We start from the raw sequence: 71,295 nt of genomic DNA on the forward strand, positions 1-71,295 counted from the left end.
GGGCTCTTTTCTGGGCATATGTCTGTAGTTTTCGCCATATTCTCAAAGGGATATAAGTCCGGAATAGGCGTGTGGTTAGGAATACAAGCTGTGAAATCAGATGGGCCTCGGTTCACAATCCAGCTGCAACTTCACAGCTGTGTGGCCCTGGACAAGTTGCTTAATAATTCTGAGCCTCATTCCTCGCCTCTGTAAAGTAGATACAGATCTCCCTCATTGAATTGTTATGAGGATGAAATCAGAGTATGTAAGCATTTAGAGCAGTATCTGGCACATAATAAGTGCTTGGTAAACATTAGCTATTAATATTAATTGCTGCTCTATATCACATATACATCTACTATGGGATTTATCATTGTCTATGTAGTATAGTGATTTAGTATAGTGATTGTTTAAATTGCTGGCCCCCTCAGTAGATTCTGAATTCTCTGAAAGCAGCAACTCTGAATTATTTATTTCTGCATTCCAAGCACACATACAGTAGGCAAGCAACACATGTTGTTAAATGAATGGAAGAATGGGTGGATGAATGGATGGGTGGAGAGTTGGATGGATGAGTGGGCTGCTACAGTTCAGATGAATGGATAGATGGATGGATGGGTGGATGGATTAATGAAGAGATTAATGATGAATGGATGGAGGGGTAGGTGAATTGATGGATAGATTAAAGAATGGATGATGGATGGGTGAATAGATTGTGACTTGACAGATGGGTAGGTGGACTGCTGGATAGATTAAAGGATGATGGATGGATGGATGGATGAACACATAGTTTGACCCCGCGAGAGCATGGATTTGGGGCTGTTTTGTTCATTTAATTATTCCAAGTGCCTGCAACAGTAGCTGGTGCATGTAGGTGCTCAGTACTTAGTTCCTGAATTAATAGGATGGCATATGGAGGGACACTGGACTCTACCTTGAACCACAGTTAAACTCCCATGCTGCTATCTGGATTGGTAGGGGCTGTTACCATTCAAATCACCCACTGGCTGACAGCTGAATTCTTTGCACTGGCCAAGATTGTCATGAGGCCCCCTGCTGGTGGTAAAATGAAACAACATAGGCCAAGTGGAGTCTTCTATTTTCTAATTTAGATTCTATTTTCCTCCTGGCTGATGATTCTGAATGTTGACTCATAAAGCCGTGGTTCTCAAACCTTTGTGCTCATTACCGTCACCTGAGGGCACCTTGTTACACCTGTAGGTGTCCTCTTCAACCAGAGATTCTGGTTGGAGAGGTCAGGAAACTTCATGTTTAACCAGGCTGCCAAGTGTTTCTGAATCAGATGCTCCTCAGACCACACTCTGAGGGACCCTCAAAGGATGAGCCACTGCTGGTCATTGGGAGGCAGTGGAGATGGGCTGCTGCTTCAGGGGCTGTCTCTGGATTCCCAAGTGATGCCCAGACCATCACTTGGAGAAAGAGTGTCAAAAAGGCAGGGGTTCAGAGCTGCGGTTTTGTGTTTGGACCATCCTGGGTTCAAATCCCACCTCCACCACTCACCAGCTGTGTGTCCTCAGTTTCCTCATCTGTAAAATGGGAAATAGTTACTTCCCACAGGAACATGGGGAAGAATCATTAATACACATAGAAGGCTTGGCACAAAGCAGGGCATACCAGAGACACTCAATAAATGCTGAGTGAATGCGTATGTTGCTAAATGATTCTGCTTTCCTTCCTTCTTTTCTTCCTTGGATAGAAGAGAGGGGCTATGGATTTGATCTCTCCCATTACAATGTGAGCCCTGTGAGGGATGGGACTGTGTCTCTCTGGTTTACAGCTTTACTTCCAGCACCTAGGACAGTGCCTGCTACACAGTAGGTGCTCACTAAACATTTGTTGGGAAAAAAAATGAATGAATTTGATCTGGTTCAGTAACAGCCAGGTCCAGCAGACAGTTCAGCAAGGACCTAGGAAGTACTTTTTGGCCTTGAAGTAACCCACGAATCAGTGTATATTTGACAAATATGCAGACGTGTGGGGCATAAGAACCTGTGCTTGTCCAAGATAAAGCTTGCCCTCAAACCAGGACCCAGTAGGATTCGCTTCTACCCAGCACTGCTGGGTGCTTTGAGCCGCTGGTTTCCTCCCCTCTCTGACTCTGCATCCCCCCTTGAGAATGTTCAAGAACGCTTCGAGTTCTGGCCTCTATGAGGAGATTTCTTATGCCTGTACCTGTGCTGTTTTGCAGGTGACGGCGCTGAGCCCGAATGCTTAACCGGATGAAAGCCCGCTAGCTTCTTTTTCTGCCAGGTGGGCACACAGAGCGTGGTCCCCAGCTGGGGAAGAGGCCAGACACGGCCCTCAGTGAAATAATCCAGCCCCTACAGGCCTGAGCAACTGAGAAAGGGCGAGAAGCGAACTCCAGCTGCTGGTGAAGCCTCACAAAATCCTCCTCCGATTGCTATTTTCAAAGTTCTTTGGGAACGCTGAGGCAAAGAACAAGATGTAGGAAAATGGGACCAACTCCTGCGTGTCCCGAGCCTCAGAACCCCTTTCATGGCCCAAAGAAGCTCACCTTGGCTCCGGGAGGGCTGGTGAACTCTGTCCTCTATTCTCTTGGCTTCAGCCAGGCATTGGACTTGCCCTCCCGCTCTGATCTTGGCAGTCACCTTCGCAGACGGATTAAGACTGAAGACCCCCAGGGACTGCATCCCTAAGGGAAGCTTGAGAAGCAGAGCCCTGCCTCCATTCCCTCCCTGGATCACACCCCCCAGCCCCCAGCGGAGCCAAAACGATCCAGTCCGGAATGATCCCGCTATGGCCAAGCTCTGGTTCAAATTCCAGCGGTACTTCCGCAGGAAACCTGTACGTTTCTTTACCTTCCTGGTGCTCTACCTGACAGCTGGGAGCCTCGTCCTCCTTCACTCTGGTTTTGTGGGTCAGCCTGCTGTTTCCCAGAACCAGGCCAACCCCGTTGCGGGGGCCCCAGCGGAGGGCGCTGAGCTGCCCTTTTTGGGTGACTTAAATCTGGGCAGAGCCTTCCGGGATACAGGTGAAACCTCGAGCATCGCCCGCAGGTATGGACCCTGGTTCAAGGGCAAGGACGGGAATGAGAGAGCCAAGCTGGTGGACTACGGGGGAGCCTGGAGCCGGGCCCTCAAGGGGAGGGTCATTCGGGAGAAGGAGGAGGAGCGAGGTAAGAGGGGTGAGCATCTGGGCTTGGAAGGTGGCTGAGGAGAAGGGAAGGGGGATGATGATGATAATAACATAATAACAGCTGCCAGTGTTCAGTGTTTAAGAGGAACCAGTCATCATACATGCAAGAGGTTTCACAGAGGAGAAAATTGAAGCTCAGAGACATTGAGTAGCTTGCCCAAGGTCACACAGCTTGTAAACAGCCAAGCTTAGATTTGAACCCTGAATCTGTCAGAGTCCAAAGTCTGACCCTCCCCTGCAGGCTTTTTTAGCCCTTGTTACATACACTTGAAAATCAAAACACCTAGCATCTACTGAGCACTTACTAAGGGCCAAGTACTTTTCTAAGCACTTGTCATGCATTGAATTATCACCACAACTCTGTGTGACAGGTGCTGTTATTCCCATTTTAAAGGTGAGGAAACTGAGGAACCGGAGCCCAAGTTTACATAGTGACAGAGCTTCTGCTCCACTGCATTGCTTCTCAGTTCACTTTGCTGGATCTCTCAGTGATGGCACTTGGGGAACCTCATCACCCTGGGCATATTTCGTTGCATTTTCTTAGCCTGTCACAGTCCAAAAGGGCTTTTCTTGGGCTTCCCTGGTGGCGCAGTGGTTGAGAGTCCGCCTGCCCGATGCAGGGGGCACGGGTTCGTGCCCCGGTCCGGGAAGATCCCACATGCCGCGGAGCGGCTGGGCCCGTGAGCCATGGCCGCTGAGCCTGCGCGTCTGGAGCCTATGCTCCGCAACAGGAGAGGCCACAACAGTGAGAGGCCCGCGTACCGCAAAAAAAAGGGCTTTTCTTCGTAAGTGCATTACCTCATTTGATTTTTACTACACTCCACGGACTTAAACAAGGAATATGGACTTATGCCCAGTTAACAGACGTGGAAACAGGCTTGAAGAAGTGAAGACTCTTCTCCAGGGCCACATAACTGGTAAGTGGTAAGTTCAAATCAGACCCATCTGACCTGGATGCTCGCTCTATGACTACCTCCCAGAGCAGCCGACGTCTCCCCATCTAACTTGCATTCTGGGGAGGACCCCACAACCCCTGCAGTTCATGAGATTAATATGAATGGATGTTTCCAGAATCTGGGACAGATGGTTTAGGAGGATCTACGACCAATCAGGACAGAAGGAAAACCTCCCTAGCCCTTGTGTTCCCTGCCACGTGTCACACTTCTGCTGTGATTCAACCTATGAAAAACCCCTTCTCCCACCGCGGAAGGAAGCAGGACTAATGGAGGGGACTCATCCCGGGGAGCACATTTCCCTGCTTCAGTCCCACCCTGCACCTGGCTCAGGAGCATCCAGAAGACCCTACCGTCTCACCCTCAGGAATTTCCTAGAATTCTGCCTCTTCGAAAACTTCACAGGGAGGTGAAGGGGATTGTGGGAGGTGGCAGAATGGATTGGAGGACTTGGATTCATAGTCCAGGTCCACTCCAACCAGCCGTGTGGTCCAGGCAAGTGGCTTTACCTTCTCATGCCTCAGTCTTTTCATCTGTAAAATGGGAATAATGACCCCCTCCCCGCCAGGTTTCTCCAGAGAGTTCAATGAGACATGGTTATGGAAACACTTGGCACACTGCCTGCACACAGTAAATTCTTAGGGATGATCAGGAAATTCTTGTGAATCTACCTGGGTAAGGGACCCCATCTTGTAGGCACAGTTGAGGTGTGAGGTGCTACACTGATGGAGAAATCATGATGTGGGTTCCCTCTCTACCTTCTCCAATCAGTAAGCTTCGTCTCACCCCAGCCACACCAAACTCCTTCTGCTACTTTGCAAACCCCAAAGTTTGCCACAAGCCTGCGCCTTAGGATATGCTCCCATCATACTTGGGATAAATTCCAGAGTCCCCACCATGGCCCACCTACCCAGCCTCATGTTATAACGTTTCCTACCCCTCCTCACCACACACTCCTCCCCGTTGTCCTTCTTGCTGGTCATTGAACACACCAAGTCTTATCCTACCTCGGAATCTTTGTATAGATAGTCCTGTCCATCTGGGGTGTTCTTCCCCGTATCTTTGCATGGCTCCCTTCCTCCCTTCCTCCTGGAACTCAGTCAAACCTGGCCACCCTGTAGAGGTCTTCCTGGACTGTCCTAAAGTAGCACCACTTTGTGCCTGGTCGGGACCAGGTTCCCCAGCTCTATTTTTGTCACAGTACTTACCGCTATCTGAAAGTATCTCGTTTTTACTTGCTTTCTTGTTTATAGTCTGTCTCTACTACTAGACCGTCAGCTCCAAGAAGGCAGGGATAGTGCCTGTCCTGTCACCTCATTCTATCAGCACCTGGGACAGCACCAGGAACAAAGATGGCGCTCAGTACCTACTGGTTGAATGAATGAGTGATTGGATGGACAAATGAATGAATGACCAGCCCTCTGCCTGGAGTGTCTCCACAGGCTTAGCTCTACTCTTCCTCCAGATCTCAGCTTAGCTCACCTCCAGGAGATTGTCCCTGACCCCACCTCCAGGCTTGATCGAAGGTTCCTCTTCTCTACTCCCTGTCATGGCTCTTATGTGAATGGTAATTGCCTGTGTTTATCGAGGTCCTTTGGTAGAATATGATTCCCTAGTGGTGGCACGGTTGATTTATCCAACGACAATAACAACATCCCCCCATTTGTTATGAGAATGAAATCCCGCTGCCACGAGTAATTATTACCATTTCTTGAGCACCTGCTTCATGCCGGTCACTGTCCCACTTGCTTTTCATATGTTATTTGCATGGAATGATATATGTAAAATGCTTATTACATCTCCTGGTTTATAATAATAGGTCACTTAATAGTTTCTGCTGTTGGTAGTCGAAGTAATCGCTAAACATCTATCGAATGGTCATTATTGGCTAGACCATGTTATAAGTGCTTCATTGCCTTATGTAATTATCACAACAACTCAAAAAGTTAGAGACTATTATCCTATTTTACAAATGGGAACATTTTAAACTCAGGGAGAGGTCACTTACCCCAGGTTACACAGGTAGTGAGTGGAAGAACTGAGGTTTGAAACAAGGTCCATTTAACTCCAAAGCTTGTGAGCCTTCTTCTCTACCATGCTATCCCCGCTGCCTCTGGAAATCTTATGTATTTTATAAAATATAAAGAGAGAAGGAAGAGAAAATAAGAAAGAAGCCTGGACCCCAGAGCTCTCATCAGGCAGCTTTAGAATCAAGTGGTCTTAGTAAGAAAACACAAATTCAGACTGTCCTCGATTAACTTATTCCGAGTTCAGCAAGGAAATACAACATATTAGATTAACGCTAATAAAAACGAGACGCTTCTTTGACCTGATGCTACACCCACTTGGCTTTTCTCTGAAGCTGGCAAGGACTCTGCTTGATGCAGTAATGCAAGACTTAAGCTGTAAAGGATTCGGAGCCCATCACGGCGCAGTTGGTGAGGGTGGAGCTGCTCCCAGGCTGGGCTGGGGCTGGGCAGGAAGTCTGACTTCCTGGGTGGAGCTGGCACCTACAATGTGCCAGTCACCTTGCTAGGCTTGCGAAATCCTGTGCTCTGAGCAGCCAAATGAGGGTTCAAATCCCAGTTCTGCAGCTTGCTGGCTGTGCACCTTTGGGCAGGTCACTTCAGCTCTCTGAGCCTCAGTTTCCTTTGGGAGATAAAAAGTAATTAACATCAGATGACTGATGTGATGATTATATAAAATAAATCAATAGCGTGCTCTCTGAATGCCAGGCACTGTTCTAAACCCTTTGCCTCTATTACTTCATGTAATCTTCGTAGCAACTCAATTAAGTAGACACTGTTATTAACTCCCCCATACAGGGAAGAAACTAAGGCACAGAGAGGCTAGGTAACCTGCCCAAGGTTATCCAGCTGGAGGAGGGGGTAAACCAGGATTTGAACCCAGGTGGTTTGAATCTTACACCTGAACCTTAAGCACTACATCGTCTCGCTTCTCAACACACAGCACAGAGTGTGGCACACAGTAAGCAGTTAGTATGTGCCGGCTGTTATTATTAATATTGTAATTCTGTAGGAGAAAACAGAGATGATTTGACTTACCTTAGGTGACCCAGTTGTTGGGACCAGAGCCAGGAGCCAAATCCAGTTTGATTTCAAAGTCTGTGCTGTTTCTGTTCCCCCCAGATTACAGAGCGGGTGGGCTGGGTGTAAAGAAGGACACGGGGATATTTAGCCAGCATTTTCGGAAGGGACAGCAGGGCACCCACTCCCCATCTCCTCCAGCCGAAGATGTGATCTCTGCAGATTATGGAGGGTCTGCTGTGTGTCGGAGACTGTGTGCTCATACTCAGCCTCACATCAGGTAGGAAGTATTAAACTCTTTTCATACATTAAGAAACAGAGGCTCAGAGAGAGTAAATGACTTGCCCCGCCATGTCACACAGCTGCCAAGAGGCAGAGCAGACTCCAACCCGATTCTGTCTGAATCCAAAGCTCTTATTCTTAACCGCTGAGCTATAGAATCCCCAACTGCATTCATTCAGTCATTCATTCATTCATTCATTCATTCCATATTTACTGCACGTCTGTATGCCCCGCCCTGTGCTGGGAGGTGGAGACACAAGAATGATTCAAGCAGTTTTTTTTTTTCCCTCTGAGGAATATTCACACCCTCCTGGGGGAAGACAGGCAAGTAAAAGGTAAATTATGTTTTCAAAAATAACTTTTTTCTTGATTATCAAAGTAGAAAAATTAGAATACATAGCAAAAAAGAGATGAAAATAAAAATAGCCCAGAGTCCCACCATCCAGCAACAGTCCCAGTCAACACCGTTGGTGTATCACCTTTACCTTCCTGTCTTTTTCCTCTATGTGTGTATTTCTAAAGAATAGAATGGTGTATATATAGCATCATATTCTGCTTTCCCCTACGATAGCACTTTTTCATTTTGTTAAAAATTCTTCCCCAATGGGCCTAAATTATTTCTAATGTGAAAAAATAATGGACAATACTTGGAAAATTGTTTCAGAAAAGTGTTAAGGTGGGGTAAGCCAGGGGACTCTGGGATCCCAAAGGAGGGATCCCATTCGGTCATGGGGCTGTATCATGGCTGCCTTCCTGGGGGAGGTGATAGTTGAGCTGAGCCTTCAAGATCCATGGGCCTTGACCAAAGTGAAAGATGCATCCCTTCTACCCCAGGGAAGCCTAGATATGGGCAGGAAATTCCATTCTCTCTGCGAGGAAACCCAGACAGCACTGGAGTGATCCTCTTGAAGGACAACTTTCCAAGATGGCGGAGAATCCTCAGCAGGAATATACAGTTTCTCTTCTCCATGAAGAGATCAATCTTACAATCAATCTTAAAATTACCCCTGTATTAGAGTCTGAGGGCTGCTATAGCAAAATACCATGAACTGGGTGTCTTGAACAATGGAAATGTATTACCTTGAAGTTCTGGAGGCCAGAAGTCCAAAATGAAGATGGGCTCTCAAAGGCTCTAAGAGGAAATCTGTTCCAAGCCTTTCTCCAAGCTTCTAGCATCAGCAGGCGCCCTTGGCTTTCCTTGCAGCTGTATAACGCCAGTCATTACCTCTGTTTTCCCATGGCCTTCTCCTTGTGTCTCTGGGTCTTCAGAGAGCCACTTTCTTACAGGGACACCATTCACATTAGATTGGGACCCACCTGCTCCAGTATCATCTCATAGGTAATTACATCACCAATGACCTTATTTCCAAATAAGGTCACATTCTGAGGTACTGGGCTTAGGACTTCAACCTATCTTTTTTTTTTTTTTTTTTTGATGAGGGGCACAATTCAACCCATAACTATTCCCACTTTTCAGGCAGGAGCTTGAGTAATACTACAAGGCTACTGCAGTGTCAGGATTAGAACCCCGATCTGGTGGACTCCAAAACTGTTCTTGTAGGACACTGTAGTGCCTCCTGTCTGTGAATCTACTCACAGACAGTAAATAAGAGGAATACAAATTAGCATAGGTGTAGCTATCTTTTTAACAAATTACTTTCATTGAAGAGAGCAAAATTTCTTGAAAAGGAAGATTAATTGAAGCAAAAGAAAAAAAAAGTAAAGGAAAGGGGAAGAAACACAGTCAGGAGAGCTCCTTTCCAGATGCCTGTGCTCTCCTGGGCTCACCCCTCACTGGTTTCTGTGCTTGAGATAAATAGGCAGACTGGGACAGGACTTGGCCATTTCAGCAATATTTAGATGGCTGCAGAGATAAACTGATAGATTATGTGAACTCGGCCATTAATTCACCCTCGAGTGACCTGTGATTTTTGTCCCTGTGTTACATACTCGATCTCCACCTCATCTCCGGGAGATTCTGCCACCACAGCAGAACTTGAGGCGGGCCTTTGGAAAATGGTGGAAGTGGGTTGGACAGTACCCTTGCTGATGAGCTCATTGCTAGCAGGGTGATAGAACTCCAGGGACAGGGTCACCGGTTACGTTGGCCACAGCCTGCACTGAAGGGTCAGTGGGGAAAGAGTCACCAGCACTTGCCCAGGACAAGGAGGAAACATTCAATATCCATTTTCTGACCCAAAGAGCTCAGCCCGTCCATCAGGTCACAGTATGTAACACGCCCATTCTTCTCCAGAGCATCAGTGAAGGTACCATGTATCTCTTTTTTCCTCCTGTTGACAGATGAGGAAATGGAAGGTCATCTGTTCACCCAACAAGTCTTTGAGCACCTATTAGGTAGGACATCTCAGTCTGTTGCCTGGCCTGTGGGAGGGTTAGGGAAGGGGTGGTATAACATTTAAAAGCTCAGGCTTAGGGGCAGTTGGACCTATGGTCAAATCTCAACTCTTCTCCCAAAAGACCCTCCCTCTCCCATCATCCCTCCAGGAAGGCCTCTCTTGGAGGATGGAGAAGCCCTTCTCCCAAGCTGAGACTGAATGTGGTACATGGGAAAAAGCAGCCTAGACATGGTGTAGTCTAGACTCTCCAAGCTGGGTGGACTTAAGCAACTTAGCTTGACAATCAGCATATTAGTCAGTGCACCTTTGGTGGCAAGGGACAAAAACCCATCTTGAATCAGCTTAAGCTAAAGAAGAAAATGTATTGTGTCTTGTCTCCAAACTACCAAAGGGGCTAGATTTTCAAATGAGTGATTTGTGCCCTTCTCTTCCTAACTCTCATCTCTGCTCACCTCTGACTTAGTTTGGTTCTTCTCCTGTACAGACTGACTTTGATGCCAGGGATTGTGGCTGTCGGTAGCTCTGGGCTTAGACGATGCCAGTGTCATAACCCAAGGGAAACAGATTTCTTTCTCCCAGCTTTAATCTATAAAAATCCAAAGAATGGGTCATGTGCCCTTCCCTGTAGCCATCAATCACTGGCTGGTGGCAGGTGCAACATGATTGGCTCTTTCAAGGTCAGTGCCTCCTCATGGTCAGGGCAGCTAAGATCTGTTAACAGAAAAATAGGAAGAGGAGGTGCTTTGAAGGTACAAACAGTACCATTACAGTCTATCCCTTAACCCCGCAGAGGACGTGTGTGTACATACACTCGCACTCCTATTAATTTGATTATAAAAATCTCATCTAACACAATCCACTATCCCATATATGGCCAAATGCACCTACCCTTACCCTAAGGTGAGACCACCCGTGGTCATAGTACACCCAACTCCAAGCCTGGCATTTCTGGGTCACGAGTGTTACTCTCCATCAGAACTCAGTGTGGTGCCTTGTGATCCTGAAGTCTGTGGGCCAAATGGAAGTGAAGCCCCCTCCCCAAATGTAAAATGGATGGAGGACAGATCAGGGCTTAAATTTTAAGTGAGACACTTCCAAGCTGTAGTAACATAGGCAGACTACATAGTTGCGAATTCTACATAAAAACGAGTAACATGTAGTAACATGAGTGGTTACCAGTCAGAACATATACCATATGCCAAAAGAAAGGTTTGCATCTAAGACAGAGAGATGTAATAGTCATTAGGATCAGCCTCTCCATCTATAAAATGGGTTAATAAGAAGGGTGTGAGGACTGAATTTTTTTAAATAAGGCATGGCACTTAGTAAAGTAGATAGCACATAGTAGATACTCAATACATATTCTCTCCTCTCTCTCTCTCTCTCTCTCTCTCTCTCTCTCTCTCTCTCTCTCTCTCTCACATACACACACACACACACACACACACACACACACACACACACACACAGTTTTTGATCTGATGACAGTGACCTCCTGCTGACAAAGTAAAACAACCATTTCCCCCCTTCCCCTCTCCCTCCCTCTCCTTCCTCCTTTTTTTTCTCCTCCTGCCCATCCTTGGACACTCTGTCCTCTAGTGACCTATTGAGCTAAAGTTGGTGTGAAGCTGTCACCACTGTGGCCCATGGAAGTCCTCACTCCCAGCGCATATGTAAACAAGCATCCATGCCCCAGGGCCGTGGTTCCTTCTGTGACACAGGAGGGACATACATTGTTGAACAAGCACAGTGACAAGATGTAGGCTTTTCCAGAGCTGTCACCATCTGATGTGCCCGCTCCAGGGAGGCAATGTTTCTTTTAAAGATGGACGGACTGTTCTTAGTTGACCAAATCACCTCTGTCTTATGAAAGAAATTCAAGGTGATCAGGGATGAGACACATCTCCAGCGAGGCTAACAAATTCTGCACTTACCAGGGTGGTGTTGAGGGAAACAACTGCTCCATAATGAGCCTGTATCCTCTGCTAGACCCTGCTCTCCACCATGAGTGAGGGGGACAAGAAGCCCACAGTTTAAATAGACAGCAGCCCACCCATGAACGAGATCAAGTGGCATGTAATATTTCCCTCAGTCGCTCCCTATGAGGGCCGTTTAATTCCAAGGGCTGGCTGGGTCCTCGGTCTAACCTTCAGTTATTTCCAAGTGCAAGGGTGGAAAGAGCACTGGTTTGGGGTCCCATAGATCTAGATTTAAGTCTTTGTTCTACCATCAATTAGTTTCAGGTCTCAGACAGCTCACTTCACCTTTCTGGGCCTCTGTTCAATCATCTAAGAAAACAGTTTAAGCATGCCGAGGGTCATTGCACCTGGGTCATTGCAAAGATCCTCGGATTCAAAGAGAAACAAACAGTAGTTCAGCACATGGGCTCTGCAGCCAGATTGCTTGGGTCCAAACCTAACTCCACAGGTATAAAGCTGTGTTTCCTTGGGCAGGTGACTTAGCCTCTCTGGGCCTCAGTTTCCTCTTCTACATTGAGTGGGAATATTAATACTTACCTCATAGGGTCATTCTAAGGATTCACTGAGACAATATGTGTAAAGCAGTTAGCAAAGTGCATGTCCAAATTAATGATTATAAGAACCTATGGGGAAAGTCTTTATAAACTGTAAAGTACCATCTTTGTGTACTATTTACCAGGAAGTACGGGAACACGTGTACTACTTTAAGAAAGCTAAGTGAACGGTTTGTACTTGGATAGCTGTTTCACATTATTTAAAATTTTCCTTTTGGATGAAAGCATTCACCTTGGCCCACAAGGTGGGCAAACTCTAAAGTACTTATACAGCACTGTGAATGGCTGGTTTTTTATTCCACTCACCTTAACTTTGTGCCTGTTATATTCAAGACACTGTGGTAGAGACGTTTACACAAATAAGTCCATGTTAACCTCATTGGGCTGATATTTTCATCCCCACGATGAAGAAAACTAGGCCTCAGGGAGGTAACTGGCCTAAATGCACTAGGTCAGCACGAGAATGTAACCAAAGTGATACGACAACCTAGATCTTGAGATATCCCAGGCCAGTGTTCCTTCCAAGGGGAAATAACACCTTAAGCCATCTTGCAGAAATGATAACAGGCTGTCAACTTATCAAGCTCTTCAGAGCTGTCCTAATACAGGTCTCATCTGCTTGGTGCTTAGGGAATGATGTTGGCTTGGGTTACTGGGTGCCCAGTTGTCACCAGTAGAGCCCAGGGGCATGACCTTAACCCTGGCCTTGGAAAGGTCCCTCCCTCCTCTCTGTTGACCTCCAGGGCCCACAGCCTCACCCATGGGACACCACTGCCCTTATAGATCATGTTCTGCCAATGCACATGAGTTTCAGTCTCTCTTGTTTCTACTTTACTGCTCGGAGGAAGGAATTGGTACCAAAAGGTCAACAAGGCCACATAGCCAGAGGCACACTGGGTACTCCTGAAACCCTTTCAGCTTTGTCCCCCCTGCCAAATCTGACTTTTCTAATCTCCCCAAAGCTAAGTACATCGGCTGCTACCTGGATGACACCCAGAGCCGGGCCCTTCGAGGCGTGTCCTTTTTCGACTACAAAAAGATGACCGTCTTCCGTTGCCAGGACAACTGTGCAGAACGGTAGGGCCCCACCAGTGTCCCAGGCATTCAGACCCCTTCCTTCTCAGATTCCTACCTGTGGTGGTCTTTCTTTTTCCGTGGGAGGGCATGAGGGAGGATGAACATGTGACTACAAGGAAAGGGTGATGTGTGTGTGTGCGCGTGCGCGTGCGTGTGTGCACCTGAGCAGGGAGTTGGTCTGTGGGGATTTGTGAGGCTCTGCCTAGGAGTGAGTCTGCAGTGTACGGTATGCAGGGTCATATGTTTGTTAGCTTAATGCCAATACCTAACTGTCTCTAAATAACAGTAGCTGTGAGTGCAGGAGTCTCTGTGGATATGTTTGCAAGGGTCCCGAATTGAGGGGAAAGCACAAGTGGGTGTTTACACGCAGGCAAGTGTGAGTCTGTGAGCATGAGGCTTGTGTGATGCCCGTGGGGAGGGTGAGGTGGGAGCCCGGGATCAGGGCTATTTAATGGTTTACCAGCCAAGCAACTATTTGTTTCTCTACCAGGGAGAAACACTCACCTGTCCAGACAGTGTTTTCCAATCTAAGAATAAAATGATGTTCTTGATTAGAACATGCACTGGGGGGAGGGAGCTGACTTTCCAAGAGTGGATGAGGCCCCAGAGGACTGGCGAGTTGGCACCCTCAGTCCAGGCCTGGGAACCAGCACTGCTGCCCTAGAGGCACTGTGGAGTGAGCTGACCTTCTTCTCCCCTGTGCCCTGGGTCCCCTGACATGTGATGGCTTGTGAGAGGCCTCTAACATGCTCATCTTCAGGCTCTAGCCTGATCACAAGCTCTGAAGGAGCTCCACTGCATGGCTGGAGTGGAAATGGGCAAGTGGGTGGCCAACGGACTCTCCCCTCAGTTCCTGACTAGGACACACTGTCCCTTTATAATCAGCTTTCATAACAGTTCACCGTTGAAATCCTGAGCCCAGGACCGTCTCTAGCTTGGGAAAGACTCCAAGCTCTTGAGGATATTGATTCTTAAATTTATTTATTGAACGGTGGGGAGACAGAAGTGAATTTCAGAGTCCATGCCCTTAGAGAGGTCTTGTGGGAGTTGAAGAGTTAATATTTGCAAAGCAAATATTTGAGTGCCTGGAAGAGAGCAAGTGTAAGCTATTGGCATTCTGTGGCCCAAACCTGTTCTTGCTTCTGCCTCCCCAAGTAGCTGGGGAGCCCCTTGGGGGCAGGGCTGCAGCTGACTCATCTCTGCATCCATCTGGAAACCCATGTGGGCAGCCACAAGTATGCGCTGAACCAGAGTGAATTACGCGAGTTGATCTGACTCATCTTCTGAAGCTCCACCTTGGCTGTCACCTCCTCTGAGAAGTCTCTCCTGACACTCCAGGCAGGTTGGGGGCCTCTTCCGCATTTCCACAATCTGGGACTTACTCCATCTCAACCCTCATCTCACTATGCCGGCGTTTTCTGGTTAAGCGCTTGTCACTCCATCTAGGCTGTGAGCTCCAGGACGCACACGTCAGCATCACCTGGAATCTCTCAAGATTGCTGGGCCCCACCCGCAGCTTTTGATTTGGTGGGTTTGAGGTAGGGCCCAAGAATCTGCATTTTTAACAAGTTCCCAGGTGACACTGGATGCTGTGGGTCCTGGAACTATGGTTGGAGCACCACTGCTCTGATTTTCACACCCAGCTGGGAAATTTTAGAAACTCCTGCTGTCCACTGTTCCTTCTATCAGTGGGTCCATTTATATGAGACGGGCCCCAAGGGCACCTGAGAACCAAGGCTTGAGAGAGACAGTGACAGACAGGTGGAAGAAGGAGGCTGGCCCAGCTCCAAGATGCCCAGATAGTTTAAGCTGCTCTTACTGCGTCTGCCCAGGTGACCGTGTGACCACACGCTACCCGAGTAGTAGAGGTGTTTGGAGACATGAGTCTGGGTGGGTCTGTCCCTCCAGCCAGCCCCCAAAAGTCCCGAGTGATGGCGTGAGCTGACACCTCCCAGAGGTCCAGCCTTGCATGACCAGTATTTTGCAGGCTGCTCCCCCAAGGAGCTTTCACGATTCTGGGAAGTGCCTCAGAGGCCACAGTGGGCAAGAGGACTGAGCAGGGGTCGTCCTACTCCCCTCTCCCCCACCACTTCATACCTACCCTGTGAGGCAGAGCAAGCACTTCCCTTTTCATCTGTTTACAGAACAGGTCCTCACCAAAAGTCCTTTTTAGGAAATGATTCCAGAGCTATGAAAAAAATTGACAATCTTGCAGTGCCTGGATATTTTTTTTGTTTGTTTTAAGGAAAGGAATTTTTTACTTGGCTGGATACGTGACCTTGGTTTTGCCACCTTCCAAAGACATACGAGAGTCCCTGCCCCCTCCCCTGGGTCCAGCTCCTCTCGGGACACAGAGGCATCATTCCTGGGGGATGTTTCCTGGAATAAAGAGGCTGGACTTTGCAGATATGATTGGCTTGTGGCTCTAGACAGGGAAGAGCAAGAGAGTGGGTGGGGCAGAGGGACAACAGGACCAGAGGGGTGTGTGTGTCAAGTGTCCTGTGTGTTGACGGTATATGTAGATGGGTGTGAATATGATGTTGTGTGTCTATGTGGGTAAGTGTATGGGGGTGTGAGACATGAGGCAGGGATGGAAGCAGGTGGTCCCTGGGGTGTTGTCCCCTTCCAGAGTCTCCCTGTCCCCCAGGGACCTCTTTGTATTCCTTCTTGGCTTCCTGCCCATCCCACCTCCAAGACTTTCTAACCCCTTAGCCTCCCTGACTCTCTCAGGGTCTCCTTATTCTCAGTCCAGATCCCCCTGTCCCTTGGAGTATCCCTGTACCTCAGATCTCCTTGGGTCTCCCTGATGCCCAAAGTCTTCCTTGTTTCCCCTCTTCCAGGGAGATAGGGAGACCCCCACCCCAGTCTCCTTATTCCTCTGGGATCTCCCTGTCTCCTGGAAGCCTCTGTCTCCTGTCCCGTGAGGTCTCCCCTGTCCCCCTTCCATCGTCTGTCTCTCCATTTCCCCTGGGACCTCCTGGTCCCCGGAGCCCTCCCGTCCCCCAGGCCTCCTCACTAGGTGAGTCGCCCTGTCCCTGGGGTCTCCACGGTGGCAGCTACCCTGGCCTGACAGCAGCCTCCCCCAGGGGTTACCTGTATGCTGGGCTGGAGTTCGGCGCCGAGTGCTACTGTGGCCACAAGATCCAGGCGACAAACGTGAGCGAGGCGGAGTGTGACATGGACTGCAAGGGCGAGCGGGGCAGCGTGTGCGGTGGCGCCAACCGCCTCTCCGTCTACCGGCTGCAGCTGGCCCAGGAGTCAGCCCGCAGGTGTACGTGAGTCAGCCCCTCCCCTCTCTGCCCTCACCCACCTGAGCGCTCACCTGTACCTTCCACGGCTCCCACCGCTCCTAAGCCCTCGGCTGCCCTCCAAGGCTGCCACCATCCTGCCCCAGCCTCACCTCCAGCCACGCCCCTCTTCCTCCTTAACAAACAGCTAAAGCCCGAGCTGGCCTGTCCTTCCTCATTTTCTGAAAGCAGATTGTGTCTAACGATGGTGACGATGACAATGACAACAGCAAACACTTCATCGTTTTCCAAGTGCCTTCTATGGGAGAGCACATCTAATCCTCAGGATGACCCTTGAAATCGCACTGTTGTTCACCCACTCCCATTTTACAGATGAAGAGACTGAGGCTCAATGTCACACAAACAGCAGAGGATTTAAACCAACTCCAGAGCTTATGTCTTTAATGCTCCTGTAGAGAATTTATCCCTCGCCTGCCAGTGCCTCAGTCTTGTTGGAAAAACTCTCCAGTTTCCAAACTGAGGGAGGGAAGGGGATGAATAGCCGAGGACAAGAGCCACCCCTTCTTCTGTGGATATTGTCCCGTTGTCCCCTGTCTGGGTGTTTAATAGCAGTTAATGTCTGTTTATCAAGCATCTTCCGTGTGCCAGGCACGTGCTGAGCCCACTGCAAGCCTGATTTTGTTTCCCTTCCCTACAGACTTTTCAGGCAGTTACCATGGTTAATTATCTCCATTTTACAGTGAGGAAACCGAGGCTTGATGAATTTAAGTAAGCCTGCCCAAGGTCACACAGTCTTGTGACCTCAAAGGTGACCTTCAGACCTATACGAAGAGCTAATGGCCTTGACGAAAGACAGAGGGCTGAGGTTTGTCCTGGTTACTCTTCTGATGCAGTCCTGAGGTAGGAATAGGAATCCAGAACTAAGAATCCCGAATTTGAATGCTCCAATGAACCCTAGGGAGATCTTGTTAAAATGCGAATCTGATTCAGCCGGTGAGATTCTGCATTTCTAAGGCGTTCCCAGGTGATGCTAGGTTGCTGGTCCATGGACCACACCTTGAATAATAAGGCCTTAGACCTCCATGAAGCTGACAAGTTGCACCCAGAATGTCAGCCTGCCCACCCAGGTGGATTTGGCAGAACCTTAACGCCTGTCTGCATGCAGAGAAAGGCCTCTTCCGTATGAATGTCATTGTTTATAAGAATTCATTGCTGGTGTGCTTGACACTGTGTTCTGTTTTCCAAACCCCGTGTTTCTGAAGCCCTGTTCAAGCTTTGCTTTACAACGGGGTCCTGCGTGCCACCAGTTTACAAAGTGGCTGATTTCTAGAAACAGAGGCACCATCTGCCTCCCCATCGTTGCCTCAGTTCCTCCAGCTCTGCAGGTCTGGCTGGCAGAGGGCGGGGAGGGTGTGTGAAATCCAGGCTGGATGATGTCCATACAGCAAGTCTCTGGTTTGGCCATTAGTGTAATGAGGTTTTAATTTGATAGCAGATTTATCATCCCCAATACTGATTTCTTTATGCCAATGTTTACATTATTTTGATGGTGACGTTGACCATTTGAAGAGATGGCCTTAAAGTTGTGTGTATTTAGAGGGAAAGCTGATGCCACTAGAACATTCTAGTGGATGATGCTGAGCTAGATAAATTGGGAGAATTGGGCTGTGTATGTCATCAGCCACTATCAGCTACACCTCCTTTTGGTTAATGTTCAGATTGGCTGGGTAATATGAACATTCTCCTGTCTTTCTGTCTCTGTCTCTGTCTCTGTCTCTGTCTCTATCTCTCTCTCTCTCTCTCTCTCTCTCTCTCTCTCTCACACACACACACACACACACACACACACACACACACACACACTATTGAGATCACCTGGTATAATAACACTCTCATGGACCAACAAAGATTTTTCAGTCATCAGGTGAAATATATAAACCTCAACACACCGAGACCACTAGATCCCGCTACAATTGGGTGTGTTTTGCCTTGGTAGCAGTGGCAGGGCTGTCTGGGTGGTGGCTGGTGAGAAACCCCTGAGGCTGATGGGAATGCTGCTGTGGCCCTCAGCTTGCCCACCTCTGCAGTGGTGTTTTGTTCCATCTGAGAAAGGAACCTTTGTATTTATGTCGAAGACGGGGAACCCATTCATTTCTACTGAGAGGGGAGTCCTGGATTCTCTAAGTCCACCCCAGTTGTTCTGAATCGTCGCTGTACAAGGTTGGAAGCTTGGGCACCTTCAGCTGGAAACTCCAGAAGGAAAGCTAAGCCTTACTAATCTCAAGGCTACTGTAGCTGAGATGAGAATGGAAGTGGCTTGGATAAGGAGACAGATGGTTTGTCAAATTGGGACTCCTGGTGGGCTCCCAGTTGGCAGCATGGTATTTGGAGAGAGCATGGGGACTGTTCATTAAACACTTGATTGCTCTCATGTGTATTAGGCATGGAGAGGACAATGGGGAATAAAGCACAGTCCCTGCCCTCAAGGAGACCACCGTCTAGTGGAGAGACAGAGCCAAGACGAGTGGGATCTGTTCAAGCATGGCAGGTATATATAGGAGCCACGGGGGCAACATTTGAGCTGAATCTCATTCTGAGATTTCCAGGTGAAAGGGAGAGTCGTGTATTCAGCCATGCACAAAAGGATCATCAAAGGTGATGTTTTGAATGACCTGTTGGAAGCACCTTCCTCACTGATGCTTCATTTTACGGCTTTAGAAACTGAGGCCCAGACAGCACAGGTGGCTAAACTGAACAGCCCTGCGGGAGGCCCCACAGGAGAGGGCTGACTGACTAAGGCCTTGAAAGATGCATAGCATTTTGCCTGGTGTAAAAGAGGAGGATATCCAGACTCAAGAAATTGCCAAAGGGTGGGGGAGAGATCTAGGCAGAGGGAATAGAGTGTGCAAAAGCTGAGAGGTAATTTCTAGACATGATGGGCAGGCATGATTTTTCCAAGGCCACAGCGCTTCTTAGGGACTGAGCATAGGCTGGAACCCAGGTCTCTGACTCCTAGTTTGAGTGCTAACTCTATATAGTGCTGTAGACACCTTGACCTCTTGTATTGGATTTTGGACCCCATTGCCTCTCTTTTGGGAGTGTTCCTTGGATTTAACTTACCTCCTTTCTTCCTTGACCCCTGACCTCTCCTTCTGCCCTGCATCCCGACTCTACACCATACAGAACATCCAGTGCCTTTGTTCTGACTCAGTGGCTTCCCATTCCTGAGATCTGATTTATACACAAATAAGTCAGAAAGGGAGGCCTTCCACTGGCACACGACGCTAGCATGTATTACATTAGGGAGGGCAATGAGCAAACACTCCAGGAAACAGATATGGTGGAAACCAGATTCCATTTGTAGAGTCATTAGTTTGTATTAACACCGTGTCCTAATTGTGTTTCCCTGAGCAGTGGCACAGAACTCTTCATGATTGTGAAGATCCAAAGGAGGCTTATTATCGCCCAAGCATCACTCTGGTGGGGTGTCCACCTTGCGTGGGGAGCCAGCCTGCGTGTTTCCGAGGTGATGGAATGCTCCTATAGTAGTGAGAGCATTAAAAGGTTGGCAGAGCAAATGTCTGCAGGCATCCTGCTATTCTTTCTTGCCACAGACACTCAGGCACACGGACTCTTTGCCCTTGTTAGAAAAGAACCGAGAAATGGACTTCCTTCTTGGTTGGATTACATTTTTTCACAGCAGTTTGCTAAATGTGTCAGCAAGTGTAGCTTCTCCTCCCAGGGGCAGAGACCTGCTGGTGATTTGAGAGTATTATGGCTTTATAGGGTGTTGCAAGAGATTTCATTTGCCTGAAAGATTCTTGCAAGATTCGCATTGCAAGGTTCATTAGAATTACACAAAATATACAATATGTATGTGGGGCCCGTGGGTGGCTGTCCGTGGTGCTGACAATCCTTTAGTGCTGCCTAAAACCCCCATGACTGCAGACCAGCCTCTCCCAGGACTCGGCACTTTTCCCTCTTGTTTTTTCTTTTCTATCTTGGTGAAAGTATTATGAAGCTCATGTTATCACTGAAACAGTAGATCTTGACTCGTGGGTCACACTGTACCTGGTGGCTCTCGTGTACTGTTGCTAGTTCTGGCGATTTTTTGTCTTTGAAGGTTCGAAGGGAAACGTGCAATGCTTGTATTTTTTGTTCACTGGTACTCCATTTTAACCAGTTCTGCTGAGAGGAGCCTCAGATGACCATGGAAAGTCATATTGGATGGATGGGCTATGTCTAGCTCCTTCTTTGCCGGGCCTGGAGGCCTCTCCTTTCCCTTGATATATGCCTGGGACCCCTGAATTTTATAATTCATATGGGTCTTCATGTGTTCTGCTGTGTAGGGCCAAGGAGATGTTAGCTAGAAAAGTTTTTCTCCTTCTGCATCATGATGGGGGAGAATTGGTTTGCTCTTCTCCATGAACCGTAATCCAGGAAGGCTATGGGAGCAATGATTGTAGATTTTGAAACCAGGCAGACATTGTTTCTATCCCAACTCCTTCACTTACTTGCTGTGTTGATTTTGGTCAAGCCACTCATTCTGTCTGAGCCTCAAATGCCTCATCTGTAAAATGGGGACAATTCCAACCTTGAAAGATTGCTCTGGCCACCAAGAGAGATAGAATTGAGGAAGCACATAGCACAGTGCCTGTTATGAAGTAGTGGTGATGCACCCTCCTTCCTGAAATGAAAAGTCCTCAACTCACTCCGAGTAGCACCCAACTCAAGCTATTTGAATTTCCAACAGCTCACAGGAGCCTCTGGTGATGCCTAAAAATAGCTGGTTTGAATTCTCCTCGGACAGTTAGGCTCTTTGTGTAATTCAATCTCTCTCTGATTATAGGTAGCCATTAACAGCTCCCAGCTCACTGCCTTTCCTCCTCACCAGCATCTTTAATGCAGTAGAGCTTGGCCTAATTACCCAGGGGGTGATGGCCTCTTTGAAACCAAGGAGAACTCTTCCACGCCTGCCTTTAAGCTGATGCCTGGTGGGATTTACCTCATCTTTGTGAAGCCCCAGAACAAAGAGATGATGGACTTCAGAGATACTTGCAGCTGGTTCCAGGATGTTCTTCATCTGCCCCCAGTAAAGGGAGTTGATGAACAGTTGCTCTGCTCGCCTCTTGCTAGTAGAAACTCCAAGCTTCCGAGGTCACGCAGCATCCCAGCTGGCCTGGCGACGAAGAGCGGACATTATCAGAATGTGGGGCATGGGCTTTTGTGATCCTTGGACCCCTACTGTGGAGCCTCAGAGGGTTTCTGGGAAATTCAGGTGGCTGGCATGGGGTCTCTGGAGCCCAACCATGTTGGAATTCAGCAGGCCTCCTGCAGAATAGCAGAGAGGTGGGAACCTAGGATGTGATGTCAAATAGGATCAGGGTCAAATCCCTACTCTGCTCCCCACTAGCTGTATGAGCTGGAAAAGTGACCAAATCTTATTACGTCTCGGGGTCTCCACCTGCAAAACAGGATACTAGCATCCTCTACCTCTCAAGTTGTTGTGAGGATTAATTGAGGTGTGATATGTGTAACATACTTAGCACTAACGACATACAGTAAACAGCTGTTATTATTACCTTCGTTGCTATTCTTCAGCAAGGGTTGGTCGTTAGGAAGACACTACTCAGGGTTGCTGCTGCTGTCCACGGACTCTGTACTGCGCAACTCCAGGGAGCGCCATTCTCACAGGCTACAGGCCGTGAAGAGCAGTGGCTCTGAACTCTGTGCAGGATTCCCCTTGTGAATCAAGAATGCTCAAAGATCCAAGATATTTTAAGTTGGGTTCTCCCAGAGACAAGGATGTGAGCTCTGGGTTACTTGAATCATGACCCCAGGATGCAGCTCCAGGGGAGTGGAGATGTGAGAAAGGGAAGGGAAGGAGCCAGTACTTGCGCTTTACAAAGCAGGTCACTGCTGAGGACAGCTGAGGCCTAATCCCACCGGGGAGCTGTGGGAGGCTGTGGAGAGCGTGCTTCAGAGATGTCCCATTGGAGGAGCAGGAAGCTGCAGTATTTATCCTCCAACATTCACCCATCATTGGCTGAGGGTGGCTCCCAGGGAGATTAACTCCCTGGCAAGTGCAGTCTGTCCCTCACATACCCTGGGTGTTCACAGTAGGTCACTGTCAGCCTGTACTGGGATGGTGAGTGCCAGGAGTGTATTAATGGGGCACTGATTGTGTCTCCTACCTGCAATCTAGCCACCCTTCACATATCATGAACGAGCAATGAAGAAGGAGCAGGAAGACACATTGACTGAATCCTGGTAGGTCTCAGGCACTGTGAATGTCACTGCGTCGCCTTCTGTCCCACCTGTGCAGGGTAGAGATAATCATCCCCATATACAGATGAGGAAACTGAGGCTCAGTCCAAGGACACACAGCTAAGTAAGTTGCTGACCCAGGTCTGTCTGAATTCAAAACCAAGACCCTTTCTGCTGGGCACGAGAGCTTTTTTGCAAACAGGAAGGCATCTACCTACTGCTGTGGAAGTCCAAAATTCTTTGTATCACAGGAAGAGTGTTAGGAAGGTCAAGGGACCCAGGCTGGCCACTTCTCTTTTGTTTTCAGACGTAAGAGAAAAGAAAACCTCTCACCACTGGTGTGGAGAACCGGTGACGCAACCCATTTTACAGATGGAGGAAATGAGGGTAGCAGGAGGATTCAACGTGTTGGCCACCGTGCATGTTCTCAGTGTTCCAATCACCAAGCCATAATGGAGAGCAACCTGCAGAGAGAGGTGGCCTCCAAAGTGTTCCCCGGATCCCTGGGAGTCCGACCTTCCCGTTAGACATCACAGAATTCTCTGTGAATCTATGTGGTTTCCCTCCAAAAGAAGAATGGGCAGGACTGTAGGAAGACCCCACATCCAGCAGGTTTACTGCTCCTAGAACTAACTTCCCAAACCTGTTCCCCTCCCCCCACCACCCCAGTGCACACCTTGACCAAAGAGAGACTCACAGCAGCAGCTTCTGATCCCTCTCTGGCCCTTTAAGGCCTCTGAAAACGTCACCTTACTTGGTATTCAGGGCATTCAGCTCAGCTCTGCTTTCTAAGCTGGGAGGGTCAGGGACTCATCAGCGGATGCTTAAATGTCAAAGGGAGACCTGTCTCAGCAGAGCTGGGCTCACAGTCTTCCTTCCTCTTCCCACACTTGCAATCTGGCCTCCTGGCATCCAGGAAGGCAGGAGAAAATCATCTGGGGAGAAGCCAGGGTAGGAATTCTGCTTCCTATAAGGAGACAGATCCACAGCCCTTTGCCTGTCCCTTCCACTGTACTGACAAATCTCATTCATGTCCGGCTCTGAATGATCCACCCAGTATTTATGCCTCCATTTGAGAGATGAGAATACTGAGCCTCCGAAAGGAGAGGAGACATGACAAGGTCAGTGAAGAAGGGTGGAGCTGCCTGTGTGCACCGTGTGGAGGAGAGCTGCCCGTTTGACAGGTGAAGATGCCACCTGTCAGGGACGAGAAGCAAAGTCAGGATTAGAACTCGTGTCTCTGAGCCACTGGTCTTCTGCTCCTTGGCCAGGGCAGCTCATCCAGAAAAGTGCCATGGTCCTGGGAAGTACCATGACCTTCTGGTGTGGTGCCAGGCCGGATGGCCTCTTCTGGAGCCCCTGGGTCAGAGTGGGGCCCTCGGGGCCATCTGGAGATGCGTGCTGATCTGGCCCAAGGGACAGGCATCCAGCTGGGGGTGATAGGAGGGCAGAGCGTTTGGCCAGAGGCCTAGATGAAGAGCCTGTGGGCTCACAGGGCCCTGAGTGATACCCCAGTGCCCTCAGTTACTCAAGGTCACATCTGCAAGAGGATCCAAGGGTGAGCCCCTAATAGCAGGTGACTCCAAAGACTACCATGGGTGGACTCCTGCTCTCACATGCCTACGGTCAGACACACACACTCCTGTACAGAGACCCATATGCAAGGTGTTCTGTGATATGCAGGAGCTGGACCGATACCAACGGTGCACCTGTCTGTGGGCTCCAGGTGGAAGGGTCTCTGTGGTCTTGACACCCTGGGGAGAGACTCAGTCTGGGCTGGACTCCAGCAGAAGGGCCCACCCTCCTGTTCTTCTCTCTCGTGTGGCTCAAGCATGAAGTGGCCTTGCACTGAGGAGACGAAAGTTTTTGTCCGAATCTGGGTGCTGGCTGTTCAGGGGTTGTTGGGAAATGCCCAACCCTGGTGGCATTGGGCCAGTCCAGTGGGAGGCTGGCTGAGGCTCAGCCAGGCCTTCTGGTAGAAGAGGGGGAGCTCTTCTCTCTGGTACATGGTTGCCAGGCAACCCAGAGAGAGCCTCCAAGATTGTGTCTCCTCCCCTTGATAAGACTCATCCCGTAGAGGTCCAGTGCACAAGCATACAGTCACAGCCCGAAGCACACAGCCACAGCCCAGTGCCCACTGTCAAGAGACCAGGCAGGCAGGTGGACATACACCTGCTCACACAGGGTCCTAGACTCCCACGTGGACAGACCCAAATGCGCTCAGATGAACCAGGTCCGCGGGGGCACATTTGTAGTCTCAGAGCTCAGTATCCACGCACCCAAATAGGTAGATCTCTACTCACACCATCACAAACCCAGTCACACACACACGCGCGCGCGCACACACACACAAGATGCACACACTGCCTCCCTGTCGCACACACTGCCTCCCTCTCACACACACTGTGCACAAGTGTCCCACCTCCCAGACACACCCTCACTACAACCAGGCCCAAGCTACCCTCATGGTCTGCATCTCCTGCCCCATTGGTTCCCTCACACCCACACATACCCCCAAACTCCCAATGCCTTCTGCTACAACTCTGCCTTCCCATGCACAGTCCTGGGTCGGGGAGGGTCTCAGACCCCCCAGGGTGGTGGAAGAGGGCTCCAGGAAGGATCCACCCTATAGAATAAAAGGTGGTGGGCTTTGCACCCCTACAGTGTACCCAGCACCACACCAGTCCTGAAGGGGCCTCCCTTGGCCTCAACCCCAAAACCATTGCCCCAGCTGGGGCCCAGGAGGATTATAAGGTGGTCCCTCGAATAGGGTCCTGGTGGGGAAGGGGCAGGTTAACAACTTGAATATGGTTCTAGAGACTCAGTGTCAAGTTCTAGGCATTTTTAGGTGCTTAAAGAGAATCCAACTCCAAAGTTGAGAGACCCCAGAGTGACAGCCTTTGTGAATGATTAGTGGTCAAAGGGGAGTGAATATATGTCACAGTGTTTTGAAAATGCTCAAACAGGGCCTGGGGGTGGTTCCTTAAAGAGGGACAGTCCAGAGGGTGAGGACTCTGAGCTCAGATGTTCCCAGGTTCGAATCCAGATGCTGCTAGTTGTCAGCTGTGTGACCTTAGGCAAGCCACTTACCCCTCCGAGCCTCTGTTTCCCCTTCTGTATAATGGAGAGAGTGAGACTTTCTTTATAGGAATTAGGAGGATAAAGTATATCAAGTGCTTACACAGTGCCTGGTACGGCGAGGGCATTCGATAAGATCGTCAAGAATGGAAGCATCTCAGACTTAGATTCCAGTCTCAGCTCTGCCTCTTATAAGCTGGGTGACTTGTGTCAAGCGGTTTCAGCCCTCTGAGGCTTGAGTTTCTCCATCTGTAAAAATGGGGATCCTTATACCACCAGAATGATGCAAGGGTTCAACGGGGCCACACGTGTGAACAGTTGAACCTAGTTCCTGGCTGATAGCACGTGACCCATATACAGTGGCTGTGATGATAACAATGATATTATGATATGACTATAAGCATCTAATCATCATAGTAGCGTTATTATTATTGGAAGAGGCATAGACTTGGGAGACAGAGCAACTTGGCTTTGATCTCACTCTGTCCTTAGACAGCTTTGTGACCCTGGAAGCCAGAGTGCCTCCTTGAGCCAGCCGTGGCAGCTACTGCTCGTGGCTGCTGCGAAGATTCAGTGGAGCCAAAGCACCCAGCTTGGAGCCTGGCATCCGTGCGGGCTCAGTAAACACTGGTGGAGTCTAAAGAGAAAAGGCGAGTCCCCTTATTTCTGAGAGTAAGGCCAGCGTCTCTGCCCTGGGACCTGATTGGCGTGCAGCTAACTAAGTTTTCTGGTGACGTGAGGTTTCGTCCACACTGCTTCCGGCTTCTCATCTCATTGCTGTAAATCTTTAGCTTAAACGCCTGACCCCCCTCCGCATCCTCACCTCGTACGGCACGTTCTCTGAGCATCACTAACTCTTCCTCAGGGTGACCGATGAAATGGCGCGTCCCTCGGTGCATCCTGGGCCACGGGATGGGAGACTGTCCCGTGTTCCCCCGCGGGACACTAGTGCCATTTGGGGTCTGGCAGTTCCTCATTTGGGGGATGGAGGGCTGTCCCGTACAGAAGAGACTGCATAGTCTAACCCCTTCCCTATCTTTTACATGCGGGGAGACTGAGGCCTGGACCACAGCGTCCACCACCATCACTTCTCACCAGCCTCTCGCAGCAGCCTAGAGTGAGAGGTGGGGAATGGAGGAGATGGTGCTGGGTGGCGGGAGCCTGCAGCATGCTCCGGGAATCAGTCATTTAACCCAATTCCAGATGTCTTCTCAGCTTGCTAGACTTGCCTCCACGATGAGCAGTTTCAGGCTACATGGTGCCAGGTGGTAGAGGTAATCACTAGGGTGCCTTTGACAGCTGAGATTTAAAATTTTCATTCCTAGACTCCCTCCCCCCTCCTCCACCATCCTTCTGCCCGGGGAGTAATTTCATATCCTTTTCTCTGCACTTAAATATAGATATATACGTATATGCTAAAATAAGAGGGCTCCTTCCTGGAGCCCTCTGCCACCACCCTGGGGGATCTGAGACCCTCCCCAACCCAGGACTGTGCAGGGGAAGACAGAGTTGTATCAGAGTTGTTGATTTTTGTAGCTTGCTTCACTTTTCCCCAAGGATTAGCATTGTCTTTCTTAGATAATCCTTAGCACGTTTTCGCTAACAGTGCATCCCTGGTATTGTCACATAACCTCCCCTCTCTAAGCCCTGTGTCTCTCATCCGTAAAATGAGAGTTTACTGTGGACCCTGCAGAGTTCCCAGGAAGGTAAAATGAGATGGCATTCGCAAAGTTCTCAGAAGAGTGGATCACACATAGTAGGTGCTCAGTAAATGGCACCTACTTTTGTGCTCCTGATTTTGATTCACTGCATCAACAGTGTCCTTTATTTTATGTGAAAGCTGTGCTTCTAGAAGAGTGTATACAGCTCAGATTTGAGAACAGTGGAACCCAATTGAAAATGGGCACCATGAGTCTTTAGATAAATTTGACAGGGGCCACTTATAATTTTTTAAATTTGTCTTTATTACATTAAAAAATAACTATGCACTGTCGAAAAAGTTAGAAAAGAGTTTTACAAAAAGGTGGAAATAAAAATTGCCTATATCCTATCAGAGTTCTCCAGAGAAACAGAACCAGTAAGATATATGCAAATATATAAATCAAGAGATTGATTTAAGGAACTGGCTCATGCAGCTGTAGAGGCTGGCAAGCCTGACATGCAGAGGCTGAATTCCTTCTTCTCTGGGAAACCTCGTTTTTTCCCCTCATCCCTTCAACTGATTGGATGTGGCCCACCGACGTTTTAGAGGGAAATCTCTGTTAAGTCTCCTTAAAGTCAACGAACTATAGATATTAATCCTATCTTCAAAAAACCTTCACAGCAACACCTAGACCAATGTCTGACCAAACAACTGGGCACCATAGCCTCACCAGGTTGACACAAAACTTAACCATCACGTCTGCTATTAAGAGATAACCATGGTTGTTAACGTATTAGTCTGTGTCCCTCCAGAGATTTACACTGAGAGAGAATTTGCGGACACAATTGATATTTTATAATATGTGGAGTTTCATGGTCTCAGTTTTTATTTAACATTCTATCTTGAACACATCTTCATCTCTTTAAAGTAACCTTTAACATCATTATTTTTGATGGGGCATAGAATCCCATTGTGTTGTCATTCCCTACTTTATTTGTCCAGTACTTCATTGTTGGACAGCAAGGTTGCTTCCAGTCTTTCACCTGTTAATTTAAATAAATGCTGCAATGAGCATCCTTATTGATGTCTTTGTGTACACCTGTAATGGATGCAAAGGGTACCCACCCAAATCCTCTTTACCACTAATGGCTCACATCTGCCCCCTTGTCTGAAAAATGACCCTTGCCCCAGCAGCCTTCCAAATGACAGACGTTGGGGAGGGGGGCACATAGGGCCAAGGTCGGCCCCTTTCCTTAAAGTGGGACCAACTCTGGTACAGTTTACCCTCCGGACTGGAGGTGAGACCCAGCCAAGATCACATGCTTACTTAGCTCCTCCCCTGCCCTGTCCTGCTTCTCCTGAGAAGCCATAAAACATTGTCTCAGGTTCAGCTTCAAGTAAACCCAGCTGAAGACAACATCTCTGAGTATTGTTTTGAGGATGACTTCTATTAAAGAGATAGCAACGTCTTCTGAATTTTCTGTTGCGTAGCTGGGATGTTTCCAGATTAGGTTATCTGAAGGGGAATCTCTCCAACAAATCAGTCCCTTAGAGCACTGAGTGGGGCAGAGACTCCCGAGGCCCCGGTTTTTCCCCTAAAGCCCAGGACAATGGGAGGGAGAGGGGGCACCCCAGTGCTGGAAGGACGGGCAGGAGAGCTCTGGACCCTTTTCTTCCCTCCGTCCTCAAATGCCCAACCCTCTCCTGATGAGATCACGAAAATCCTCCATGGCATCTGTCATTTCCCTAAATGAAAAGTTGCCACCACCAAGAATGAGAAAGCGAGACATAGGAGTGGTGACAAAGAAAAGGGGATTATAAGGCCCAGCAAGAACATCTCAGTGACCTGTGTTGTTGACAGAGATGCCAGGGTTGAGGACATTCTTTGAATTTTCTAGCTCATGAGTCTCCACTGCGGCTCACTGCGTGACCTTGGGCGAGACTCTTGCCTAGAAGGTGGTTCTCCCAGCCTACATCTGACTAGTTCTTTTCCCTCTGTCTCTCCAGATGGAAGTGCAGTCTTCCGAGGCTGCTTCCGCAGGCCCGACAACCTCTCCCTGGCCTTGCCCGTGACGGCTGCCATGCCCAACATGTCTGTGGACAAGTGTGTGGACCTTTGCACAGAGAAGGTAAGCCTGGTTCTGTGCACGGAGCTCTGGGGAGGGTGGTGTGGAGCAGCTGGAGGAACGGGATGCTTGTCTGGAGGAGCAGCAGCCCAGCTGGGATGAGAGAGGTCATTACTGTGATCTGTGACATGGGGGGAATTTGACTGTTTCATGTGGATCCAAAGGGTAGGAGTTACATGGGGCCCATTTCTTTCCCTCCAAAGAAGTGTGTTTGTTCTAATAGTGAGGACTGCTCAGGAATGAGGGCCACGTGTGAACTGGGCCGAGAAGCGTCTGTAGAAGATTGCCAGGTAAAGGCAAGGACAATCCCACCTTGGGACAGAGTGAGTTCCCCATCACTGGAGGTATGCAAGCAGAGGCAGAGCAGCTGTGGCATACGGAACTTTGGACATTGGATATCAGTTGGACTGGATGATCCGACTGGCTGATCCTTTCTCAGCCTGAGATCCTTGATGGGTGACTGTTTATCCTTCCTCCCAAGCCAGACAGGGAACGCCACAAGAGCAGAGACTGTGGCCTAAAACATTTTGTGACCACTCCCAATACCCAGCACAGAGCTAGGCTCATCGCTGGCATTCAGTGATGTCTGAGGAGCTCCCTCCTTCACTCAAGGTGAGCTAATTACACGAGGGTCCAAAGGAGAACCACCCTTCCCCAACCACAAGAAGGTGGCTGCCCATTTCATTCATTCACTCAGCTAATATTTGATGAGAACCTGCTTTGTGCCAGGCCCCTGTGCTCAGTGCTGGGGGTGCAAAGTCAACAAGATATGGTCTTTATCCTCCATGATGCTGACATTTGCTGGGGGCCAACTTTGTGGCTCTTCCTGGGTGCTCAGCGTGCGCCCCAACTGCTGAATGCCCCCACCTGCTCTGACTCATCCTGCTTGGCTTTTCTTCCATCAAGTCTCCTAATTCACAAAGCATGTCTCAGGAAGACTGAAAGGATCATCATAGAAACTGCCACTTACCGAGCACCTCCTCCACGCAGCCCTCTGCCCCACGGGTCACACAGTTTACCTCTCACAACAAAGCTAGGTGTTGGGAATTTTCATCCCCATTTCACAGATGACAAAACCAAGGCTCAGACAGACGAAGTCACTTGCCCAAGCTCACAGCGCAAGCAAGTGGCAGAACTGGGACTGACACCAAATCTGTTCTCTTGACTTCTGAGCTACCCTAGAGACCCCACAGAGAGGCTTCCAGGAACCATTCAAGGGCAGCCTAGGCCACTTCAAGTCACCAAGCATTTCCTGAGTGCTTGCTTTGCTCCCAAGAGGCATCCTGGAAGGTCAGGGGCGATGTTCATAAGAATGAAGAAGGTTCGACCATCTTTTTGTCCAGCTTTCTCTCTTGGGCAGGAATCCCCCTCCCATGGCATCCCCTCCAGGTAGACATTCCTCTGTCCTGAGGGCTCTGGAGGAACCTACAGATCAGCCAGAGGCGGAGGACAAACACAAGACAGTGAGGTCACAGGGCAAACCAGTATGGAAGAGGGTCAAGCTGCACATAGGACTGGAGGGAAGCAAAGGTGTGGGCAGGTTGCGTGGGCGGGGTGGGGGGCGACAGGAAGACCCTACTGCAAACCTCCCTCTTCTAGTTTCTTCTAATCTCCTTAGGGCGTCACAGGAGGGAAATTGAGGGGATTAAGTGGACAGGGGTCCAGAGCTGCTTGTGTCAAGTGGTGGAGGGTCTGAAAGACTTAGGGTGTCAGAGGAGGCTTCAACATGGCTAGAAAATACCATCAGTCCCAGCCCAGGTCCACCCACCTGTATCAGCATCTCTCTGATCTTCGGCTACGTGCTGTAGCTCATATTTAACACCTGTGAGAAATAAACCAAACCTACCTACCATGGCAAAGCTCACCGGAACCAGCCACGGCGGTATGACCTTGGTTTGTTACCACATTATTCCTGGACCAGCTGCCAGGGAGAATTCAGCTTCATGCGTCTAATCAGAAGCAAGTTGGACCAAGGACAGTCCATTGCCCTCCAGATCTCAGGCCCAGCCTGCTCCCACTTAGCTCTTTCATAGAACAAATAAAACAATTAGGAGCAGCTCTCCCAGCAAAGACTGTGGCTACAGGTAGGTATCAACATCCTCTTTGGCTTAAAAGAAAGAATTCAGACAGCTTTTCCCAAAGCATGGGCTTCATATCACTGTCAGACACAGAGGATTTACTCTGGCATAATGCATGGCCATAAGAAAAACTTTTCTTTTTCAGTTTTCTTTCAAGACCTCCAGGAGAAAGCTGCTTTTCAGTGCTAAAGTATCTTTAACACCTCTCTCCCCTCAACTAATCTCCCTTTTGCAGGAAAAACAGAGTCGACCCCAGGCTCGAGTTCTTGGCAGGCAGAGTGCCTAGTTAGAATTTAATCACGTGGTTTTGTTTCTGTAGTATTGGGGTTTACAGTATGGAAATGTATGGAAATGATACTTCCCAACCAGTGCTACTTTCAGGAGTAATAAATAGTTCCTTTGAATAGAGAAAGCCCGTGTGCAGCAACCCAACACAGCCAAAAATTATAAATATATATATATAAATTAATTTTAAAAAGTGACTTGACACATAAAGGAAACAAATAAATGAATAATAGTACAGGAAAGCAAAAAAGAAAATGGTAACTATGTGAGGTGATGGGTGTGTTGACTAGCTTGATTGTGGTGATTATTTCACAATGTATACGTACATTGAAACGTCAAGTCGCACATCTTAAATAGATGCAATTTTTTACTTAATTATACCTCAAAAAAGCTGGAAAATATAATAGTACGGGAGGTACGCAGATAGGCAAAATCTTGCTGCTGAAGCTTGGGGACCCTTGAGCTGGGGAGAGTGATGGAGAAGGGGACGATTGGAACGCAAATCCTGTTCTGCATCCAGAGTCCGGGCTGTCCAGGGATTTGGTGACTTTCTTCCCTTTCCTCTCCTGCTTCAACCCCAGGAGTACCCACTGGCAGCCCTTGCGGGCACCGCCTGCCACTGTGGCTTCCCCACTACGCGATTTCCCCTCCACGAGAGAGAGGACGAACAGCTCTGTGCCCAGAAGTGCAGGGCGGAGGAGTTTGAGAGCTGCGGGACACCCAGTTACTTCATTGTGTATCAGACGCAGGTCCAAGGTAAGCCAGGTCTGCCCCGACCCAGCAGACCCCCAGAAACTCTCCCAGCAGCCTCCCTCCCAGAGATGCTCCAGCCAGTCCATTCCAGCCAGTCTGTCAGCAAGAGAACTGTTCAGGCCAGAGAGCAGAGGGCAGAGGGCAGAGGCAGGGCTGGTGAGCGTAGCCAGGCTTAGAGATCCTGCATGGGCAATGGAGGGAGGGCCCCTGGCAAGGGGGATGGTTCTGAAAACCTTCATCTCTATCCCTTATACTGAAGACCCCCTCGGTGGCTCTTCCTGTAATGGGGGCTGTGAGATTGAATGGGAAAACATCTGATCTGGGAGTAGGAGACTTGGGTCTTCAACACAGACCCACTGCATGATCCTGGGCGAGTCGTGTCCCCTTTCTGAGCCTCAGTTTCTCCATCTGTAAAATGAAGCTGTAGATTGTTAGCCTTCCAATTCTAGGATTCTGCAAATTTACCTATAACTTTTTCTTCTCTTTCTCTGTCTCACTCATCCTTTCCGCTTTCATCCTTCTTCCTTTGCTAGTGGAACCCACACTCAATGTTTATCTCCTCTTCCATCTATTGGGGTACCAGACTGTGATGACGATGGTGGTGGTGGTGGTGATGGTAGCACTTAGGGACTTTCTTTGTGCCAGACTCAGTCTTGAGTCCTTCGTATGCATTTCCTCACTGATTCCCCTCAGCTTTCCTGTGAGTCAGGAATAGTCATTATGCCTACTTTACAGGTAGGGAAACCGAGACTCAGCACAGGTAAAGGACTTGCCTGAGGTCATGGTGTTTATAATATTTCTAGATGAAAATCTTTTCTCCTGATGGAGGCATCATGAAAGGTGGTGGCACTTGGAAAGGTGCCTTGCTGGGATGCTCAGCCCAAAGGAAACCCGTGAAGGATTACCCCAATATCTGAAAAAACTGTCCACCTGCGATGTGCAGTCCTATGCCAAGCTTCATCTCATTTAACGATGGGAAGCCTACAGTAAGCCTATGATCAGGATGGTACCATCCCCATTTTACAGATGGGAGAACCAAGACTCAGAGAGATTGAGAACTGGCCATAATCACACATCTACAAGAGTGATTTGCTTTCAGGTCTCTGACTCCAAAGTCCCTGCTAGAAACCTCTGCCCACAGTGCCAAGGACACTCCCCGCACCCTCTGAAGCCTGGAGAGCTAACAAAACACCACTGGGCTAGACCTCCTCTTCATCTCCCAGGAACTAGGCTGCCATATATGGTCGGGCAGGTTGAGCACTGCACAGGCATAACCTAGAAGAAAAGTAATGCCTGAAAGCCAGCCTGCGCTCTGTCTGTCATGCTGTGCACTCTGGATGGCAGCACATCTGCCCAGAGGAAGGGGAGGGAACCTTTATCTGATTTTTACAAAGGTGCTGTAAGAGCTAGTGGCAGCTTCACCAGCAGCCTGGTACCGGTGGTGGCCAACTGCGGCTGCTTCCATGGCAGCTGAATATTGCTAAGAGCCCAGTGAGCAGAAATGTCTTTAGCCAGTGTGGCCCTTGGCTTTATTTACACTCTGGTGAGAAAGGATGAGTGTTTGTTAGTTTCCAGGAAGTGTTGATTACTCTGTGCAGAACTGTGTTACCCCAGCTTGGGGGAAGGGTCATACACAGCTTAATTATCCCATGACCATGAACAGCTTGACACTGGAGCCTTCTCAATAGCCCCTGATTGATGGGTTTGCTCATTCCCAGTGCCTGGCCCCAGGCCATTACTGGTGTTCAATTTCCCATGTCACACTTGCAGGCCCTACACACTGGGGTGGCTTAAGAGTCATGTGGTTCATGAGGCTGCCAAGAGTCTGGTCCACGATGGCTGCCATTTATTGAGTACCTACTGTGTGCCGGGTACTAAGCTGTTTAGACTGAATTAACTCATCTAATCCTCATAACAGTCCAATGACATAGGTGCTGTTATTATTACCATTTTACAAATATGGCAACTCGGCACAGAGAGGTTGAGGAGCTTGGCCAGAGTCACACAGCTAGGACAGAACAGAGTTGGGATTCAGACCAAGGCAATCTGGGTCCTGAGCCTGCACTCTTAATCTCAGCTTCTCAACATACACTGCAAATACTTCACATGCATTATCCATCTAATCCTGTAAGGTTTATTAGCCCCACTTTACAGGTGAGAAAACTGAGGCTCAGAGAGGTGAAGAGCCTTGTTCAGTGTCACACAACTAGGCCATGATCATCCTAGATCGAAACACAGGTCTGTCTGATTCCAAAACTATATACAACACTGCCTCTAGCATCTGTTTCGATTTGTGGAGCTTAAGAACCAAATAAACTTCCTTTTTAGTGCTGAAAATAACCAGCTTTATCCTCGCCGCCCAGGCAGTATTTGAATGGAGAATTCTGTTTTCAGGGGAAATTGAGGGGCCAGGTTCTTTCTCTCTCCCAACATTTTATTATGAAAAAATGTCAAACCTCCAGAAAAAAATGGAAAGAATTACACAGTGAACCTGCTAGACTTATCCTACAGATTTTACATCTGTCAACATTTTGTTCTGTTTACTTTATCATACATCTCTCCATTTCTCCATCCCTCAATTTTTATTTTTGGATGCATTCCGGAGTAAGTTGCAAACATCATTACACTTCAGTCTGCATATCACTAATTATAATTCAATATTTACTTATGATTTTTTTTTTTTTTTTTTTTTTTTTTTTGCAGCACGCGGGCCTCTCACTGCTGTGGCCTCTCCCGTTGCGGAGCACAGGCTCCGGACGCGCAGGCTTAGCAGCCATAGCTCACAGTCCCAGCTGCTCCGCGGCATGTGGGATCTTCCCGGACCAGGGCACGAACCCATGTCCCCTGCATTGGCAGGCGGACTCTCAACCACTGCGCCACCAGGGAAGCCCCACTTATGATTTTTTGAAGTAGCATTTACATAGAGTGAAATGCACAAATTTTTTCTTTTTTTGAAATGCACAAATTTTAAGTGTACTATTTGATGCCAACTGGGTCCTATGAAATCCACACCCCTATCAAAATATAAAACATAACCACTCTCCAGAAAGTTTTGCATCTAGGCTCCTTTTTGCAATGTGTTCCCGTGAAAACCATTCCCAGACACCTACTTGGCTTGATAAAGATGCTTTTTGGTTTGCTTTTTTCCAAAATCTGCTCTCCTCTGAACAAACAGATGAAACCTGCATGACGGGGAAGAGACCTGGTCTCTGGCTAGCAGCATCAATACTAAGAGCTCACAGCATGTGAGCCCTGTGTTAACACTCAACACCCATTCTCTCTTCTAACCCTCCTAACCAACCCCCAGGATGTCATCATTATCAGCATTCCCATTTTACAGGTGAGGAAACTGAGGTTTATTCAGATCCATCATTTTTCCAAGGTTACCCAGCAAGGAGATGGCAGAATTGGAATTTAAATTTAGGACTTCAGACTTTTCCCTTGAAGGGCTATTGTGAGAAAGCAAGTAAGGATAATAAATGTTTCTTGGATGAATGGATGGATGGATGGATGGGTAGATGGATGGTTAGGTGGATGCCAGATAGTATGGAAAGTGCCAGTAAATCAGCAAAGGACAATATGGGCAGGGTTTCTGACTAAACAAATAATTATTTGAATTACAGTAGCAGAAAGTAATACAAGAGAGATGGACATAGTACACTAATGATAGCCCAGGGAGTCAGAGAAGGAAGGGAGGGAGGGAAGGAAGGAAGGAAGGAAGGGAGGGAGGGAGGGAGGGAGGGAGGAAAGAAGGAAGGAAGGGAGGAAGGAAGAGTCCAGTTCAGCAGAGAGCAGGATAATAAGCAGTCAAAGGCAGGTAGGAGGCAGTGAAGGCTGAGGGACCAGTGCACCTGAAGCTGCCAAGTCAGGAAGGAGCAGAGCACGGATGAGACAGTGAAAGAACCAAGTGGCTGGCAGGTGGGGGAGTTTGAGGGGAGGGCATGTGGGTGGCGTGAGCCTGGGAGGATGCAAGGACCAGGCCACACGGGGCTTGAAGGTCAAGATAAAAACCTTGGACTCAGTCCCATGCAGATGGACGGCATTTGTGAGTTTTAATCTCGAGGCAGGTGTGGGGGTGATAAGAGACTCAGTGGGACAGGGGAGAAACTGAGGCTGGAGAGAAGTCTCATCCTCCTGGCTGACTTTTATTGAATCCCTACCATGTGCTTATCCTTTTTCATATATTATCTCATATAACCATTTTCCCATTTCCAAATGAGGAAACAGGCCCAGAAAGCACCGGGTCGCACAGCTGGGACGTGGCAGGGATGGGACTCACACCCTGGTCCCTTCTAAACAGGCTCCTTCTGATGTGCCCCTGCCACTGACCCCTGTCTGTGCCCTGCCCTTTGCAGACAACCGCTGCATGGACAGAAGGTTCCTTCCAGCCAAGTCCAAGCAGCTCATCGCTCTGGCCAGCTTCCCAGGTGCCGGCAACACGTGGGCTCGCCACCTCATCGAGCTGGCCACCGGCTTCTACACCGGCAGCTACTACTTCGACGGTTCTCTCTACAACAAAGGTGAGGAGGCGGAGGGGAACAGGGAACGGGGGCAGGAGCTCGGGAAGGACCCCCTGGGAGGGCATGGGAATACCCCTTCCTGAGCACCTACTATGTGCTGCTCAGCTCACCTGGGCATGTTTATCGAGACCTACTATATGCTTGGTACCTTCCCTTCACTTACATCCCACAGACATTTCCTGAGTATCGTGTCCTGGGTACCTCACCTGCTTCCGTCAACATTAGACACTTATTAAACACCTACTATGTGCCTGGGACCTTCCCTCCATTTAAGTCATTCCTTCAGCACTTACTGTATGCTGGGCACCTCATACAGGAAACTGAAGCCCAAAGAGGTGACACGATGTCCCAGATCACTCATTTGAGTTGGAAACACAGCCAGTGTCTTGAAGGTCTAGTATTGATACATTAGCATTCTAACTGGCTTCGAAGAGCCCATCCAAATGCCTTAACTCTCATGGGCATGGGAGGCCAAGATGGAGAAGAGCACAGTCTTGGGCGGCAGGATGGCTTAGCTTTGAACCTTATTCGCAACCCCTACAAGGCCCTCATGGCAGAGTTCAACCGCAAGTATGGCGGACACATCGGCTTTGCTGCCCACGCCCACTGGAAGGGCCTCTCGCTAGCTCTGTAACTTGGGCAAGTTATTTGCTCTCCCTGGGACTCAGTTTCGTCATCTATCAAATAAAACCCACAAAGGATTATTGAAAGGATCAGTTGTCTACTACATGAAAAGGGCTCAGAGCAGTGTTCAGCATGGAGTCGGTGCTATAGAAGCATCCTCCGGCTACCCAGAATGGCTTTCAGTTCCTCAGCTTTTGAAATGAGAACCTGATCCGGTCCCTCCTTCCTTTTGCTTAATTCCTTTTAAGGGCTGTGTAGTCTTTCTGGTCCAGTACTAAAACTCTTCATCACATCCCCCTCTTGCCCTCTGCTCTCCTGTACCAGTCGCTCATGTGCGACATATTTCTTCCCACCCACCACAGGACCTTTGCACCTGCTGTTCCCACCACCTTTCCCTCCTCACTTGGGTTGGTAAATTCTTCCTCGTCCTTCAGTTCTCAGCCTAAGCACCCCTTCTCCCAGGAAGTCTTTCTGGATGCTGCCTGACTAGGTCAGTGACCTTGGCCAGGCTGGCTGGGCTGCTCAGCTGCAGACTGCAGGTTGGACCCGTGTCTGTTCCATGGGTCTCTCACCATCTGGGACCAACAGGCTTCCAGGGCATGTCCTTCTCACAGTGACAGCAGAAACACACAGAGTGAACAGAAATGTGATGCATCCTGAGACTTTGGCAGAGACCCATTTCCGCCCTCAATCCGCTGGCCAAAGCCAGTCATACGGCGTGCCCCGCATCAGTGAGGTAGAGATGTAGACTCCACCCAAAGAGGGATCCTCCAGCACATCACTGTCAGGCCCCTCTCGTGGCACGTAGGCATGCTTACTCCTCTTCTGAAGCTCTAACCACGGCAGTGACTTTACATTGATTTGTGTCGCTATTCAAATTATCTGGCTCTCAAAAGCTAAGACCCATGGATGTTTTTGTAAATCATTTTCTCCCTGCACAGTGCCTGGCATGTAGTAGGTGCTCTATAAGTACGTGAGTAAATGAATGAGTAGACAAATGAACGTCTGAGGATTCCTGAAGGGGTCCAGGAGGGGGTGGGGTGGACCTCTTGTCTCCCTCAGCTCAGTGCCACGTTCCCTATTCCCCTGGTTGTGGGAAGGGTTTAAAGGTGAGCGGGACCACTGGCGCAGCGGGAGGACCATCTGCATCAAGACGCACGAGAGTGGCCAGAAGGAGATCGAGGCCTTTGACGCAGCCATCCTGCTCATCCGCAACCCCTACAAGGCCCTCATGGCGGAGTTCAACCGCAAGTACGGCGGACACATCGGCTTTGCTGCCCATGCCCACTGGAAGGGCAAAGGTACTGCTTTGGAGTGGGGGGGGTGGAGCCCTAGGGTGTAGAGGGCAGTGCGAGGGGCTAGTGCTGTCTCCTGCCAGGAATCCAGGAGGGCATCCTTGAGGGCATGTGTGTAAGTGTCCAGGTCCTGCTTACAGATGAGGAGGTATGCTTTGCACATCCCACCATACCCACCAGCATCACCCTCTGTGAGCTAGGTTGTTACCGTGGCACAGTGGTTAAGGGCATGGGCTCTGGACCAAGACTCCCTGAGTTCAGATCCCAACTCCACCACTTCCTAGAAAAGCGCCTTCACCTCCATGAACTTAGATTGTCCTGTTTATAAAGCGGAGGTAGTAAAATCCAAGAATTTAACCCTTTAAAAACACTCAGTGGACCCTCGTATTCAAGAGCCCTTTCCTGGGATCTGAATCCAGCCCAAGGTCAGTGGCTGAGTGGCCATGAGGTCACCTGTGAGCTCCTAAGATCATCATTCTATGAAACCCCTCCACTACTCTGGATTGGAAAACTCAGAGAGGTTAAGTGACTTGCCCCAGGTGTAGCTGGGAAGTGACAGTGTCAGTCTCCGAGCGCTAAACTTCATTCAGATGATCTGAGTTTGATGTTCACCTCTGGTGCTTAGTAGATTCCAGAATGGAAGAACGTCTCAGTACAGAGCAGCAGCCCACAGTAGTGGGGAGAGCTCCGAAGTCAGACCCAACCTCCTCAAAATCCCATGTCAGTTATCACCCATATCTCCATGACCACAATGAAAGTCACCTCCATGCGTGACCAGAATGTCAGCAACACCCCAAGGTGAGAGACAGCCTGGTAGCTAATGCCTGGGTTAGGTTCACACAGTTCACCCTGTGTCATGGATGGGGCAAGCTAGTTTCAGGGAGGTGAAGGCACTTTTCCAGGAAGTGGTGGGGCAGGGGTTTGAACCCAGGGAGTCTTGCTCCTGAGCCCACACCCTTAACCACTGAGCTATGATAATGAGTTAGACTGAACGTCAGTGGCTACAGATCCCCCCACTCAGAGCTCCTGATGCCAAGTAAGTACTCTGTGAACGTGAGCCCAGCCGACCTCATCCAGCTTCAAGGAACCAGGCTGCTGCAGCCTCTAGGCCCAGGGGTGCTTCCCACTCCTCCAAACCCTCCCCCTGGCCCCCAGCTGCTCCACGCTCCAGCCCCTCCCCAGAGAGAACCGGAGCAGGCAGGACAACGTTAACTCAGCCAATCACATTCTCAGCACTGATGTCATTGATGAAAACTCTTGGGCCTGCCTGACCAACTGTGCCCTGGGTTCCCAGTTTGCTCAAGGGGCCTGTCTGTCCCTTCCCCTGCTTCACCCCCTCTCTCAGTGAGGGGGTGGAAGCTTGGACAGGTGATGACATTTGTTCCCAGGGGTAAAGAGACCTCTGAATTATTTATTTGTAGAACAATCAAAAATGACCACTGTTTGGGGCCAGGCTGAGAAGTCTGCAGGTGCCAACGGCAGGATCCTGTCCCAGGAGCAGATGTTCTGCTTGTCAGGCTGGAAAGGACCTGGGAGATCGCTGAACCCAGGCGTCCTCAGCCCCAGCAGCACATCAGAATCCCAGGATGTGTGGAAGTCCCAGTTCCAAGGCTGCACCCCAGACGATTACTGGAGTGGAGCCTGGGCACTGGTATTTTTTAAAGCAGTGTGCAGGCAGGCCTGAGAACCACGGATTCATTCTCTATTAATGGGGAAAATGAGGCCCAAGAGAGGCAGGGCCTGCCAGAGTCACTCGGGCACATAATGGCAGGACTAGAGTCCAGCTCTCCACCTCCCAAGCATCCTACTGCCCCAAGTAAAAAGGGAGGGAATTCACTTGGGAAGCTCATATGGGACCAGGCACTTAGCAATAATTATCTCATTTAAATCTTCTAATTACCCGAGGAGGTAAGAAGGGCTGCCACAATCACCATCCCAGGAAGGGAGCGAGTCGTGTGGCGGAGGCCCCAGGAGTTGAGCGAGCTGAGATCCAAAGCCAGGCGTTAGCTACCAGGCTGTCTCTCACCTCGGGGTGTTGCTGACATTCTGGTACATTCAGAGGCTCCCCGCTCCTGGCATAACCCCTCGTCTCAGGTTTAGGCAATTTCCTAATTCCCAGGAGCCACCTTGCCTCTTCCTTATTCAAGACAGTTGGGAGCTTTAAAACCAAAGATAAGGGAGGTGTCAGGACAGGCTGAGCCCAGAGGCTGCAGGGGATGGGAAAGAGGAGATTTCAGGACACACACCTCCTATGGGGGGCCTGGGGCCCCCTCATTAGTCTGGGTTGGGAGGGACCTTCTCCCAGTGCTTCCTCCCAGGCCTGACCCAGGTCTTCAAGTGCTCTGCCTGAGAGCCTTCCCCAAAGAACCCCATCCCCACGGACCCCACCCACTCATTCCTCTCATTTGCATTAACATCTGACCCTGTAGGCACTTGAGTTTGAGACCCTTGCCTGCTCCAGCAGCGTCAGTATCACTTGGGAATTAGTTTGAAATGCAGATTCTCAGGTCCCACCTCACGCTTACTGGATCAGAATTCTCATTTTAACAAGATTCCTTCCAGAAGCTTCTTGTGAGCTTTCAAATTTGAGAATCACTGCTTTAGGACACCCTCGGCCGGGAATGTGAGGGTTACTCCCACCTAAGAGCAGAGGTCACTCACCTGCTGAGAGGTCACTCACCCGTGTCCCCCTCCCAGTTATAGCTGGGTCGAGGCTCGTGTCACCACCACCCACCCACCCCCGGCTTTTGTTTCCATAACATTGATTTTATGATATCCCTGGAGTGGGCCCAAAGCAAAGTTTTATGTGATATGATTACACAAGGTGAATTGTCCTGGATCTGTTTAATGAAACAGAGACCGTGTTTAATGATTCCGTGGAGAATTAAATACAGTTAAGCTATTAATCAGACCCCGGTTCCTCCCTTTGACAAGAAGATGAAGCAGAGAGTGGCCAGCACGTGTCCCGCCGGGCCCTTGTGGGGGACAGTTCTGGCAGAGCCAGCACTCATCACCTGTGGTCCATAGCATAGTGTACCTTTATTACCCAATTTGAAGGCAGCCATCAATTACCGGGAATCCTGAGCTAAATGAGGGCTTTTGTTTTTCATTTTCATTTTTGTTCTTCTTCATTCCAGCGAAGTCATTCAGGAGCTTCAAGTGAGGGATCTTTGCTCTAGGAAGGGGTGGGGAGGGGGCGAGTATCTGCTGCCCCAAAATGATGGGCCACTTGGGGCATCTCAGAGATGCTGGGGACCAACATCAAGAATAGTTGTAGCCCACATTTATCCAGCGCCTGCTATGTCCCAGGCCTGGTGCCAGGGTCTGCAAATCTTATTCCATTCCATCTGTATGGCATGTCCATCTGTATGGCATGTCTAGGATGGAGTTCTTAGCACAGTTGCCATTGTGCAGATGGGTAAACTGAGGCTCAAGGAGACCTCCTGACGTCCCCAAGGTCACACAGCCAATATGGGGAGGAGCTGGGTTTTGAACCCTGGCAGTCTGACTCCAAAGTCTTCTGTGAACAGACCCGTGTCTTAGATGACACCTGAAGGTGAGGTAAGCAGGATCTGGGGCGAGAAGAGTGCTGGAGATGATCAGATCAGGTGCTCTTAAAGGGTTTGCCGGGAGGGCAGGAGCCAGGCTCATTCCCGTGTGTAAGATGGAGCTAGAGTAATTCCTACTCTCCAGGGGCACTGGAGAGGTAGTGCGTGCAAAGTGCCCAGCACAGTCCTGGCACACAGTAGGTGCTCAGGCAACATACATTCCCACCCCAGGGAAGTTTGCAGTCACAGGGATGCCATGTCATCTCCCCCTCACCTGTGTCCAAGGCCAGGGGCACCACCTGGGGGATCCAGGCCATCATGCAGACAGGCCCTTCCTTTTTCTTGAGGACCACCCTCCAGGAACCTCTTGAGATGGTCACAAGTGGCTAAGCCTGGAAGTCCATCCAGATGGACTGAGTAACTGAGTGCCTTCTGCATCCATCTGGGTTTCTGCCATGGGAGCGGCAGTTGTCCTGAATCACCAGGGATGCTGTGAGATGACTCAGGAATGGGGACATTCTTTCTCAAAAAGTAAAGCAGAGTATACACATGCTAGATTTTTTCCTAATCACACAGATACATCTGGTCTTATAACAGTACGGGCCCAGTTAGCTAGATACATTGTAAATAATCTATTTGAAGGATAAAAAATATCTTTGTCAGGGGCTTCCCTGGTGGCGCAGTGGTTGAGAGTCTGCCTGCTGATGCAGGGGACGCGGGTTCGTGCCCCGGTCCGGGAGGATCCCACATGCCGCAGAGCGTCTGGGCCCGTGAGCCATGGCCGCTGAGCCTGTGCATCTGGAGCCTATGCTCCGCAACGGGAGAGGCCACAACAGTGAGAGGCCCGCGTACCGCAAAAAAAAATATATCTCTGTCATCAGCATAAATATTTCCCAAGCAGCTGTGGTGTTCCAGGGGGTCACTGGGGGAGCAGGAGCCTCACCATAGATTCTGATGTGCTCTGCGAAGAAAGAGGAGCCCTTTATCACATCACAGCTTGGCGGCTGGGAATTTCAATTTAGTTCAACAACCATTTATTAAGCCCCTGCTGGGTGTGAGGCAGTGGGAGGGAGTGGGGGTGAGGCTGCTGGTGCCTAGGAAAGATGGGGGCCTGGAATCAGGCAGGCCTGGTCTGGATTATGCTTCCTGGCTGTGTGACCTTGGGCAAATTACTTCACGTCTCTGAGCCTCAGTTTCCTCACTGGTGACAAATGAACAGTAGTCTTTTCCTTTCAGGGTAGTTACTATGATTAAATGAGATAAGGGGTATCCATCATCCAGCAAAGGATGAGGATTTAGTTATTAAGAACCAGCTGGGCTCCCCAACGCAGCTTGGGAGACTCACTGAGCCTCGTTCAGTAAACATATCCGTCTGGAGGGTGCAGGGTGGTGCTGCCCCTGTGAGAAGCAGGGGGTATGGCTTCAGGGTTCCGGAGTACAGGCCCTGTGATTCTCCAGCTGGGACTCAGAATCGGGGCTGCAAATCCCTCTCTCTGTTCCCAACATCCTCCAAGACCCCCCGTCCTGGGTTTCCCTTTATCAGAGTTTCAACAGCTCCTGGGGCTGGCTGGCTGGCTGTCTCTCTGAGGTCTTCTCCAGGGCTCTCTGGTGAATTTCACACATTCTGTTGTAGCCTGCCTCTTTCTTGAGTCAGGGGATCCCAAACACACACTCCCAATCTGGGTGACAATCCATCCTGTCCTTTTACCATGGCAAGGGAACAAACAGCACAAAGAAACAGTGTGTGATACTTCAATAAAAAGCAAAGAAAGAAAGATAGGATAGAAAGGTGTCAAAATGACAATGTAAATAATCTGATTTAAACTGCCCTGAGCCCAGAGGAGGTACCTGCCTGAGCCTGGGGAGTCAGGGAAGATGACATCTCACCTGAGAACAGAATAATCACAGTAATAATAGCCAACGTTTACTGAGCACCTACTGGGTACAGGGCACCATGCTGAAAATTTTGTATGCTTTTTCCACTTCTCTGTACAAAGACCCTATTACTATCCTGTGAGAAGATACTGTTACTACACAGGATAACTAACTTGGTAGTTGAAAGCCCAGACTTTGCTGCCAGACTGTTTGGTTTCAAATCCTGGCTCTGCCAGTTATTAGCTGCGTGACCTTGGGCAAGTTACTTAACCTCTCTGTGCCTGAGTTCCCCCTTCTGTAAATGAAGAAAACGATGATGCCTGCCTCACAGTGTTCTTGTGAGGAATAAGTGAACTGATAGCTCTATTAGTATATTTATTACACTCTATATTAAGATCAATATATATTAAAATATAAAAATAGAGTAACAAGGATTTATATATGTCTGTGCCTGGCATGGAGTAAGCACCAGACAGATGTCATTCTCCCCAGAGAGAAGGAAGGGCTAAGATGATTCCAGGCAGAAGCAGCAGCCCCGAGGTGGGAGGAGGGAGGCGAGTTTGGTGATCTAAGGGTTAACAGTGGTGGCGCTGTTGTGAATAGCCAACGCCATCTGACCTGTGTCCTCCCGCTGACCTGGGCCTCCTTGCTCTGTCCACAGAGTGGCCAGAGTTCGTAAGGAACTACGCCCCGTGGTGGGCCACGCACACACTGGACTGGCTCAAGTTCGGCAAGAAGGTGCTGGTGGTGCACTTTGAGGACCTGAAGCAGGACCTCTTCGTCCAGCTGGGCCGGATGGTCAGCCTGCTGGGTGTGGCTGTCAGGGAGGACCGACTGCTGTGTGTGGAGAGCCAGAAGGACGGCAACTTCAAGCGCTCGGGGCTCCGGAAGCTGGAGTACGACCCCTACACGGCGGACATGCAGAAGACCATCTCTGCCTACATCAAGACGGTGGATGCGGCCCTTAAAGGGAGGAACCTCACGGGTGTTCCCGATGACTACTACCCCAGATGATGGGTCAGAGCGGGGCGGGCAGCTGGCAGTCCAGACCAAGCAGGCCCTGGGGACTCCAGACCCCTGGGGGCCCACACCCATCAGTCCCCTCTTCGATTTGGGGACAATCCCCATGGCTGCTGTTGCCTTTCACTGAGTTTCCTGCATGACAAAGGAGGCTCAAGCGAAGAGATTGTGCAGGCACGCCCCACCTACTCACACCGCGCCCCCAGAGATGGAGGGGGCAACTGGGTTAGGGAGCTCTAGCCACATGGACCCTTCTCTGTCTCCCGTGTCCCTGTGCCCACCACTCTGGGCTCCACTTGTGGGAAGGAGGGCTCATGGGTGTCCCAGAGACAAGGGTGCCCCACCGCAGGTTCTGAGAACCCTGGTGCAAGAGCTAAAGAGAATGACATGGAAAGATGTGGCCCCAGACTCTCCTCCGTGCTGAGCTGTGCACTCATAGCTTCCCCGTCTCTGCCCCACCCAGGAAGCACTGACGCCAGGGTTTATCCTAGCCACTTCTGTTTGAAGAAAGATTGCTGGGAGGTTCCTCTGCGGCCTTAGGTTTCTGACATTCTGGGTGGGTCAGGGAAGCAGTGGTGCTCAGAGCAGGTTAACTGGGGCCACCGCGTGGGGTCACTGACATCCCAATCCACCCCCCTACCAGGTCACAGCGCTCCTGAGAAATGACCCGGTTCCTGTCCACCTCGAGGGCTGGAATTCTTCCCTTTCTTCCCCAGCTGTATCCAGATGGTGACCCACTTCCAGGGTCCTCAGGCACCAGCCATTCTCTCACCAGGATGGCCACAAGCCACATGCAGAATCTGAGTGAGAATGAGAGCTCTGGTAACACACCTCCCCACCGTGGGGTCCAACACGTTGATCTGACACTGCCCTTCTGACCCCTACCAGTAGGTCCCTTGCTATCCAGGAGAGAGAGCAAGAGTGCTCCGAATCGGGTGGAACCATGAGCGAAAGTGACCCCCACTACCTTCCCAGACCGTAGACCTCCCTTTGGTCATAGGCCAGCTTCTCTTAGGGGGTTAAGGAACGGGGTCAATGGGGTGGTGGTTCATGTCCAGACAAACGCTGCTCTTTTGATGCTGAGACATCAAACCAAAGGATTCCCGAGGACCTGAATCACTGATCATCTATCTCAGAAAGCATTGAGATCCAGGATCCCATCTCTCCCCCCAACCCTGGGTACCAGTGATTTCGCATCCGGCCCACATTTGTGCACCTACACCATCCCCCCACCGTGTAGGTGCAGAAGCCATAGGTCACAGCTCTTTGCTCTTCTGTCTGGAGCAGCCCCCCAAGCAGCCACCTCTGAAGCCTTGGGGTACGGATAAATGCTCATTCCCAAATAGCCAAGAGACTGTGGAGAAGGCGAGTGTAAAGAGATATATTTTTTTAAGAGGAATATGACTAATACATTCCACCCCTTCGAACGTGGCCATGCAAAGAGAAGGGCCAGGGGATTGGACCTGTGGTTCTCTTCCCTGAGCCCCTCATCTGTAGGATTCGGGCCACCCCAGGGCCCAGCCAGGGGGCTCTGAATGTATTTTGTACCGTGTTTCTTTCCCCCAGGCAAATTTCTAGTCTTCTTTCACGAAGCAGTTAGAGGGCTTGGCCTCCCTTCCCTCTTAGAGGTCAGCTCTCTCTGGGAGACTCTGGGTCCAAGACCTGGGCCAGTTCTTTGCTGGTGGTCACCTCAGACCACCAGCCTCTGTCTGAAGATTCCTCAGGTCAACACCATCATTAAAAACAAGTTTTGTTGATAATTCTACCACGTGATAGACTGTCATGTAAGGCGAGGTCACAAATGGAATGTTTTTCTGGTGTGTGTGTGTGTGTGTGTGTGTGTAAGAGACAGAGACAGAGAATGTTCTGCGAGCGTCATTGCTTTGATGTCTGTGCAACTCTAACTGCCTGTGAAGAACTGTGTATCTTGGTGTGTAACATTGTCTCTGCCTCTGTGTTCAACTGCCCTTCTGTGTGGTGACGCTGCATCCCCCGGGCTGGTGTGATGACCGCCCAGTGTCTGATGTGTCTGTGTGCCCTCTCCAAAAAGTGCCACCCAAACCCTGGCACTTGAGGAGGAAGGAAAACTTTGCATTCCAGTGGTCCCCAGGGCAGGGGACATGCCTGGCCTGCAAGCCGGGACACGTAGGCTCTCATCCTGCTGTCACCTCCGGTACACCTCCAGAACTCAAGGAGAACAAACAGGGCCCAGCATCTGCTGACGGCTGGGATTTCCTCCTGATTTCTCCAGGAACCCTGGAGGCCGCTGCAAACGTATCCCTGGTAGACAATGTGGGTGGGAGAAAAGGATGGGGAGGCAAAGGGGATGGTGGGGGGCAAGGTCCTACAGGGACCCAGCTCCTCCTAGAGGCTTTCTTCCCTTCCCCCCATCTCTCTTGCATTGGTTTGTTTTCTGGCCATCCCCACCCCCGTCACTGTTTTTCTTTACACTGCCTCCTGCTCTCAATTTCTCTCTTTGTGGTCTCTTTCATTTCTTCCAGCTGCTCATTAAACCTCTCTTCTTTCTTGTCTTTCTCCTCTCTCTCTCCCTCCCCCCATCCCTGAATCTCTCTCTCTCTTCCATCGTAATCTCTTTCTTGATTTTTGCTTCTCTTTGTGCAAGCAACTCTCTCCCCGTCTCTCTTAATCTCTGTGTCTCTGCCTGTCTCTTGCTCCCTGTCTCCCTTCCTCCCCACCCCTGTTGTTCTCTCCCACCTCTTCCTCCTCATCTTCCTGGAGAGTGGGGGCGACTCAGTGGGATCCAGACCCAGTGAGACAAATGCTACCCAGGCCGGTAACCAAGGAAGTGGTTTCCTTAGCAACAGAATCTGCAGGCACGTGCTCCACTGCCCCATCCCTTAGCTATTACAGTAAGTACTGAGAGGGCGGGGGGCAAGCCTGGAGATGGGGCAGTTGCTATAGACGCTGCTGTATTGGTCCTCTTGAGAGGGGACAGCGGTCAGAGACCAGCTCAGTTCCTGGCACTTTGGGGACACTCAAAAAAAAATAGAGGGGCTGTGGGGTCAGAGAGAGGCAGAGAGAGTGGAGACAGCTGGGGAAGGAGTCCACAGGACCTGGTGACAGGCTGGATTCAGGGAAGGGGAGGTGGCCAGGAAGGTAAAGCGGCACCAAGATTCTGTCTGTGCATCTCCAGAAGGAGGTCCTTTGACTGAGATGGAGAACAGGGGGCAGAGGAGCAGGTGGGGGTGGGGGTATGGTAAACTGACATAGCTCCCTGTCCCCAAGAGTTCACCATCTAGTTGGGGTGACGTTGTGGGAGGGAAGGTGGCAACAGACAGAAATATCTCACTCAATTCTCCCTACAAATTGGCAACAAGGAGCCCAGGAGAAAAAAGCACGGCCCCGAGGGTGGTGAGAGACTCAGGGACGGTAAGTAATTTGATCGTGTGGCCCAACGTTGGTGGTGACACTTGGATTCGAAGGATCCAGAACCTGTCCCGAAGATGGAGGACAGAAGAGGGTAGACTATAAAGAGACAGGCAGAGAAGGAGACAGGAAGAGAGAGAGATTTAAATCATCCATCTGGCACTTTTTCCTACAGGGAAAACAAAAATATGTTCAGTTTTAGAGAAATGACAAAGGGGGAGGGAGGAAACAAAAGCACCCTACAGGATGATAGCTTCTGCAGCTATAACTATCCCCAAAGAAAACACCTGTCAAGATGCATTCACTCCCAGGGAGACGGATTGTGTCCCTGGTCTAGGTTGATATTTAAATGACTCAGAGCGGGTTACGGGGCGAAGGGCAGAAAGTTGATCAATGTAACATGAAAACCTCGCTCTGCTTTTCCCCAAATGCAATAAAGCATGCAGGCGAGGAGAGCTGTAAATCTGGATGATAATAATATCCGTCCCCGCAAAACCAACATGTTTATTTATCACGTTTGCACATTTACTATTTCCCCTCAAATTTACAGTCTGCAATCTGCCGGCGTGCAGGGGGAGAAGCATGGAAATGAGAACAAACTGGCAGAACATCAAGAAGGGAAGAGATGATGAAATATTTATCCCCTCTGTCCACTCGCCCCCCCACCCCCCACCCCGGCTGTCTTAAATCCACTTTCAAACCAAGGTGGTGATTTATCCGAGCAGTACCATGCATCTCTATTTCAGGCCTCTGCCAGCTAATTGAAATGATGTCATTATAGAATGGAATGTGTTGCAACAAAATGATTTTTGTGTATTCTGGAATCATTTGCTAAACAATTATGGGGAATGAACAATCCTCCAGAAGTGAGAGAGGGGGTCGATCTTGGCGGGGACAAGACTTGTGTGTGTCCTAATGTCGGGGTTGAGAGGGAACAGGAAGCAACTTAGAGGCCAGATTCTCTTCCAAGACCTGAGTTAGGCACCCAACCCATAGTCAGAGTTCCCCGGGCTTCCAAAACGTGGAATGCCCATGCCTTATCCTAGACCTTCTGGATCAGATTTCCCAAAAGATGGAGTCCAGGTGTGGATGTGAAGGATCTGGTGGGCTTGCTGGGAGGCAAAGTCGTATTTACAATTGCCTTGTTGATAATTACTGGCTCCGATCTATGCTCCATGGTAGAAGCATTCAAAGGATTGTTGTTACCATCCCTACACCCATGGCTTTTCACGCATCGTGATCTACGTATCCCTAGAACTAGCACAGTGCTTGGCACACAGCAGGTGTGACCAGAATGCTTGTTGATTTTCTGAATGAGTCTATCACGGACTCTTAAAGGATATTCAGAGAAAAACCACAAGTCATCAGCCAAAGCAGGCCCTTAGCTGCCCTGAATTTTCTCTCCAGTAATACTGAATTGTTTTTCTATTCTCTCACCCCCAGCCTGAGCCCCTAAAGCCGATGGTGTGGTGCAGCCCACTTATACTAGCTCTCAAAAGCCCATTGTGCACATCTCTTCTCAAATTCACATTCAGTGACATCACATCGGTAGCTTGAAATTGGCCATGGTGAGAATATTTACACCATGGAAATTGGCAACTGCTACAAATCAGGTGAGTGGTTTTTTCGTTTTGTTTGGAGAGCCAGTTGTTAAGTATCTGCCAGCATACCACTGCCCAAAGCACACAGGCACATATGTGCTATTTCTAGTCTTTTCCATGCCTTTATTCATGCTGCCCCCTCTACCTGGAAAGCCTCCTTAAGACTCAGCTCAGGATCTTCCTCCTCCAGGCAGCTTCCCCTGATCACAAAGACCAAATTCAACTCCTCCTCTAACAACTCTGGACGTGGCCATTGTTGTGATCTCTTCAGTAAGCTGGTGCATGTCTCTCTCTCTCTCAGTGCTCAGGGCATGAGCTCTGTTAGGGCAGGAACCTTGTCTTCGCCTCTGGATTTCCACGTGCTTCCTGGCCCAGATGAGCAAACGTTGACCCAGTGAAAGAATGAATACATCGATTACATTTAACACCATCCACCAGCCTCTCAGCTATCACAGACTTTATGGTGAGTGGATAGAAGGATCCACCTGCCCAGACAATGGTCAGGAAGGCAGGAGAATGAAAAACTATTCAGAGTGATGACAGTAGCTAATATTTATTTAGTACTAATTGTATGCTGGGCGCTGTGCTAGGAGCTTCATAGGTATGAATCATCACCAGAACTCTGGGAGACAGGGACATTTAGTCTCCCCACTTTACAGTGAGGGAAATCCAGGTTCAGAGAGGTTGAGTACTTTGCCCAGTGTCACACAGCTGGGAAATGATAGATCTGGGCTTTGAATTTAGGCAGTCTAGCTTCAGAGTCCATATGTTTAGCCACAATGCTGCCTCGCAGGGGGAGAGATGAGCGCAGAGCCGAGAAGGAAGGGGTGGTTTTCAGGTCAACACAGAGAAGATTGCTGCAATGGGAGATGAGGGAAGAAAACACATCATGCAGAGGATTGGCCTTTCTGGGGTTGAGGAACCACCGGGTGAAGAGGAGATAGAGACAAGGCTGGAAGCTGGTGCTCCAGACAAGTCTGGGTTCTCAGCAGCAAGGTTGGTTTATAGGTTCCCATGGCAACTGCCAAGCAATAATCTCTTACTCCACGGCTCAGTGATTCTCTGGAAAGTCCTTCCTACTCTCTGTCACTACCACTCCTCCCAGCCGACAGAGGCAGGGTGACGGCTTCTTCCCCAGGACAGACTGTGCTGGAGGAGAAGAAATGGCCTCAGACCCTTTCATGATGATGATGGAGGAGAAATTTGAGTGGGGGGACCAAAGAAAGAACAAAGAAGGGCATAAAACCTCACAGGTCTAATCATCAGACTGGGAAGGGGGTGTCAAATCAGCTTATAAATCTCATGAAAACCATGAACTGTCTCTCCAGAAAAATGTGAGCATACACATATACCCATGCATACCGAGTTTTGCATAGAGTTTCAAGGAGCATTTAGGCTCTTTGGGACCTAAAGTAGGAAATTAAAAATCATGTAATCCAGTGGTTTCCAAATTAGGGCAGTGGAACCCTATCTTCAATCAAAACCAAATGTGAAATCCTAATCTCTAATACAGTGGTTCTCAATCAAGGGGGATTTAAACCTGGGGATACCTAGCAATATCTGGAGATATTTTTGGTTTGGGTGGAGAACAAGGATGTAGCTCAAAATCCTACAAAGCACAGAATAGCCACCACAACCAAGAATGATCTGTCCCAAAATATCCATAGTGCCAATGCTGGCAAACCCTGGTGTAATACAATAAAAGGGGAGCTGTTCATTCATTCATTCACTCATTCAATGAAATGAGCAGGGAGCAGGGTATGGAGCTCCTCCAGCATCAGACTAAACTGACTTACCTTTGGAATCAGCTGTGTGTCTTGGGACCAGCTGCCAAAGATCTCTTAGCTTTAGTTTCCTCATCTCTAAAATGGAGATTATCATGGAATATAACTACTGGACTTCTTGTACTGGGCACAGTACTCTATACACAGAGGGAATAAAAAGTGCAAACGTATTCTCTTTATTATCATTACTATGATTATTCATGGTGTTGTGGAAGATTCTTGCAAATGAGGAATTAATTCAGTTTGTAATAACCTGGAAAATTGTCTGCCATTGGCTAACTTGAGGGATCAAGAACAGCTATAAACTATCTGTTTGTGTCCTCCTGAAATTCATATTTTGAAGCCCCAGTCTCCAGTGTGATGGTACCAGGAGGTGAGGTCTTTGAGAGGTGATTAGGATTAGGTTAGGTCATGAGGGTGGGGCCCTCGTGATGGGATTAGTGCCCTTATAAAAAGAAGAAGAGGCACTAGATCATTTTCTCTGTGCCATGAGAGGACACAGCAACATGGCAGTCATCTGCAGACCAGGAATTGGGTTCTCAACAGACACCAAATCTGCTGGTACCTTGCTCTTGGACTTCCCAGTCTCCTGCCCCTCTGTAAAACCAGAGCACTGAACTGGGCGATCCCCTAATGATCCAATCATCCCTAGGATAGGACAACTAGGGGCATATGTACAACTTAGAATCACACATGCCAACCCACTGGGAAGAAGGTCTGGAGGGGGAAAGAGGTTTGCTCAAACTGTATTTCACACCTACGTTCCCTTTTGTCAAAACTATGGTTCGGAGAACAGTCACCCACCACGTGCCCTTTCTCTGTGTGTTGATGGGCTAAGTGGACTAAGGCCACTGGGTCTTGATGGGAGGCTGGCAGGAGCCCGACCTGGGGAAGATCACACCCTCTTCCTCCTCTTGGTTGCTGCCCTGGAAAGCCAGCCATCCACTCTTCTCTTGCCTCCCAGGGCTGTGGAAAGTGTTTAATTAATAAACACACCTTCAAAGCAAGCTAATGTTTAAAAGCAATGTTTCAGTGCTAATTATTGTTATCAGAGGCTGCTTTCCACCTCATTGGCGGCAGGGATTTGGTAATTGTTAGCTAATCCCCAAGGAGAAACCAGCGCCCCCTCAGGTGTTAGGATTGCATCTTTCCCTAGCAAATGGCCTGATTCCCAAGCCACAGGATGGCTTGGATGAGGTGCCTTCACCTTCCCAGGTTCAAGTCCCAGCTCTGCCACTTCCCAGGTGTGTGGCCTTAGAAATGTTGTTTCATGTTCTTGAGCTTCAGTTTTCTGGTCTAGAAAGTGAGACGTGTATGTGGAGAGCCTGACCCACTGAAGGGATTTAATTATTATTGTTGTCAATATCAGTATGCCTTCCACCGTGGGCTCAATGTTTTCTTTTGCTTTTTGATCAGCTTTATTGAAGTATATTTTGCATATAACAAAATTTGCCCGTTTCAGCTATACTATTTGATGAATTTTAACCATCACCATATACAATCATGTCACCACCATCACCATCGTGCTATGGAACATTACCATTTCCCCCCAGAAAATTCTCTGATGCCCTTTGCAGTCGATTCCTTCCCTCCGCCCCCCACCCCATAGCCTCTAGCAACCACTAGTCTGCTTTCTATCATTATAATTTTCCAGAATTTCATGTAAATGGAGTCATACAAGTCTTGCTTCTTTTAGCTAACATAAGGCTTTTGAGATTTATACTCAATGTTGCATATGTAAATAGTTCATTCCTTTTCACTCCTGAGTAGTACTCCGAGTACTCTTTTTTTTTTCACCCATTCACCAATTTATAGCAATTTGACTTCTTTCCAGTTTTTGGTTATTATCAATAAAGCTACTACAAATGTTCACATATGGGTCTTTGTGTGAACATAATGTTTTCAATCTCTTGAGTAGATACCTAGGAATGGAATTGCTGCCAGATCACAAGGTAAATAGATGTTTAACTTTAATAAAAGAGACTGCCAAACTTTTCCAAAGAGGCTGCACTGTTTTGTATGCCCTCCAGGAAGGAGTGTATGAGAATTTAGTTGTCTGCATATTTAAATTTTGTGCAGGGATTCACATGACAAAACAATCCCCTGCCCCATCAGTTGGGGATGTTTTGGACAATAAGTATTAGAATATCTGACTCACAGATATGTGAGCCCCCATGAGAATAGGGACTTTGATCCCTCCCCCTGCTATTAGTGGCTGCCATTTTCCTGGACCTATTCAGAAGCAGGCAACTTCCCAGCATGTAATTCTCACACTAACCTTACAGTTCAGAGAACACCACTAACCCCTTTCACAGCAAACTGAGGCTTAGAGGATTAAATGAATTGCTCAAGAGAAGCATGGAATAGTCAGGACTTTGGTGGGTCTGAGACCAAAGGCAGAGGGTTGAACCACTTGTCACATGGCGTATAGCAGCAGGTGGGGAACGGTGGTGGGGGAAAGATGCTGCCATCTCATGTAGGAAGTAAGACATGGACACAAATACACCAGAACGCAGTTTATTAGAAAGAAACCAGAGCCTTGTGCAGGGTGCTTTGGAGGTCCAAGGAAGCAGAAACTCTGAAATCTCCAAGAGCCCTTTTTTTCTCCAGCTCCTTTGTGGTTTGCAGTCCCCAAGCAAAGCTTTCCCTTAATCCAATTAAAACGCACTTGTTTATGCTTATCAGCTCTTTATTTGGTTTGTTAAAAATGTGCAAATTACCCAGAGGCCTCTTCGTCCTCTGAACCAAAAGGCATCTATAAAGCTATTAAGTTAAATCCAATTAAGCGCAACTGCTGGAACTTGAGTGTGGTAGAGCAGAACAGAAGGGAAGGAGGGAGGGGAAGGGATTTTGCTGCAGAGAGGAGAGATTCTTCCTCCTCCTTTCAAACATTCCGTGAGTGTGGGCAGGAAAAGGACAGAAAGATCCACGTCTACCACATGCTGGATGGTGGATTTATATGTAGTGTATCGTTCAATTATGTCAGTAACTCCAACAGGTGGACACGATGGACCCATTTTGCAGATGAAGGAACTGAGACTCAGAGAGGTGAAGCTGGTAGTCCAGAATGTCCCACGACTGGGAAGTGGCAAGGGCAGGATTTGAGTCCTGATCTGTCTAAACCCTCTGCCTAGAATCTTGGAATGTCAGAGCTTAAAGGGTCCTTAGAGGTCGTCTGGCCAAGAGCAAGCCTCTGGAAACACACAAACGTGAGTTTCCACATCCATAAAATGTGTATAGCCATGCTAGCCTCCCCGGGTTTGGGGAGGATTCGATGAAGTGATGTGTGTCTTAAGTACCTGGTACATAGTAGGTACCTGTTACAGGCTAATTTCTGATAACTGCATTCCTGTCAAAACCCATCTCCTTCCCCTTCCCTATTTTTTCAGAAAGAAAGGCTGAGATCCAGAAAGGGAACATGACCACCTCAAAGTTACAGAGACCCCGTGACAGAGGTAGGACTCAAACACAAGTGTCTTGCCTTCTGATTTAGCACCTCATTTCAGAACCTGCACTGCTTCTCCATTTTGCAGATGAAAAAAAAAGAAAGAAAGAAATTGAGGCACAAAGTGTAGAAGACACTTGGTGGCCGGGTCATCAAGTTCAATACTGAGCCCAAGAACTTAGCAGCCGCCATGTCCTAAACTCTAGTCTTGGCACCGCTATTCCTTAGCTGTGTTGCCTGGGCACATGTCTTGACCTCTCTGAGCACCTGGTTCCTCCTCATTAAAATTGGGGCTCATCCCCCTTGTCCCAGTAAACTTTTAGGGTGCAGTGAGGTCAGGCAGGTGAAAGCCTCTTGTAAGCCAGAATGGCTGCAAACAGCACTGCACACGGAACATTTGGGGAATGGCTTGAGCATCTGTTCTTGTAGTCTCCAAAGATCCAGGATGGGTCTCTAATTCCCGGCAACCCTCTGACCCAGCAGACGCAGAGAGCTCAGGAAGGGAGAGAGGATGCCCAGGATTCCAGGCAACATTAATCCTATTACAGATGCATTAGGAGACTAACGCTGGCTGAGTCCCAGGTCTCAGAAATCTGGGAAGCAGCTCACCTAAGTGGGCAGAAAATCACATGCGGCTGTGCACAGGAGCCTGATTACAGCAACACCATTCCTGGGCTGCAATGATGCGCTCTTCCTAGTGCAAGGATAAACAGCTTGAAGTCAGACAAAGGTGGGTTCAACTCCCATCGCCATACCATCTCCCCAACCCAGTCACCTTGGTCAAGGGACTTCACCTCTCCAAGCCTCCATTCCTCCTCTGAATGTGAAATGTAGAATAATTGTCAATAATTGTTGAAAGTTGTTAATAGTGATCTTAATAGTGATCATTATGACTTTTTCATTCCACTTTTTAAGACTCAAACCCTGTTGGGAGCAGCAGAAAGTCAAGAAGTAATGGTAACAGGTGGCTCTTCCGGAAATGATAATAAAAGGAAGCTTTTATTATTAGTGTTCCAAATGCAACATCTTTGTCCAATTGGCCCCAAGAGGCTGTGCGCGTGGGAAGAGAGTTGGACCTGTTGTATAAGAGGAAGAATGATGGGATATTCTGCTCTGACACACGCAATGGGATTTGCAGCAAAGCTGTGGACTAAAGGCGGGCTGTTGTCTTGAGGAAGGATTTTCCAACTGCCTTTATTCTCTTCTTTTAACACACAAAAGAAAGCCTAGCTCCCGGATTCTGCCAGGGTGCAGAGCAGACCCCCTTCCTGCTACCACTCCGAGGCTTCCCACCAGATGATAGGGGAATACAACATAGGGAGAGGAAAAGAAAAGATGCTTCTTTTTCCAGAACCAGGAGTCGTAGAAGGAGAAGGGGAGAAGGATTCAGGAGAGAGGACTGCCTAGACATTTGCTTGGCCTTCCTTCTTGCAGCTTTGCCCCAGGTACAGTGAGGACAGGGGGGCTCTCTAGATCACAGCCTCATCTCACTGGCTTTCTCAGCACCCTCAGTTCTCATGTGGGGCAGGACCAGGTGACCTTCACACAAGCTGGGATGCCTCACCTCAGTCCAAACTGGGAGGAGGGCAGAGGAGGGGTGCTGGGGTTCATATTCAGGGGAGCCACGGGAAAGCTAACCAGCCAAGCCCAGGGCAAGACCCTCTTTCCCTGGTCTTATACTCACACACACAGGACCAGGGAGAATGGAGACATTTCTCCACACGCACTGGGTCAGGGAGCCCTCAGGAGCTCTGGACTCCTCCACAATCCCCTGGGACCATCAGACCAAGCCCCGCCCTCCACATGCCCAAAACCACCCCAGGAGAAAAGCAGGAGGACACTTAACCTCAGGAACCTGTATAACTATCATCTGGACTAAAATGTCAAAACGGGGTTAGACTCGTTTGCTAGAGCTGCTGTTAACAAATTACCACAGATCGGGCGGTTTAAACATCAGAAACACATTGTCTCACAATTGGAGGCTGGAAGTCCAGGATCAAAGTGTCAGCAGGGTTGGTTCCTGCTGAGAGCCTAGAAGGAAAGATCTTCTCCACGTCTCTCTCCTTGGCTTGTACATGGCTGTTTCCCCCTCTGTCTCTTTATGTCGTCTTTTCTCTGTATGTGTCTGTGTTCAAATTTCCCCTTTTCATAAGGACACCAGTCATATTGGATTAGGACCCACCCTGATGACCGATTTCAACTTTATTACCTCTGTGAAAACTCTATCTCCAAAGCAGGTCACATTTTGAGGTACTGGGGGTCAGGAGTTCAACACATGAACCTGGGGGACACACTTCAACCCACAACATGGGTAAAGCTTAATTGTTTGTTTTTTGTTTTGTTTTCTGCCAATGCAGGGGGGTGGGAGAAGTTGGGACAGATGTCATAAGGAAGACCAGATCAGCTGCAGACAAATTACATTTTCTTCACACACCAACATTGCAGCAAGCATTGGAGGTGCAACCCCAATACGTAATTTACGCAGATTTGCGCAGCCTCCTGAAACAACGGTCTGAATTAGGCACGGCCCCCAGAGATAACAAAGCAAGTGCAGTCTGGTAGCTCCAGTAAAAGGGAAAAAATGGAATAGAACATTATAACAGCGAGAGCTAGCAACTCTGGGGGCATGTAATATTGTCCAGATGCTGTGATAAGCTCTTGACATGGATTATGTTATTGAATCCTCATGCAACCCTGCAAGACATTTTCCCCCACACTCCGAATCGTATGGATGGGGAAACTGAGGCTCAGAGAGGAAAAGTTATTTGCCCAATCAACCTGGCCTCATTCCAGAGGCTATGCGTGTGATCACTGCCTACTGCACCCGCCTCTCTTTCCTGAGCTGGCTGAGCTCCTCTTAAGGCCTCCAAAGAGCGTGTCCCTCTCCTCCAAGGGAGAGGGTGGGGTCCAGACCTGAGGTGGGGCTGGTGTGCGGAAAGCTCAGATTAGTCAGATCTGCAGATTTCCCCCGGGCTTGAGGGTCAGGCTTCAGAAGCATAGCTATACCTAGCTTCTCCGGGGAGAATCCATCAGGGAGTTACAAAAACAATAATGGCCAACAATGACACTTCTAAAAAGGAAACAATCTACATGTCCCTCAATAGGGGGTTGCCTAAATAAGTTGTGGTTCTTTTACTAGGTTTGCTAGGAAATCAACTGAGCAATTAATGCTCTATGAAGGAATATGTGGTTGACACAGATTGATGTGTCTGAACCAAAATGTGAGAAAAAGATGGAGCTGTTGAAGGGGATGGACAACCACATTGAAGAGCAGAGGACAGTGGAGCCGGCTGTGGGGATATCTGGGTTCTTGCCCTGGCTCACCTCCGATGAACTGTGGAGTCCCATCAGGGATCCAGTGGAGCGGCTCCACTAGACTGACCATAAGGGTCTTGTCAGCTTTGACGTGTTCAGCTTGAGCAAGCCGTTTCCATAGAACTATCTGCATCCTTGAAGATGCTGTGGCCAGGGGACCAGGATGAGGTTTATAAGCAGGTGACACACCTGGGAAATCCAGGAACAAGAAAGGGGTGACGTTTAAGATTCCAACAAGCTGAAAACCCATTGTCCCTTGTTAGGGGAGCAGGGAAGCCCCCGCTCCATTCCCAATTTCTGGTTCCTTCAACCTTCTCGGTTCCTGCAATTCCACCTTTAGCATGCCATTCGTTTGGGCTAAGCAATGCCAGCTCCCTGATGCTCCTTCAAAGGAGGGAAGGAATATTGGATCAAATCACTCTTCTATTTTGAGGAGTCAGAGATGGGGGAGCAGTCGCTGACAGATGCATCCTGGCCCCCAGAATCAATCCCAGTTCAGCAACTCCCAGCCAAGATGTGAGTCTTCTCTCTCTAACTCCTGGGAGGTTCAAGGCTTTATAACAGAAAGCCTTTCTCTCCCTTCTGTACTAATTTCTTCGTACCTCATTTATTGAACGAGGCAGCAGCATATCTAGTGAAAGGGTAAGAGCCACCAAGCGATACAGGCGTGGGATCAAATCTCAACTCTTCTCCATACTAATATGGCATAAGATTCAGGAAAGTGAGGACAGTGATTGCTGTCATATCCCCAGAGCCCAGCACAGTGTAGGTGCTCAATAAAAATCAATGAACCTTCCCAAGTTTCATCAATATAGAAAAAAAGGTGAAAACAATTTGGAAATGGTGAATTGTAATAGCCATTGTCATAAACTCGATGATGATGATGATAAAAATAACATCAGCTTGTGCTTATCTCTTCATTCATTCCACAAAAATACCGTGAGCACTTTTTGTGTACTAAGCACAGCTCTGAGTGCTGGGGATACAGAGGTGGGCAAGATATACACCAATCCCTGCCTTCATGGAGCTCACCGCCCAGTAGGGGAACAGCCTTAAGACAGTTAAACACAGAAATAAATGAAATTATTCCAGATGGCAATAAGTACCCTAATGGATATCTGTGTGGTTCTAGGAAACTTGAGCTCTTGAGTTGCAGCTTCTTCATCTCCAAAGTTAAGACACTTTTACGCTTCAGTCTTCTAATGAGGATGAAATGGGATGACGGATGTGGAATTGCCTAAAATCCCATCATAAGTCAAACCTTCCCAGTAAAGCGCTGGACCCTGAGCATCGTAAACTGCCTGCCGTGAACCAGGGGCTCATAGGCTGTTAGCAGCCACAAGCCAAGGCTGAGAGCCCCCTTTCCCACCTCCCTGTGTGTGTCCCTGCTCTGTGGCACCAGCATCTGGGAGCCAACCAGAAACTCATTCTATTATCCAGATGTTTATTCTATAGGTGTGTCAAACATCTGTATGATGGAAGCCAGGGAGAAGATAATCCAGATCCGCCTCTTCCAAAGCTAGGCATCTGGGCTCCAGGGACACTTGGGCATCAGAGAATCATTATCTGGCTGTGCTTCCTGCTGTAGTATCACCCAGTGCCCAACACAGACCTGGGGCCCAGTCGATTGCTCTATCCATGACTTCTAAGTGGAAGCTTGTGGTCATGGTTGTACCAGCCAAATCCTTAACAGAGTCCTGGTCCGGAAAAGAACTACAAAACAGTAGGAGGAGGGGAAAGAGGAGGAGGGAGGCATCTGGTTCCTTTAGTTTCAGGCTGCAATTAATCAGACAAAAGGGAAGGGAAAAAACCGAGGGAGGTAGAAGCACTCGATGGAAGCCTCCTTCATTTGTGACCGCTCCTAATGGTACAAGGGAAAGAACCGTGGCTTCTCCACTTCCAAACTAGGTGACCTGGGGCCTCAGTTTCCATGTCTGTGAAATGGGGGATAGTCCTACCCTTTCCAAGTTCCATCAATATGGGAAAAAATGTGGAGGTACTTTGGAAATGATGTAATAATGATTGTCATGAAATTAGATGATGATAATGATGATATAAATAACATCAGCTTATGTTATTTTTTCATCTGTTCAACAAAATACTGTGAGCACTTTTTCTGTGCTAATCACCACTCTGGGCGCTGGGGATACACAGGTGGGCAAGATGGGCACGGTCCTTGCCCTGATGGAGCTCGCTGCCCAGCAGGGGGACAGTCTTAAGGCAGCTAAACAAATAAATCAAATCAATCCGGATGGCAGGAGGTACCATGATGAAAATGAAACAAGAGATCTGATAGACAGTGAATGGGGATGGAGGCTACTTTAAGTGGGGGAAGGGGTCAGGAAGGACCTCTCTCAGGAGGTGACACTGGAGCTGAGATCTGGAGGAGGTGGAGGAAGCAGTCATGCAAACAGAGGTCCCAGGATAGCAGACACGAAGGCCAGAAGTGGGAACAGCCTTGGATGTGTTAGCATTGTTGCCGTTGTTAACCTGCCTCTTTTGTTCTGGGGACGCAGAGAGGAATGCCTGACTGGGGAGCATCACGAGATAAAGATGGAGGAGGTGATGTCAGTCCTCTAGGGCCTTGTAAGCCACAGTAAAATGTTTGGATTATTGTACTCTGTGACGGATGGATGCTAACTCTGGCTGCTTTGTGGTGAGTGGTTGTCGGGGGGCAAGGCTGGAAGTGGGGAGACCAGTGATGGGGTGGATGCATGTCTAGATGAAAGAGGGCAGTGAGTGTGAGCCCAACACCTGCTAAATGCTTACATGCCACATCTCCTTTAATCCCCATAGCAACCCCGTGAGCTGCAAGTTCCTATTATACCCATTGTACGGATGAGAAAACTGAGGCTTTGGAGATGTTGAGTAGCTTGCCCAAGGTCATAGAGCCTTAACCTTAGCCCTAACCCTAGCTGATGTAAATGGTGGAGCTGAGGTTCCAACCCACTCAGTCTGACTCCTGAGCCCACGTGATCCTGGACCTTAACCATCAGAAGCCCTTTGAGTCAGGGGACAGAGCTGGGCAGGGTGTGCTCAGTCTTTCCTAAGGTCCTGCCTCTTTGGATAGACCCTGCAGGGATTACCCCCCTCTGAGTTGCTCCCTTGAATCAGAGGGAAGCCCCCAAACCTGGGTCTGTCTATGCTGCCAATGCAAGTGGGAAGTCATTCCTGCAGACGCCATGAATTATTTTATTTTTAAAAATACTTCTAATTGAGGCATAACTTAATTACTGTGAAGTACATTAGTCTTATATGTACAGATAAATGGGTTTTTACATATGAAGACAGCCATGGAACCACCATCTACATCAAGATAGAGATCATCTCTCACCCATACCCAGAACAATTTTGAAGGGTAAAGTTTATGTCCCAAACACAGCATGTCTCTGCCCTGTACCAGGTTTTTCCAAGATCTCCTGTTTCCCCTGGAAGGAAGACTCTGCTGGAAACTCCCAGTGACTCCCAGGTCTTAGGCAGGGGTCCTGCAGGGCAGACCAGCACCAAAGCCCTTGTCAACAAACTAAGAAGTGAAGAGGGTAGCTTGGTGAATGTCCAGGTCTGTAGAATAATGGTATTTAAAAATGATCCACATGAGCATTTCCACACACATCTCATTTCACAGCAGTCAGTGAGGTAGGAAGGAGGTCCCAATATTATTACAAAAAAGCCTCAGTTTCACCATCTGCAAAATGGGGGGATGGGAAGGGATGAACTTGATGAAGCAGAGTTCCTTCCAAACTCAACAACCCTAAGATTCTCAGGTTCAGGAGGAAGTGACAAAGCCACCCAGACACCACTTCCTCCCTCCAAACGAAAAACCTATCTCTCAGATTCCCCCACTCTCACCGCCTCAAAATCTGACACTGGAGAGAGAGCACATGCTTGCCATCGTTCTCCAGGGAGGAGTCTCTTCAGAGGACAGTTTATGTTTGCAAGTTGCTTTGGGGTCCAAAGAGACTGGGGTTTGAATCCTAGCTCTACCACTTACTAGCTGTGTGACACTGGGCTAGTCACTTCACCTCTCTGAATCTCAGTTTCCTCATCTGTACAGGCAGATGGTAATGGTCCTTACCACAAAGATCGCTGTAAGGATTCAATGAGTTAATGACAGGAAAGTGCTTGCAGGGTGTCTGGAGGATCCCCCAGGGCAGAACTCGGTGACCTCCAAGGTTAAACCCCAAGTTCAAGCACTTGGAGTGTCGTCTGCTTAAATTCCCCTCAGCCACCACCCACAACTGCGGCATTAATATGCTTCCATTTCTCTTAGGTTAATATATGTATTATTTATAGGGCTTTATTAACTGCTCAGAGGGCTCCCCTGAGAAATATAAGTGTGCATTGGGAGGTACATTTGAATAATATTTACAATTAATTTCCATCAATAAAGCAATGCACCGAGGTCTCCGTGCAGCTGAAACGAGCCCTGGGGTGGTTTCCCACTAACCGGTCCCTGGAGAAAGCTTGGGTAGCTTTTAACTAGCTTTGGAATAGTCCGTTTCTCTCAAGCTCCACCTTGGCTCCCAAAGTCCAGGCACCAGGGCATTCACCTGGATGCCACAGCAGCCTCCCGCTTCCCCTCTCGCCCCTCTCCATCTTGTCCCCCAGAGCAGCCCTGGGCATCGGGCATCCTTTTAATAGGCAGGTCTGAGCACGTTACTCCCTTAAACGTGGCTTCCCCTTCACCCCCATCCCACCGTCTGGCCCCGTCTCCTCTCCATCCTATCTGGTCCCTATTCATTCTACTTGCTCTGCTGCAGCCTCCACCCACTTTCAGTCGCTCAGAGCCATTCTGCTCCCTCCCACATCAATGCCATTGCCCATGCTGTTTCCTCCACCCGAAACACCCTCTCCAGCACGTACCCACTGAATCAGTGCCTACCCATCCTTCACATCTCAGGTGTCGCTTCCCCCAGGAAATTTCCTTGGCCTTTGGACAGGGTCACATCCCTCTACAATATGTGGGTAGCATTTACTATGGTTGTTTTCCATTTGGGGTATGTTTTTTTTTTTAATTGGCTGTCACCACTGGCCAATGAATGTGCTCAGGAGGACAGAGATGGTGTATGTACTGATCATCCCCGCATTCCCAGTGCCTGCAGGGCCTGGCAAAGAGGACGTATTAAATAGATGCTTGTGGAGTGGATGAATGGGTGGATTTATAAACAGATGGTTACGGAAATGGATGGGTGTGTGAAAGGATGGCTAGATGAATGTGTGAATGGCAGCATCTGTCCTTGGGTGGCCCGATGCATGGACTTAGGAGTAAGGAGTCCTGGGTTTCACTCCCTTCTCTGCCATGGCTTGCTATTTTGTCTTGGGTAAGTCACTACCTGTCTCATATCCTTGGTTTCTAGGAAAATTACATGAGTTGGAGGGAATATTTTTCGAGATGTGGATTTCTTGAAGTTCAAAATTTGGGGAATGGGAGGTCAGGAATTTCAGGGCTTCTCCTGCTGTCTCACAACATAGCTGTGTGACTTTGGACAGGACATTTCACCTCTCTGAGCCTCAGGTGGTATTCCACGAGTTGGGCGGGGAAGGCAAGGGTCAGGACCCCCCAGCATGGAGCCCCACGCTTGCTTCAGTTTCTTTATTTAAGAGAAATGTTGTCCTCAGAGAGGGGAAGCAAGCAAGCCCCCTACCTCAAGGTCTGACGAGCAGCTTCCTGGTTCCCCTGGTCTTGGATACCAGCCCCAGTAGCAATTTTCCAAAGCCAGAGCATCACGGCATGTCAGGAAGGAACGGGAGACGGAGGCCAGAGGCAGGAGTTGGGGAATCAATGACCACTCCATCCAAGCCAGCACCACCTAATTTTGCAGATTTCTCGAAGGGCAGCTCTTACGACCTCAGTTCCCTCATCTGTAAAATGGGAAAGACCTGGGTGGTTTGAGTTTGAATGGCCCTGTGGCTCTCATGATTGGTTGCTCTCTTCTCCCACCCATCCTGGCCCCTAAGCTCTCCAAGCTTAAGGGTTTAAGGCAAACTCCTCCCTCAGCCAGCGCCTGGGTCGGTCCCCCCTTCTGAGCCCCTCCCTCTTGTCTTGCTCCTACTTCCTCTCTCCCTTCCCCTTCCCCTCCCCCTCCCCCTCCCTCTCCATCCTCCCAAGGGCTGAAGAAGCTGGGAATTCAGGCAGCAGACCCAGTTCCATTTACTACTGTGTGACCCTGAACAAGTGAGGTCCACCACCTGACCCTCCCTTTCTGCACTCCCCAAGGTGGGTCTGATGGTTCTCTTCTCACAGGACCGTTTTTGAGGGTTTGATGAGATTTTGTGCCTGACACATGGTAGATGCTTGATAAATGCCAGATCTCTTTTCTTCATTGTCCTTCTCTGTTTCCTTTGTGCTTCCCTCCTCCCTCCCTCTCCCCCACCATCAAACAGCATCTTCTCTGCTTGTCCCTCTGCCCACAGCCCCGTGCCCCCTCCACCCACCCACCAAACCCAGGAAGCAGCACTGAGGCCCCAACTGGCGGGTCCTGGCCCTGGAGGGAGGGCTCTCGGGCACAAAGCGTGTTGGCTGCCTGTGGAGTAATTCAGGTGAACGTGCTTTGTGAACTGCAGGGCCTTTGTATGTGTGACCTGTGGGGTCGTCAGAAGCTGTAGGGACAAGGTTGAAAAGGGTGTTATGGCTGCACTTAAGCATTTGATGGGGAACTACAATCAGAACAGGAAGACTTGGTGGGGCAGCCAGAAAGAGCGAGCCCTGGCTCCGAGGAGGAAAACAGCTGGCTTTCATTTCGTTCCTGTTCATCAGCTTTTCCAATGACAAAATGATTCCTGGCTTCCCCAGCCTGGCCTGACCTGCATGCAGCCCGGAAGGAACGAGAAACTGAGCCCCAAGGAACAGCACGGTCCTCCCCGAGTGGCTGGTGACTGTCTCTGGGGCCTGGAACACGTCCCACTCCATCTTGTGCCCTGGATGCTTCCCCTGTGAAGTTGGGAAAGGGGGTGACAGGGGGCGCTGGGCAATATTTAAAGCTCCCTTAGCTCAAGCTAAGTTCAGATTGCTCAAAACAATCGGAGGCCCCAGTGGGGTCAGTTCAGAGCTGCCTCACCAACACACTGACCCAAGAAGGGAAGGAACAGTTTGTCTCTTAACGAGGTGTGATTCCAAACAGCCCATGGCCTCGGGAACTTGCCGCCCGTGCTGTGTTGACGTTACATCTGTTCACTGTATCTTGTTGAAGTGGCTTCGCAACAAAGAAACTTGGAAGAGAGCAGAATATGGACACTTGGAGGCCAAAGGGCCCTCCCGTCAGGCCTCTCTCCCCACTGCCCTCCCCCAGAGAGCTGGGGGGGACACAGGAGGTGGGAGCCAGGGTGGGTGGCTGTGAATGGATGCCAAGGGAGCTGGGAGCCAAGTACATTTTCTTTGCCACGTTGGATCGTTTTTGAAAACTATTTGCAAAGCTGCCTTTAAAGCCCTTAAGATGTTTACATTAATCTGCTGAGGGATGCATATATATTTATGGTCAAAACCCCAAGCCTCTGCCGACTTATTTGAGCCAGACAGACCTAGGTTCAAACCTAGCCAGACTCTAACAGAGACCTGCTGGGTGCCCTTGGGCAAGTTACTTAAACTCTGAGCCCCAGATGTCTCATCCATAAGAGGGAAGGGATAATTGTACTTAACTCAGGGCTGCTGGGAGGGATAAATGAGATACACATGGAAAGAGCTTAACAGAGACATGTAAAAAAATGTAGGTTACCAGGATAGTCTAGAATATTCTCAGCAGATACATTCTCCATAAAAGAACAGAGTTTCTGGGACCAGACGGAGCTGGGTTCAGACGGGTAACTGTGCCCCTGGCCAGCTGTGTGACGTTGGGTGTGTAACTTCCCTTCTCTGAGCCTCAGCTGTGTCGTTTGTAAATGGGACAATGACACTGCAGCACAGGGAGGTGTGGGTCCCAGAAAAGACAATGTGACTGCACATAGGAGGGGCCCTAGGCCTGTGGGCCCCCCTCGGCCCTGCGTCTCAGGAGCACAGTCCAGTGAGCCAGGCTCCAGATTCTGCTTCAAGCTCGGGGACTGAGCCCTCGGACTCAGCTTCAGCCCGTGAGGTGCTCCGAGGTTGCTTCCTGCAGCTGATTTTGGACTAGCCTCCAGCCAGGCTTTGAGGAAGTTGGGAAGGAGTAGATGTCCCCCACCATCCTCCCATCTGCCTCCTGCCCTGGAGTGTTTTCTTCTGAGCATCTCCAGCAAGAACCAGTGGATCAGGGAAGAGGGAGGAATCCCTGTGATGGGGTGGAGGCTGCTGGTGAAGCTGCCCACCTCGAACCAGCCCAGGGTAAAAAATGCAAAGTGAGAACAGGGCTTGGGACAAGGGGCTGGCATCACCCCCACCCCAAAATAGCTACGGCCCAAAGCACCATCGCCCTGGGAGGTTCGAGGGTGAGTTGATACATGTCACGCACCCTTTGAAAGGTCTTTTCTTTCTTCATTCCTTTCCCCAAACCCCTGAGTCCTCATCACAGCCCTGCTTCTCTTGCCCTCACAAAGAGCCCCATGGCTCCTCAGGACCTGTTGCCTGTCTTTTCAGCTGATCTGAAAGTCAAATGCATGGTCCCGGGAGTTCCTGTGCTCATATGTCACCTTCTCTTCCCAGGGAACCTGGAGAAGGTGTGTGCATTTCCACACACCCTAACCCAGAGGAATGGCTTGAGTGGCAGGATTTCTGGCCAGCTATTGACAGAGGGATATGAGCGAGGCGTGACCTACATCACACTGGGTTTGCTCTGACCTCCTCTGCTCACACCAGGAATGGACCTTGAAAAGCGTTTCTGTCATTCCTGGGAAGCACTCAGGTAGGTAACTGATCCCTCTGTCTTATGCCCAGCCCAGTTCAGTTCATGGCAGTGCTTTTGAGAATTCTCCCTTTTTTGCTTTGCATCAGTCAAGGCTGGTCTCCCAGGATGCACGGGATGCTCTTCCAAGGCTGAGCACCGTAGCATGCTCTGTCCGCCGTGCCCCTGGAAGAAAGGAGTTCTGAGCCCTGGATTCCCAGTTCAAAACACAGTTCAGCCCCATGCAAAATACAGCGGGCATCTGTGGGCGCCCAAGATGTTCTTGCCGTGGTCTCGAGAAGGCGTAGCTTTGAGCCTCCAAGGTTGGGAGTATCCACGGGGGGCGGGGGTGTTCCAGGCGAGGCTCAGAGCATGCTGGTCTCCCTCTCGTTCATGGATGACATCTTGGTGAAACTTCTATGGCTGGGATAGGAGGAGTGGCCTGTGTCCTCACTCAGAGCATGGACCAGACGGGAGAAGAGGGCCACCTTGAACTTCTTGAAGTCCTGACCCACGAAGACGTACAGAATGGGATTCATGCAGCTGTTGGCAATGGCGATGGCAGTGGCCAGGGGCACACCCAGGCTGAAGACGGAGCCAGGCATGGCGCTGTGATGGAGCTCCAGAAGGTACAGCGTGTGGTAGGGGCACCAGCAGAGGAAGAAGGTGATAATGATGGTCACGATGACCTTGAAGGGCTTCTTAGTCTTGGCCAGGCGGTTGCGCCGCAGCTTGCAGACGATGGTGACGTAGCAGGCGGTGATGATGAGCATCGGGGTCAGGAAGCCACAGAGGAAGCGGGTGATGGTCACCGCCACGTGCCGGCCAAAGCCCACAGCGTCCACTTGGGGATGAGTGGGCCACGAGGAAGAGCTGGTGGCAGACAGGCTGAAGTTGTTAAAGCAGGATATTTTCCCGTGCACATGGGCTGTGTCCCGGAAGACGAGGGATGGGGAACTCAAGAAGAAAGCCAGGACCCAGATGACCATGCAGGCCATGTAAGCCAACCGGACGCTGCGGTGGTTCTGGGACCAGACGGGAAGGAGCACGGAGATGCAGCGGTCGGAGCTGATGACAGTGAGCAGGAAGACGCTGGTGTACATGTTGTGGATGAGCAGGAAGTTGCTGATCTTGCACATGGCTGTGCCGAACACCCAGTGGTAGTCCATGGCGGCGTAGGTGATGTGGATTGGGAGGAAGACGTTGAACAGGAAATCCGCAACGGCCAGGTTGAGGAACCAGACGGTGTTCACCGTCTTCTTCATCTTGCAGGTGGCGATGATGATCACCAAGCCGTTGCCCAGGATCCCGAGGAAACAGATGATGCTGTAGACCACCACCAGGAAGATCCTGACCACCCTGCCTTCCAGGGGAGATAACTCCTCCAAAACCACGACGGGGTCGAAATCATCAGAGTACACGTACTCATAGGTGAGGGAGGTGTTGTTATCCTCATCCTCCATTCTCTGCAAGCGGAGGCAGGGGTCATTAGGGGAACTTTGATGAGAACTGGCTTTAAAAGGTTGACCTTAAAGCCAGCGCAACTGACCGTGTCCTCCCTGGCTGTGAGCAAGGCCAGTTGGGTGGCTTTGCTATTTTATTTACTGGACTAACACCTCTCAGGCACCTCCTATATATCGGGTACTATTCTAAAGGGTTGAGGTATGTAAACTCTTTTCATCCTCATAATAACTCAATGAAAGTTGTTACAAACCCCATTTTACAGATGAGGAAACTGAGGCACAGAGAGCTTGAGTCACGTGCCCAAAGTCATACAGCTGGGAAGAGGCAGAGCCAGGAGTCAGGCCCCAGCTTCAGAGTCTATGGTCCCTCTGGACCACCATGTTTTTGCTTCCTCTCTGGGACCCTCCCCTTTCCCTTACAGTCTAGTGGGAGACAACTATTCATCAAAAAACTCCTCAAATCATGGAAAAAATCGCAACGATGCTAAGCGCAATGAAGGAGAGGTGCGTAGTGCTGCAAACTTGGTTCCGACCGTATTTCCAAAACCCAGGGACCCCTGCACTGACAGTGCACCCACCTCATTCTCGTCCCCCACTGATGCCCTTTGGAGAGATGAGTTCAGATTCCGTGTCCCTTACCGTTCCCTGTTACGATGCCCAAAGCTCTCCAATGTGGGTCCTTGGCCAATCAGTTCCCAAACACAGCTGGAAACACCTGCAGGGAAGAATGAGGAACAGCAGTTGGCTCTGGATCTAAGAACCAGAGGTTTGGGTGGACCCAGAGCCAGAGGTTGAATGTATCGCTGTTACTCCCACTTTCCAGAGGAGGAAGCAGAGGCTCAGAGAAGCTAAGTGATGTGCCCGAGGTTACCCAGCTGGGAAGTGGTGGAGCCCCCTGAACCCAGGTCAACAGCTGAACCCTTCATCCCAACCCCCATCTCCACCAACCCCCCCCATCCCAGCACATCCAGAGACGAGAGCCTGATTCAGGGATGGGTGCAGGGGAGAGAGTATGGATGGCTCGATACAAATCCACTGCCAGGGCAGGACCCAGAAAACACCATTTCAGGCAGTGTTGGGGACACAGGAGACAAGAAGAGGAACTGCCCAGAGCACCTACTCTGTGCCAAGAACTATAATTTCCTCATCACATTAAATCCTCCCAGAGGTTCTTCCAGGCAGGTGATACTACTCTTGGCTTGGAGCTGCGGAAACTGAGGCTCAGAGAGAAGCATCCTTCTCACCGGGCATCTTCTGGGCCCTCTGTTACCAAGAATTGGGCCCTGGTGTCACAACGGTCCAATGAGACAGACACAAATACATTCCCTGAGCATCTACTATATGCCAGAAAGCTGAACTGGTACTTCATACAATCCCCATAACAACCTTGTTGGATATTTTCCCAATGTATGGAAGAAGGAACAAAGATTGGAGAGTTTGCAAGCTTGGGAGATCTTGGAGGAGGTGGTCTCATGCATCGTTCACACCCAGCCTTGGCCACCTGCCAGCTCTGTGGCTTTGGACACACGACTTCTCCTCTCTGAGCCTCGGTTTCCTCATCAGTAAGATGGGAATACTCACTACTTCACGGAAAGGATGTAAGGATTACAGGCAATCAGGAATTTGGAGCATTTGGCTCAGTGCTGGCACACTCGATAAATATTAGCGATTACATTGCAACCCAAGGGTAAACAGCTGAATTCTGAGCTGGAATCCGAGCCCAGGGCACTGACAACCCAGAGCC

General features: G+C 49.4%; 2 protein-coding genes across 2 annotated transcripts; one reads left to right on the plus strand and one right to left on the minus strand.

Annotated features, from left to right (window-relative positions):
- Window positions 1-2,760: 2,760 nt before the first annotated feature.
- WSCD2 (WSC domain containing 2) lies at window positions 2,761-46,154 on the plus strand. Its single transcript, XM_065890007.1, has 8 exons — window positions 2,761-3,139; window positions 13,294-13,408; window positions 16,495-16,679; window positions 29,651-29,772; window positions 32,714-32,888; window positions 37,241-37,405; window positions 39,130-39,330; window positions 45,409-46,154. The coding sequence occupies exons 1-8, from the start codon at window positions 2,761-2,763 to the stop codon at window positions 45,759-45,761; spliced, it is 1,695 nt and encodes a 564-aa protein (XP_065746079.1). The 3' UTR covers window positions 45,762-46,154.
- Window positions 46,155-68,194: 22,040 nt separating this feature from the next.
- On the minus strand, window positions 68,195-69,551 carry CMKLR1 (chemerin chemokine-like receptor 1). The gene has a single exon (XM_065890060.1). The coding sequence runs from the start codon at window positions 69,549-69,551 to the stop codon at window positions 68,454-68,456; it is 1,098 nt and encodes a 365-aa protein (XP_065746132.1). The 3' UTR covers window positions 68,195-68,453.
- Window positions 69,552-71,295: the final 1,744 nt, after the last annotated feature.

Source organism: Phocoena phocoena, chromosome 13, assembly GCF_963924675.1.
Source record: "Phocoena phocoena chromosome 13, mPhoPho1.1, whole genome shotgun sequence".
NCBI classification, from domain to species: domain Eukaryota; kingdom Metazoa; phylum Chordata; class Mammalia; order Artiodactyla; family Phocoenidae; genus Phocoena; species Phocoena phocoena.

Coding starts and splice junctions, on each gene's coding strand:
- CMKLR1 (XM_065890060.1), bottom strand. CDS start 69,551: ATGGAGGATGAGGATAACAACACCTCCCTCACCTATGAGTACGTGTAC.
- WSCD2 (XM_065890007.1), top strand. CDS start 2,761: ATGGCCAAGCTCTGGTTCAAATTCCAGCGGTACTTCCGCAGGAAACCT. Junction 13,409..16,494: donor CAGGACAACTGTGCAGAACG/GTAGGGCCCCAC, acceptor AGCCTCCCCCAG/GGGTTACCTGTATGCTGGGC. Junction 16,680..29,650: donor CCAGGAGTCAGCCCGCAGGT/GTACGTGAGTCA, acceptor CTGTCTCTCCAG/ATGGAAGTGCAGTCTTCCGA.